At 38.8% G+C, this 52,559-nt stretch overlaps 1 protein-coding gene across 1 annotated transcript; it reads left to right on the forward strand.

Annotated features, from left to right (window-relative positions):
* The first annotated feature begins 3,035 nt into the window (after nt 1-3,035).
* gpc1b (glypican 1b) lies at nt 3,036-45,572 on the forward strand. The gene is made up of 10 exons (XM_077615115.1): nt 3,036-3,606; nt 27,199-27,357; nt 34,412-34,639; nt 34,730-34,893; nt 39,253-39,418; nt 39,504-39,634; nt 41,372-41,500; nt 41,806-41,939; nt 42,818-42,993; nt 45,021-45,572. The coding sequence occupies exons 1-10, from the start codon at nt 3,447-3,449 to the stop codon at nt 45,236-45,238; spliced, it is 1,665 nt and encodes a 554-aa protein (XP_077471241.1). The 5' UTR covers nt 3,036-3,446; the 3' UTR covers nt 45,239-45,572.
* Nucleotides 45,573-52,559: the final 6,987 nt, after the last annotated feature.

Genomic DNA, 52,559 nt, shown 5'->3' on the forward strand with positions numbered 1-52,559 from the left:
AACTTCCCCTGGAATACTGGTCCTCATTAGAAGGCCTTTCATGGTCAGGCCCAATAAAACTTCAATGGGAAGAAAACACGGCTGCTGTGCTGCTGAGCGTTAATTATATAGACACGTCAAGACAGTGGAGGACCAACCAGTTTCTCTGTTGCAGAACTATGACCACATGTGCAAAACTTGGGTACACACACAAATAACAGACTAACATGTAGTGTGCACAGAAGCCATGTTCTTACTTTAACAAACACAAAATACAAACACAATTTTAAAATTCTGAACACACACGGATTAGAAGAAAAATGTAAACTAAGCCAGGGCGGCCCAGTGACGCGAGTGGTTAGCGCGTCGGCCTTACAGTGGGGGACCTAGGTTCAAATCCAGGTCATGTCCATCTGTGTTGAGTTTGCATATTCTCCCCAGGCCTGCGTGGGTTTCCTCCGGGTACTTCGGTTTCCTCTCACATTCCAAAAACATGCATGGTAGGCTGATTGGACACTCTAAATTACCCTTAGGTATGGGTGTGAGTGTGTATGGTCGTCCGTCTCCTTAGGCTCCAGCACCCCCAGCAACCCTAATGAGGATAAAGCAGTTCAGAAAATGAGATGAGATGAGATGTAAACTAAGTCAGTCTGGAATTCCCTTTTTAAAAGTTGGTTGACGTGAATATCTTAGAAATATAATAGAGAAAATTATGTTTAAACACAGGAAATAACAGTTAATATGCACTGACACTTGGGGATAAGTTTGACATCACTTATACCCAAGCTAGTTTGTGCAGGAAGTAACTGAGAAAATACCAGCCAGGATGTGTCATAATGCCAGAGCAAGTGGTAGGCTTATTAGTTTTGGGGTGTGAAGTCAAATAAATTGGTGGATAAAGTTTCTAACTCAGAAAGTTCCAGCAATGAGTCTTTCCCAAGTTATGTGTTGCAAAGCCCAAGCCAGCTGCGGGATAACCGTTTGAGCCTAACCGACTATTGGATTTAGTGTCTTCATTGGGAGAACAATAAGCATGTTGCTATATTCCGCACCATTTGATATGAATAAATATTCAGATTTTTTTGGTGCACTCTGCACGCTATAATGGCAGCGCACAGCACGTTAATTCAAATTAACTTGAACACATACCTCTTCTGGTGTCGTGTTAGGTTTTTTTTTCCATCTTGCAAGCAAATGAAGGCTGTTTCATATTTTGGCTTGAAGAAACTAGAACTGTCACTATAAAAAGATCTTTTATTTTCCCATGTTGCCTTTCTTTGGTCTTTGTTTTTGGGTGTGCCTGACCGCAGCGCTTCACTCATGTAGATCCACAATGGAAAATGTTGGGCAGAAAATGTGCTCAACAGACTTTCAAAGCTTTTGTTTGGTAAAACAATGTGTCACCATCGCTTCAAAGAGAAATGAAGCGGTGGTGGACTGTTTTAGTTACTCTCAGTCGTGTTGGTTCATCCGTAACCTGAACACTGCGCCATGCTGCCACAGCCTTCCCTTTTCTTAATGTCATTTTCACTTGGTGTAAAATCTATGGATGAAACAACTACACAATAATGAGCACACTAACAGAGCAACAAACTGTAATCAGTGGATAGACCACAGCGAACCAAACTATGGGAAGACTAACCTGCTGCAACATGATCTTTTGCGCAATAATGCAGTTGGTTGGCACAATGAAAAAGAAACATATTGGCAAAAGTGAACTGTGTCAGACAAAATCCATATAGGGGAAACTCCTGAGGACCAGCAGGTGACAGGTGAAAAGCATGCTGGGACTCGCTGGCCGTTAAATTGAGCCGCGAGGAGTGATGTGGCAGCTTCTACGTGCTCAGCAAGGAGAGAAAAACCTCAGCGCTGACCTGTACTGTACGGGCGGCGGGAGAGCGCACTGTGGGGGATGATTGGGCACGCCTACAGTTCACCTGGGACATCTGCTGGGCTCCGAATCAAGTTGTCAGGACGCGTTCACATTCCTGCACCATTAAAGCCACATTCTGCCTGCTGTAAAATGACAGATGTGTCGTTGATAGCAATGACATGTATTGGAATAAGTAAACATGCCATAACACTATGCTAAAGCTGAACAAACATTACACTCATCTACAATATTTTCTGAACCGCTTTATCCTCACTATAGTCGCGGGGGGTGCTGGAGCTTATCCCAGTTGACTTCGGGCCAGAGGCAGGGAACACCCTGAATTGGTGGCCAGCCAATCGCAAGGGATAAGGAGATGAACAACCATTCATGCTCACACTCGTACTTAGGGGCAATTTTAGACTGTCCAATCAGCCTACCATGCATGTTTTTGTAATGTGGGAGGAAACCGGAATACCCGGAGATAACCCACACAGGCCAACGGGGAGAACATGCAAATTCCACACTGGCGGACCGACCTGGATTTGATCCCAGATCTCCCACTGTGAGGCGGATGCACTAGCCACTCATCCAGCGGGCCGCCTTAAAGTTTGACAAGATCCCCAATATAGGCAACGTAAATATATCCGGGCGGCACAGGTACATTTTGTAACATGCAGTAGGTCACACCCAAATTTCCATATTATCCCCTTTCTTGCTGTGATGGATACTAGTGTGGACATCAAGACAATATTAACTTGCCATTTGAAAGGTTGATTCTTTGCATTCAATTTACTGAATATTACCATATTATTTCAGTCTCAATAAAATGTATGATTGTTTAGTTATTTTCCTCAAATCATTCAGGCTATTACAAACCTTTGTGTTGCTTTTTGGGGTGGGGCTGGAACATATTTTATTAATGGCATTTCCATTGATTGGAAAAGGGGAAGATTATTATTGTTTCTTCTAAATTACTAGTCTGATCACAGTGTGGATTAAACGCGAATTTGAAGTTTCGACAAACCTCTGATTTTCACATTTTTGCATGATCAATATTTTGGAGAAATTTCCCTTACAAATTGCTCCCACGGTGCGTCAGATCTACTGAGAATTTGAGAGATAGCGCTGAAAGAGGAGTGCTAAGTGCGCGTATCTCCCAGTTGAGATCAGAGTCATCAGACCCCCCCCCCCCGAAACGCCTCCTTCCTTCCCTCCCTCCCGGACTCCTTCCTTCCCTGTCGGCTCGTCCTAATTGCCGGTATAGACGCGTCGTGCATTAGGCTGCGCAAAAGCAGGCGGCACCTCATCAAGCTCCACGTTGGACTATTTCTCACCTGACGGACTCCTTTTAATTAGTATCTCCCTGTCTCGCTCCTTATTTCACCAGGACGCCTAAAACTAAAGTGGATTTTTTTTAAAGCCCACGATCGTGACACGATTTTATTTTTCCTATTGTTTTTTTTTAACCGGACGGTTGCCGTTACTTCAGGACAAGGAAAAATATTGAGCGCACTCTTTTGTTTTTTTTTTTTAGACGCCCTCTGGATTGTTGTATCATTTCTTTTGCACTTGACTGAGTTGACATTGTGCCGGGATGGATTCTCGAATCGTGGCAGCTCTGGTGCTGTGCTCGCTGACGGCCACAGTCTGCGGGGACAAAGGCTCCGGCAAAGCCAGGAGTTGTTCGGATATACGGGACTTTTATACGGGGAAAGGATTCTCCCCTGATGGGGTTCCACAGTCTGAAATATCCGGTGAGTGTGATCAACTCCGACGTTATCTCGGTCCTTAAAAAGCACCACGTGCTGGCTGAAAGAGCTTCAAAAAGTAAAATCAGATGTATTTTAATTTTGTGTAAAAGTATATTAATGAGAAATATTGCAATTCAATCTATCTGTCTATTTGTCTATCTGCCTATTTGTTTATCTGTCTATCTATCATCAATCAAACATTACAACAATAGACATCTTAAACTGAAAATGGTGTATTTATATTTTAATTGATTAAAATGTGTATTCATTCATCAGGTAAGAGATGGGAGGTAAGTGAACTTTTGGATTGAATATCTGGTATAATGCTACTTTAGCAGTAGAAACCTCAATTAAATGTTTTGGATAACAGCAGATTTGCCATACTGAAGTATTTGAATAAATATGGGCCCATCCCTCTTTATAAAACTTACATTTGCTCTCTTGAGGTCACTTCATCTTGAATAGGTTGACATCAGGAGTATAACTATGAACTTTTATAAAGTAGAGAGAGGTTCAAAATGTATTAAAGTCATGGCACATCAAAACATTTTTATCTTATAAAAAATGTGAAGTAAAACCCAAGAAATAATATTGTGACACAGCGGTATGAAAATGTTTTGAGCACCATAAACATTCATGCTGCTGTAAAGCTCTGTCTTTATATTATATAATGTCAATTATGAACTTTTGTGAGATTTTTAGACCTGTTTATATCATGCGAAGGATTTTGTTTTCAATTTCTTTTCTTGCTTGTAAAAATCTGGCAATGAAACAAAGCGTTGAAATATTGTTGCTCATTGATGGCTCCTCAAAAATATTTGACACTTGCTCGGAATAACAGTTTGTTTTATTGTGGACTCTATTTTGCTGCAGACATATGCAAACACACTCACAGCAGCCTGGTGGCTGGGAATTGTTGCTTATTATAAATGAGCAGCCGGTCACTTGAGTGTGAGCTGTGAGCGCACCGTGTTACTCATCACTGTGTCATCCATAGGCTAATGTCAGCCTCACTGCAGCTCAGATGATTACACGTGTGCCTCTTCTGGAATTTGGTGGATGGCTTTCACACATGCATCAAAACATGCACGCACACATTTCATAGTTTGTGCTGTGGCAGGTACAGTACATGCACTGACAAGTAAAACAGCAGGCACTGTTGCTGCATATTATAAAACAGACATAAATATTTATTTGCTAGTGTCTTATTCACAAGTCCAAACAAAAAAAGTAGAGGGCAGTAAAATACTAAAGTCCTTTTTTTGGATTTATATTTTCAGTCTGTGAGGATTGCAGTGATTGTGCTTTGACTTGTCATGTCACCATACTTCAAAAGATGCAAAGGACCAAGTAGTAATTCAAGACTTTGAATTTAGGTCTGGACCATAGTGAAATAATTAATGGCCAAGCTCTTCCTCTCTTGCTTTCTTCCCTCAAATGTGTGTAATCCATAATGCATTAAAGAACTCCCTCTTTAAATCAATGATATGGAGCTCCTCTCAACTCCAGGTTAGGTTAGTGAAGTGGCACAGGGAAGTGGAAGTAAGCTTTGACTCTTTTCCTGTTTCTCCATCTCTGAGGTGGAGGACATAAATATCTACTCTGGCACTCTAGCCAGGCATATTAAACCCCGAAGTAAAAACATGAAAGCTTCACTTTATGTGTGCCAATTATGAGCCACCTGAATAGTGAGGTTGATCTCTGACATTTGGCCGAGGATGTTTCCCACTGTGACACCGGGGCTTGATCAACCTAATGTTTGGTCCAAGCTGCACTCAAGGTCACCTATCTAGTGTGTCTCATCTCGTTTTATGATCGCTACCTCCGAAATAACCACAAACTGTGGGATGATGCAATAATGTGGAAGAAAATACCAGAAGATTGGAGCTAGCTCAAGATTAAGAAATCATTGGCAAAGATTAAACTGAATCCCAATAGGCTTCTTTTTAAATATGAATCATATTGTGTAGTGTGTGTCATAATGATTCAATAGAGCAACAGATTATATCTAACACAATCAAATTAACTTGTTACCTGAAGATATAGTAACTATTTAAAAATGTAAAAAGTTATACTGTGTTGCTTTGATTCACAACTTTTTTTCTGTGACATTCTTGTAACTGGTACTAAAAATTTGACTATTTTTTGCTTAAATCTTTCATTTATGTTTCAAATATTACATCCTTTTGGAATTGGTTGACCATCAAAAAATATTAATTTTGAGTTTTGTCGGACAATCCCGGCCAACTACAACATTTTGTTTGTCTGTATATTTCGTTTCTTTAAATAAAGCGTGATAATGCATAAAACAGCCATTTAGTATCTTAAATTGCGGAGAATTCATGATGAATCTCTATATTCAACTTTCATAATTGTTCTTCTCTTATAAACCGTGAGTTACATCTTTAAATGATCATTAAACATCATGAAACATGGATTAATTAAGTCGGAAAGGAGTGCACTACTGTGCTGAAATCAGCTGGGGCGCTGTTGACTCAGACTTAATTAGTTTATTGACGAAGAAAGGCGAGCTGTGCCAAGTTGCTACATAGTCTGACAGGTGCGAAGTTGTTGTTTTCAACAAAAGTTGGTTTCAACATGTCTAACCTTGTGCACAACTCTTTGCCTCCATTGTTGCCAGCGCCATTGCTCCTCAAAGTTCGTGCCCGAAGACAGAAAGCAAGGCGCAAAAGCTTTCCTGTTTGTCCGCATCTCATTACAGAAAAATAAGCTGTCAATTAGATGTGGACGTATTTTGCATCATTTTGATACTCAGCCAAAAGGCACGGCAAACGATTTTTGAAAATCAAATGACTCGCAAAGCGACATTTTGGCAAATGTTGTGCATTTGAATGACTTCACTTCAAAAATAGTCAGTGTATTGTTTCGTCACAAACTTGTGCTTTGCCAGCTGCATTTGACATTAAAGTTAATAAATAACGTTGTGTAGGTCAGAGCAGAGTGAAGTATTAAGACAGAAATTTACTCGGACTCGGTATAGGTAGCTACCCAAAGTTCACTGTCTGTACTCAGATTGGCATGGAGACATTGCTAAAAATTGGACTTGGTCACATTTTATTAATGTAATATAAAATTCTAGTTATTGACTATTAATTTATTGCAGGAAGTAAGATGTAGCCCTGGAATAAATACTCGGCCATTTAAATTATTGTTTGAAGAATGGTTTAATGGAGCGAGGGAATAAATTCGTTAACAGAAACGAACCACAGTTGACTAGAAATGAAAGAACATTATCGTGTAATTAGTTTTGTAAACGGCTTTCTTGTCAATGTTTTATGAAAGAAAAGGATGATTGATTTTCCCTCCATATCCTAGCGGATTATTAACAATACTACTTTTGATGTTTTTCTTCTGTGTAATGCTCTTCCACTCAGATTTCCTTCACTGTTATGCACTTTAAATTAGATTAAAGAGTTGGAATCTTCACGCCCAGATTTGAAAACAAACAAACAACAACAAGCAAAGAAAACAAAAAACAAAAGACGAGCTGTTGTAACGTGTGCAGACAGGGCCGTTAATGTTTTGCCCAAGCACGGGTATCCCTGTGCATCGTTTGTGTTGTTGTTGATTGCCGCTTGCCAGAGGCTGACAGTGTGCTGCTCTGTGCTCTGAAATGTCATCTGTAAGTGCTGTGAGAGATTGTTGCTCAGCACCCCTGCTTGGAGATGCACACTGACTCCACTGTGGTAGAGAGAGAACGACAGGCCGGTCGGTCTGCACGGTCGCCCACAGCAACAGGGTTGTTTTGAACGCGGCTGCCGTGCCGATATGGCTGCAGAAATGTTTAATAAACACATCCTGGATTGATAATGTATTGTTTAACCATTGTGTAGTGATAGGACAATAACTAGGAGATTACATTTGATGAGGTTATCATGGAGTACATCTCAGGAAAAGCATTAGCAATGTGTTTTGTTTTAGACATAGATAGCCTCTTATTGGTCAGAGAACCATATTTGGTTATTGAAATAGAAGCCTCAAATGGCACCCCCATTTGAGGCAGGAGAATATTTCTTACTTGAGTGATAGCTTGACTTGTAAGTTTTCTTCAGTCAGTCACATCCATTATATACCGGAGTAGATGACACACACACACACACACACATTCGTATTTTTATAAAAAATGCATTTTTGAAGTGGGTATTGGCAGACATGAGCAAGTGACAGTAACCTTGAGTAAGTAAACTTCCCGCCATCTTAGTAACCATGGTGAATTCAGAATGAAGTTGCAGCGATCAATGAGGAATCTCAACAGCAGATTTTAAGAATGCAATCTTTGAGGAAGATGCTGTCTGAAGGACGTACTTTTAAATAAATGAAAATTCAATTATTGCTTCTTAAATGGCATGTTTTAAAAGTTTCATTGATTATGAACAACATGTTTCTTCCATCATGCCTGTTTTTTTTTTATTTTTCAAAAGTTCCCGTTTTTTGTGTCACGCTGAACTGTCTTGAAACTTCAACCAGCAAAACTGAATATAGATATGCCTGACAAACCGTTAGCAGCAAATGCTGAAAAATGGAGATACACATTTTGTATTGCAATTGCAGGCAGATTTACACAATCTATCCCATTCACGAATGGGACTTTGTTTTTATCTTCTGGTAAACTAAACCCTGACATTGAATTCTAAGTTTGCCTATTTTAAGTGAAAGTCATTACCAGACTAGCTGATAAGAGAGGCAAAGCTTAATTGGATGCTGTGTGTATACACGTGGCAAAATAGCGAGATCAAACCTCTTCTGTACCATAGTTAGTTATTTTTTTCTTCCTCTTTTTAATTATCACACAAGTACAAAAAATTAACTATTGTTAGGCATAAACAGAGCAATACATATCCAGTGCATTCTAGTCTAATTTACTGAATAAAACATGAAAAACTCTCACTTTGCCAGTGTATGAAAGGATCAGGAGTAGTCAACAAAATGCAGTTTTTCCCACATACAATATAAATATAGAAAGTAAATACTTGGGGTGACTCATTTGTGGAGAGCAAAACTGTTGATTCAAGGTCTGGGTACATGATGATTTTAGGCTAAATATAAGAAGGAAGGCAAAATCATAACCACATACAGCACATTTCTCATTCAAAGAGTATAACTCTGTCCTGCCATTGACTTCCAAATGTGTCCCACATGTTTGCTGCTCATTTGGCATGCTTCCATGCCACAGGAAATGTGCCATGAAGGCGTTGTTTTTGCTATCCCTTCTCACTTTTGTGCTTGCCCTGAGTTGAGACATTGAGTTGGCTGATGAAGTGCAGCTTATACACTGATAAGAGAAAGTCTCTGCCTCTTCAATTCCCTTGCTGTGTTTTATGTATCTGGCTAGTATGGTTTTGAATTTTAGCTCATCTCAACTCATTGAATTGTAAGTTCACAATTCCTGCTAAATGAACATGTGGAAAAAATCTGTACTTTGTTCTTTTATACAACTTCAACTACTAATGAGGTTCAGCGGGATTTGAACCTACACCTCATTGGAGACTTGAATGCTCATCAGCCACAAGAGCTTGTTATGGCAGGATTTGTTTTATGGCCCTAACGTCATATGAACTTGTGTGGTTCTGGCTCCTACTGCTTACGGACACAGTGCTGACCCAATATTCACCGCCCACTGCTGTATTAATACACAGTGTGACTTCTGCTGGATGACACACCCCAAAGAAATACACAACTCTACACTTGTGCAATAGACCTTTTCTTGGCCTCCAATTCCTTGCTACGGAGGGAAATTTGTCAATATGTCAACTCCAAGTATTTGTACTTGATTTGGTCAATCCCAGCTTTGGGGTTTTGGTTTTCCTGTGTTTACATGTTCTCACTGTGGCAGTGTGGGTTTTCTCCGGGTACTGCAGGTTCCTCCCACATTCCAAAAACATGCGTGGTAGGCTGATCAAACACTCCAAATTGTCCATAGGCTTAAGTCCTAGCATGATTGTTTTTTTTGTCTGTATGTGCCCTGCAATTAGCTGGCAACCAATTCAGGGTGTACCCTCCCTAGTGCCCGTTGTTGGATGATAAAGATTCCAGCACCCTCGCAACCCTTGTGACAGACAAAAAGCACCTCGGATAACGAATGCATGTCATCTCAATTTTTTTTATTACAACATTTGAGATCATTTCTATTTCTGTTATTCTCAGCAGTGATAATAACTTGAACGAGGAAATCTCTTGTCACCTTTGAGTATTCACTGTATATTTTTTTCTGAGTCCGATTCGTTTTTTTGATGGAAAATCCCATTCATAGATTGCTATCTTTTGCTATTTTATTGTGTGAGCCAAACATCAAGAGTCAGCCTAGCTGATTGCTTCTCACCGATCAGACGCCACTGTCCTGATATAATCTATTCCTGTCGCTTTATATTCTTTCGCCTTCCTTCACAAACCTTTATACATATTTTGAAGCTTGTCACCATCAGAAGATATCAATCTTATATCTGCAAAGCAGTGTTTGATCGGCGTACCAATCAGTGAAATTTGCTCATCATCTCTCTGACTTCTGATGTATGCTTCACACTGTGCATAAAGAATTGACTCTCAGTAGTTGGTTGTTATTAAAGCATCACATTGGCATATGCATATGGCCATAGGGAATCGAAGTCATTGGGTTTGTCTGGGTTTGTGTGCATCTATGTGTTTGTGTGGCCAACGTGGCAGGTGTTTCAAGACTTGTGAATATGTTCTGTCTTCAGTTTGCACCCCCTTGAGGTGTAAACATCAGCTTCCATAATCACTCCCAAATCAGCAACATGTTTCCAGTTGCAATGCTCACTCCCACAATGCACAAGCTTGTCCTTGCTGCTGACAGTTCCTTTAGGGCTTCCAGACAGGAACAACGTGGCGGTGCAGTCCGTGGGATCCAACATGTCCACCACAAATCTGAAATGATTTTAATTTAGAAGGGAAAAGTGTCCTCTATTATCATGTCACACCAAATATATCTAGTAGACCTGCGAGTTATGTTTGCTCTTTCTTCAAGCCAATAACACATTTACTCATTTTCATTCATTCATTTGCATACTAATTATCCTCACAATGTTTTGGGTGTGCTGGGGGGGATTGTAGACAGGAGGCGGGGGACACCCTGAATTGGTTGCCAACCAATCGCAGGGCACAATGAGGCGAACAACCATTCATGTTCACACTCAAAGCTAGGGACTATTCTGAGTGTACTACAAGTCTGCCAAGCATGTTTTTGAGATGAGGGATCACACTGGAGTAGCCGGAGAAAACCCACGCAAACACGGGGAGAACATGCAAACCTCACACAAGAAGGTGGGAACCTACCGGGGATTGAACCTTCGATCTCAGAACTGTGAGGTGGTTCTGCTAGCAACTCTTTCATCGTGCGTACAACACATATTCAAAATTACAAGCGCTCCGATTTTTTTAACAGAATGTAAATCTAAAATCACAAAATAAACATGAACAAAAAATACATCAAATTTTATAAATGGTAAATAAAATGAGTTATTTCTATTAAATATTCTCCAAGACTCTACAAAAAGCCTTGAAGGTTTTTTTATGACTGTTTCTGGTTTTGCATTATGTATTTTAATGGGTCTCTTAATTATTGCAAAGGTTAATACATCTCTGATGATTTTTTTTATTTAACATTTAGATTTCCTGAACCTTCTGTGGGGAAACATTTCTTTGGAAGTTCCCCCTGCTTTCTCTGCTTTGTATTTCTGTGGAGAACAGTCTTTTTATGGACTTGTTGGATCCCAAACAGACTCTTAGCTGTGTTTTAGTGCATTTTCATTCACTCTAATCCTTGAGATCACCCCTTCCTTCTCATTGCATTAATTCTTCTGATGACGAAAGCACTATTTTCTGTTTTTTTAATTGAATTGAATGCTTTTATTGTCATGATGCAAGTAAAATGAGATTTGAAGCTTCCCCATATATTGCACACATAAATAGGTAGTCAGCCATGGCCACTTTTCCTGCACTTTCTTTTTGCTGCCCACTCCCATGCCAGCTCAGATCCACTCTGCTGTCTTTAGCGCATTTTTGTGTAATTAGATAGCAAAATCTGCCTTAAGCTGACATCATTTTTGTGTGGCTCACAAAACTCCCAGTCGTGGTTTGCTTGTTCGGCTTGACCACTGCGGCTATTTGGACTTAAGAAGCTGAAGATGGGAGCATGGGCATGACCGGAGCGTTACTAATGTCTTGGAAGACAAGTAACGCAAAGAAAAGCTTATAATTACATGCAATTACTGTCAATGTCATCCTGTTTGCTGGTAAAAGATGTGTTTTCATGACCTAAATGGCTTTTGCTATGCCCACTTTTTGCTCTCTCACAGTATGTCTCATGGTCTGCAGACATGCTGTGTCACTAGTTCCAGTCCCTTTTTCCCCCTACGTTTTCATAAAACACCCATTTGTCCATTTGAAGCCTATTCAAGCCCATCCCCAGTGATTAGTGGAGTACATCCTAGACTGGTCGCCAGACAATTGCAGGGAACATAAAGACAGACAACCACTCAGGCTCACTGGGATTCGGCTTCTAGGAATAATTATGGTAGATCAGCAAGGTGGTTGAAGTAAATGAAGCCGTAATTCTGTGTACAGGGTTACAGCACGGTTATTTACCTCCAATTTCCCCCATAGAGAATAATAAATTTGTCACATGCTCCTAGCTGTTTTCAAAGCTGTGTTCCCCAAATTCAATTCAGTGTGTTCCTTGCCTACTACCCATAGTTTGCTGTGAAAGGCTCCAGCACCCCTGCAGTCCTCGTGAGGATAAGCAACTCGGAGGATAAATGAATGTTGCCAGTTGTTTACTGTTATTTAGGTCAAATTAACAGGACAATTGCATAGAATCTTTTTATTTGGGAAAATAAAAGATTAGACTAGGCCTTATTGTTGATATAATTGCAGTTCATTCATAGTTATTGGTTGTTGCTTTTGTTGGTTCAAAATTGAACTCTTAACTACAGTAAACTATAGAAAGCTGACATAATTAAATCCTGTGCATTTTATTGATTTTTACAAGCTGAAATCTATGTAACAAGTGATTCAGTTCTTAATAGTACATATTCCCAGGGGCTGATAGCAAGCAGTGAGCTAATGAACTTGAAATGACAGTGACTTATTTAAGACCTCATTTTCTCCCACTCAGTCAGAACAGAGGACATTGCTACCACTCCGTTTGGTTTCATTTGGCTCGATGTGACTACGTTCGGTTCTTCCCTCTTTTCTTCCATTCCAGCATCGTCCCCCTTTCTCATAAATATTTGACGTCTTCCAAATGAACTCTCTCAACTTTAGCTTTGCGCATGGCTGCTCACCTCGTGCGCTTTTTAATGTGTTTGCTTTGCCTGTTGTGCCGGATTCAAATACACATGCCTGCTTATATTGCATTTGATTTTTTTTTTCCCTTCTCTTTTTGATCAAGTCAGACAAAATTAAAGGAGTCCCATGCATGCAAGGGGTAAAGCCCTATTATTTTATACCTATAAATTGCTGTGTATGTGTGTGTATAAATCTTTTTCTTGATGACTTATTGCAGTGATTTTTGCCTGTGATATCATGCGCTCTGTTTTGTAAGAGTCTGTGCTTCTCTTGGCGGCAAGTGGTTTGAACTAAAAGCCTTGGGTGTAAATCTTTTATTGGTTTTGTTACACTCTGACTCCTTAAAAAAACTAAACAGTAGAAATAGATGGAGCTATGTTAGTTCAATTGTTACTTCTATAGTGCTAGTCTGTGGTTGAAGTAGTCGAAAGTGTATGCTTAAGTAAAACATTACAAGTTAGGATAAAAATCTACCGACTGAAGATGAAAAATGCCACTTTATTGCTTATATGTTAATCTTATATATTGGATCTGAATTGTTTTTGGGAATGTTGGATCTGCTCGTTTGCTTGTAAAAAAACAGTTGTTTAATTTAGTTACAATTTTAGAGAACTACTCTACAGTATAGTGTTAGAGTGCATTGCATCCTCCTGTGCTGTGAGTCTTCTTAATGGCTCTTGTACCCTGCTAACACCATCACATTCTTCCCTAGAGGTCCATTTCATTGCCCAGTCAAGTTAACTCCTTACTCGAGGTGTGCATTGGTGGATGAAATTCTCCTGCTTACATGTGGTTTAATTGTGTTTCCTTGCATATTCCCCAGTTGCAATGGTAAGATTCTTCTATTTTTGAGGACCCTGTGTGCCGTTATTTTTTTTTCGAACTCTTTTTGCTGCAGAACAAAATTGAAGTGAGTTGAGGAACTTTATCCAGGAACAGGTAGAGGTTTCCTGCCATCCAATGATATTCAGATGCGTTGATTAACAATTTTTATCTCATTTATTTTTCTTTTATTTATTTATCCAACCAAGTTCAATTGTCTTTCCTTCTGCTAAGAAACAAGGGGTATTGCTTATGTTGACAGGTCTAAAGTGTAGTCATACCTCTTTTTTTGCCTATATATAAAGAAGAAAATAATAAAATAGTAATGACATGAGAATAAAACAAAACTAAACAAACAAAATCCTGTAATTCAAGTCACCACTATTTTAATATTTAATGTTTGCCACTTTTCATTTAATGGTTGCTTATTAAAATGCCCAAATGAGATTTTTTTTTTAATGGCTTTTCACATTTTCAAAGAACTGAGTTGACATGACAACAAACTTTAATCAAAATTCCTGATTCAAATGGATTATACTTAGTGGCACTATGTTCTGACGCTAATGCTATGGCTGGATATGCTTGAAATAATTTAATGCTCTTAAGGTTGAAGACATTTTTTGTACTTATTTATAACCCAGTTCCATATTTCATCTTAAGCTCCCTCTTTCCTTCTGAGCTGTCTTCAGCTTCCTTGCCAGCCTCACCTCATCTCTGCTTCTTTTGTTTCCTTGATGAAGCACAGCTGCTCTTCTCTTTTTTTTGTTTTCTTACAGTCAAGATAAATGGCCTGGGAGTTGAAGGATGTTGAGAGGTTGTTCTAATATATTACTTTATATATTGGACACAGGGCTCATTCTAATGTCTCCTCAGCCCCATCCTGAGCCTCTGGCTTTTCGACTGTTACATAAATATATTTTATGTTAATGTCTTTGACAGTAAGTGTCACTTGGCTTCGTATTATTCTCTGCCTGTACTCTGGATATGAATTCAATGTTAAATACATTTAAAACGATTTAATTGTAATCCTGTGTGCAATGAAGTTAAATGGAAATATTTTCACGAAACATTTTATCGTCATATGAAGTAAATATGAACCTCAAATTAGCCTGCCTCTCCCAAAGACCCAAAGTTATTCAAATGATATAGAATTTTTGCAAGAAATATTAAGAGCTCCGATTAAAAACATCAATCTGGAAGCAGATGAGTTAACGGGAAAGCAATATTTTCAGCAGAAAGTTGACAAGTGAGGTAGGGCTGGCTGACAACAAAATAAGATGTGATGAATTTATTAATATCTGTTTCTCTTGCCGTTGTACAGGAAAGAACTTACATTTCCCTTCAGATTTTACAAGATGGTCTTAATATACGTCTAGTCATAGTTGGCCAATAAAACAATACATCTAGTGGTGGCCCATAACTTTGATTCAGTATTGTATAAAGTTCTGATATTTGAACATCCATAAGTATTTACAAGTTCAGATATACTATACACGAGTGCAATAAAAAACACTTATTTCTATTTATAGTAACACACCCATATTGTTATGCACAAGTTGTTATGGTGTTCCTTCTATAGAATTGCATTAAGTTGTAAATATAACCTCTGAGGATAGTCTTCACTCTGGCAGCAAACCTCTTGAGTTGCTCTAAAGAAGCACACTCACCTGTCAGGCTGCAATCTCTTCCTCCATGGAGCTTTCTCCATTGTTACCTTTACACAAAAGCACTTAACTGTCTCTCCAATGGCCACGGATGGTTGTGTTTGGCAGCTCTTCTCGGCTAAATGACATGATGCAGTCGTTGCGAGTCGGCCGGCTTGTACTGAACTCACATTTTGCAAATAGCCCACTTCCATCTTGAGAACACAGTGCCTAATGCATAACTGGACTGCTACTATAAATACCTCGTAGAATATGCTCACCGTTGTATTGTTTTATGTGATTATTATTTTATTGCCTCCTACTGCGAGAAGGGCTCTTACGATCCACTGACGTGTTATAACCCAATTGAAGCGGGCTGAGACAAAAATCTTATCCATTAGATCTAGAACGTGTGATTTGGTCTCACATGTCTGATGTGTAGCAGCATTTTTGATGTCAAAAGAGGTGGCAGGGCATCCATTAACACAAAGCGGTTGCGTAAACATGGGATTAAAATAACAGAAATATGCCAAATTTAAGAATCGCTGTCTTGTCAATACGGCTTCAGTTTAGAGAAAATCAAATCAGGACTTCTCAATTTTAATACTAGATATTCAGAATCCGTGGCATTTTTGAATTAATTTCCACTATAGTCTTTTTTGAGTCCAAACTATAATTCATATGTTAACGTAGGGGGAAAAAAATAAGGAATTGAGAACGGGGAAAATCATTTTTAATGGCAATGCCACACAGCACACATGCTGCAGGAATTCTGGCATGTCAACCCATCTCCAGCCCAGCAAACCAACGTAGCAGCAAACTCAGTGGGCATGTAGTCCCTCAACTGCTTTAATGTGCACGCGAAGGGAAATTATCTTTTTTGCTCGGCAGCATAGAAGATCTATTTTTTAAGAATGTTTCACAAGGTCACTGCTGTGCCTCCATGTGTCCTTAGGGAGTTTTTTTTGTTTGTTTGTTTTCTCGTTTGATTGATAATGTTTGGGAATCCTTTTTTATATTTATGTGATTATAACTAGGTGCTTGTGAAGTCTGCTTAACGAATGTGAAACAACAACAAACAGCTCTTAGGATAAGGTTTGTCCTTGTTGTTCAGAGTGCTTTTAGCCCTTGTAAAAGTCTCGGGAACACACCACTGAAGTGATATTGGAGATACTAGACACATTTTCCCCGGTTAGACGATCCCTGCAGTGTTTACTGCAGTCAGAAAAGGTAAGCTGACATGCTGCCTCAAGACACGCACCATAATAAGACAACAACATCCTGTTCCAAAGTAGAAGGGATTTTTCTCCCGAATTCAAGATAATTTCTTCTTTTTTACTTCAGCTGTTTTGGAAGTTGCGCTTCTCAGACAACAGTAGTTATATAGGGGCAGTTTTGTAAGTCAAGGTACAACAGTAGTTATTTAGGGGCAGTTTTGTATCATCTCTCAAAAGGTTTAAAAGATGAAGTGCATGTTGAACTATTTAAAAATGTAGCCTTTTCTTTGTAGCGGTGCACTTTTGGGCCAAAAAGTTGACAGATCCACAGATCATCTCCAGTCAGGGCGTGTCGAAAGCTTAGTGCACACAATGGCTCCAGAACTTGTATAAACACAGCACACCTGTTCCACTGACGCAGTCAGGGGCACATCTCAGATGAAAGTGGACCTCCGCCTGTGTCTTCTAATGTCAATCTGTGAAAACAACCAGAACGTGTGGTGTTCTTCTATTTTTCCATCTCACCATGAAGGAGGGCATGATCTAATGTGCCCGTTCTGGCCTGGCTACATGTTTGCTGATAGATCTGATGTTAATTAACTGTGTCCTTTTTGTCCGATGACTGATTCTGTTGAGCGCGATTGGGCACGAGTGTGCGTTTCAGGAAGGCGGGCACACAATGGTGGGCTTTGTGGGTGGCTGTAACGTGCGGAGAGGCTATATGATGTCAGACGAGTTTTGGCCTTGAGTCATGTAGGCAAGTCCAGCACTCTTCCTTATAGTTTAATGACTCCTCCTCACAGCTGGTGGAGGGTTAAGGTTGAGAATGAGCAGGTGGCGGAAAGTAGCATGCTGGCTTGGGAAGGTACAGTAGTGTTTAATTATAGTGGTTGATATGGTGCACACAGAGTGGAGAGGAGAATATATTTTAATAGGACTTTCACGTCAAATTGTCATCATGCTCTTGGCAGCAACATTCCGAATGAACTCACTCGATAGAGACAAGGATCCATTGGCAATTTCAGGGAGCTTCCGCCAAAATAAATAGAAAGATGATTTATCATGCTTACTTTAGCTCGTTGCCAGGCTTCCTTCCTCTTTTGGAAATTACCTTCCAATTCGACAGTAGCGCCCAGTCGCCATATGTCTAGGCCTTTTTTTCCTTTTTGCTATTTGTCTGTCTTGCCATCTCCATTTACTCTGCAGCTCTGCTTAAATGCCTCTGTCGTCTTCACCTCTTTAGCGAACAAGTTGCATATATATAACGCTTGTTCTAAGTACTAAAATGACAAACAGCAATTTGGCATTTTAACAATATGTACGTGTTACTATAAATAGAAATGAAAATGCATACACTGGTATCCAGAGGCCCGTGGATTGTGTTTTTTTCTATCTTTTCTCTCTCTTTCTCTCTCGTTGTGGGACTGTTTTGCTTCACCAGGGACTGGACCTCTGAGAGACAGAGAGAGAGAGAGCTTGTGCTTTCAATGTCTCAACACAGTCTGAGTCCTCTGTCACTCAGCCACATCTTCAGTGTCATCCATGTACCCTTTTAACCAGAGCCAGCAGCCTGTCCAGCCCTGTTTGGCCACCCCATCTGTTTCTCTCCGGCCTTAACTCCCCTCAGAGAGAAGAAACCATCGAGGCTTTCAGCTCTGGCCAGCACTTTCTAATGACTGTTTCCACTGAGCAAGAAGCTTTGTCCTGTGCCCATTACCACATCCAGTCATTCATGAAACCAGCATTTCTCCCTCTTCTTTTTATTTTTTTTTGCACTTGGACACTCACCAAGGAAAGGGACATTCCATTTATTATGGTGGAAAGATGAGCTGTGATCAAACCAGCTCCTTTTTCATTTTCAACCTCACTTGTTCATTTCGGATTTAAGCATTTGATTAAGAATCACATGGCTGAGTGCATTTGATAATTACATTTCTTTTCCACAACAAGCACCTGATCCGATGTGTTTGAAAATCTAAATCCTGCGTGCTGAAAAACTTCCCATTTCATGACTTGTATTAAAAATGCAAAAGGGATGCATCCCGTTTTTGAGCGACAACAGACATCTATCATCAACGTAGATGCTTTCCTCTAGGTGGGTGGTTTACAAGAATGAGTAGTCACATGTACAAAGAAATCAAAAGTTGAAAGACTCTGACTCGAGAGGGTATCCAAAATAGATTTTTTTTTTCACCTGAAAAAGGTAGGCATCTGAACAAAATCTGAGGATGAGGACAGAGAAGAGCGAAGCTGTGCAGAAAACCTTATGTTGTATGACAGAAAAACATCTTAAGCATATGTCTCAAAGTCAAAGTACACATAAACAGCGAGAAAAACCGAGCACAAGAACTTCCAAGTTCAGAGAGCAGTTTTTTTTTCCTTTTCTTTTTTTGTGTTAGCGTCAAAGTAGCTATGAAAAGGCCTCTTTCAGGCTAGAATTGAAAGAGGGATTAGATGGAGGCACAGTGGGCAAAAGAGACAAACATTCCTTCGCACATTTAGTACACTTACCTGTCAGAACGCCACCACAAAGCAACTCTTAAATGGGCGCCTGTCCAATCCTTTTGATTGCAAAGGCCTTAGGTGTGTCACTAAAAGACTTGGCACCAGATTCCTCATCTTGAAACAGCCAAATAAAAGCCAACATTTATATAATCTGTAATATTCACTACAAGTCTTGAGAAACATTTTTCTGCTCAAATGAGTTTTACCACTCAAGCCTTGTCTTCTGTACTGAACTGTGAGTGCTACTTCTAAGTGTGTATTTGTTATTTTTACTTGGTTCAAGTAAGATTTGCTTGAGAAATACTAAAATGGTGACATCCAAAAATTCTTAACATGGAATGTTTTCTGTGAAAAATATGTTTGAGTTCTTTGGGTTAATGTGTGGCTTAGTGAGAACAAACAACACAGTACAATATGTATGTGTATATATGTATGTATGTATGTGTGTATATATATATATATATATATATATATATATATATATATATATACACATATATATATATATATATATATATATATATATATATATATATGTATATATGTATATATATATGTATATATATATATATATATATATATATATATATATACACATATATACATATATATGATGATATATATATACACACACACACACACACACACATATATATATATATATATATACACACATACTGGTCGTCTGTCTCTCTGTGTGCTCTACAACTGACTGGCGACCAGTCTAGGGTGTAGTCTGCTTTTCACCCAAAGTCACCTGGGATAGCCTCCAGCAAGCCCCGCAACCCTTGCGAGGATGCGCAATACGGAATATGAATGAGAATGGCATTCATTTCCTCATAGGTTACATAAATTATGTCATCCAAAATGAATTCTTACATCATAATTCCAGTGCAAACATCGTGAAAGGCAATTTCCCATGAAGCTCAGTGAGTTTTTTTCCCAGTAAGCGGGGACGCAGCTGGAGCTTGTGGGTCTGGTCACTGGTGTCTCTCTTCTCTGTTGTGGTTTAGGAAAGAGATGACGTGTGATTCTGTAGAACAATGATATGACATCCTCATAAAGCTGATCAGAATTGAGATGATTATTTTGGCTTCATCCCTATTATCTTTTGTTTTCCTTTGTTGTTCTTTTGTGAGCCTTTCTTTCCGTCGCTCCCTAAGTCAAATGGTATCTTGTTTGCTAAATTGTTATTTTTGTCTTATTTTACGAATTCCTCAGTTGCAACTGTTTGAGCTCCAACCGCTTACTTAGTTGTGCTTGAATGTGTCAGAGTTCTTGTTTCTTTGAGTGGCTTCAACAACAGCAGGTCGTTTTCTATCCTGTAGAGGTTCACTGAGCATCAAGCTTGACTGCTTTGTTTGCACTGTCACCGTAAGGAGCCGAGACTTCCACAAAAGAGAGGCTTATGAGAGAGGTCAAGCTAAGAAAAAATGCCTTGTGTTCTCCTGCATAGTTCCGCACTGAGATGTATTCATTTATGTTTCTATGCGGGGTAGTGAAATGTACCAACAATTTCATAGATTAACATTTTGTACATGCAGCTAGAAATGCAGATTGAAACGAGCAATAAAAATTCCACTCAACATTTTCAATAGCACCTACCTTGTTCAGGTTCCCCTGGAGCTGGAGCCTATCCCAACTGACTTTCGACAAAAGATATAAACCATTACATTCAACCATTTTATACATACAGATAGCTTTTTTGATATTATACCATGTGTGCTGCTATTGCTAACTTAGCGAAGTCACACCTGTAAATAAGAACCTCAACTTTTCCCAGTTGGAGGTTAATCATTTCTTTCTTGAAATCCAATGGTGTTCGTCTCTCTTCATAATGTGTATCAAATGGCAAGACGTGTGTGTCAAATGCTCCTTTTAACAAGACTTTTCGATAGGTTTTGCTAGAACACGTGTGGAAAACCCATCCACCACCATACCAAATAACAGCATAACAACACACCCTGTCCTCCAGACTCCGAAATGAGGTCAGCCACAAAGTTACTCCCTTTCTTTGACATTTCTTCACTACAACTTTACATATATTTTCCACTTCTGTAGATGGTTCAGTGAGCTGACACATGGGCAAGCTCAAGTTAGGACATGTCTAAAAACCTGAGAGAAAGGTGTAACAAGGGCAATGTGTGTCTCTGCATATTTGTAAAAAATATATCTAGTCAAAATAGTTCACGTTGCAAGGGAAAAATAAGGCAAAGATAGGATGTTGGACTGGAAAAAAAGAGACTTTTGGAGTGAAATGGCCTGGAAAACATGACTAGCCATCGGTCTTTTTGACAGAGCCGTGACCAGACCTGCTCAGTGATTCAGGCAGGTTGTTTCCACCACTGAAAGCAGCTGGCACTCACACCCCTTGTGGTAAATACTCTTGACGTGTGTTTGCTTGCTGTGATAAAACTGGACAAGAGATCAACACAAAGTACTCAGAGAGCAAGAAAACTTGACACGCCTCTGCACTTATCTACGCAGTAAATCAAGCATGATTCTCATAAAAAGGACAAATTCACTACAAACAACAAAATCTGATATTTATGTTAAACAAACCATACAATTAATAAATGCCCCCCCCCCCCCCCCCCGAATTTAAATTATTATTTTACCTTTTTTCTTATTTCACCATTGCATCATAATCTTTTATTATTACTAATTTCAGTTAGGACTGGTTAAAAGAAAAACAATTCAACAGGGCAATCTGTTACAAAGCATTTAGTTTAATTGTTATAAGATTTGAAAAAATATCATTCTCAAGAATTTCTCTCATTTACAAATAGAATCCAGATAACATCCTACATTTCCAATCTGCTGCAAACCATAGTAAGTTTTCCTAAATGCTAATTTACCTCCCAGCAGGAGTTAAATACTGCTTTCCTCTTTTTTCCTGCCTTATTTTCTCACCCTGTCTCCTTAGCGGACATGTTTTATACATACTAGAGCACTTGTAATGAGTGCAACATGGCACATCACCATGTCGAATCCATTTCCTCGTTAAGACTGACACTGTCACACTCTCTCTGAAGTCTGATATTGTGGCATCTGGTTTACATTTGCTGCTATGGGAAATAATAAAAAAACTAGGAGCTTGCACAGTTTGTGGTTTTAACGTCTTTTCCCTAACTTCCCATTAACTTTGGGTTAAGCCTACGATCAATTTTGCATATAAAGCCATTAAACCATTCTTGTTTTCACTAAACATTGAAGCCATTTCTCAGTGGTCTGCTTATTTTTGTTATTTGTGCCTGCAGGAGATAGTAATAACCATTTTCTCCTCCCCTGTGATATTTGGCTCTGACTCATCATCTTATTTACCTCTTCCGCTCCAGACTCCACTCGAGTCATCCCGTTGGGTAATATTAAGTAGCACCAGTTATTGCCGTTTTAATGAATAATGTACACATGTTCAGTGTGCATGTTATTTTCGCATCACGAGGATTACTGAACCTGTCCAATCTTATTGAGTTGTGTAGCTCACCACATTTTCCCCTCGTCTTTATTGTATGAGCGAAGTAAGTGACTCACTCGGAGACTGTCAGTACCGTGCGGTGGACTGGCGAGTGAAATCCCTGAAGCAGAATAGAAAACTGGCTGCAATACAGTGCTGATTTGTTCTGTGGATCCATCCTTATCAGAAACGAACTTGTATCTCAGATCATCTCTTCTGTTCAAAAGAACACTTAACATTAATTTTTAAACATACTATTCATTAAAATTGCACTCGGACATACTGCACGCTCTATAGGCTATGTTCTCACTACTTAACTGTATGAATTAAATGGGCTTTCGCTTGTGCAATTTAGCACTTTTACACCTTTTCAATTCATCCACTGGTGATGCCATAGCATCAGGCGCAACTGGGTAATTCAGCCAAGGTCACCAAGATGGCGGATCACACACCTTTCATGTTGGGCGAAGATTACCAAAAGAATCACGTCAAATTAGTTTTATTCAAATGCGGCATTAGACGGCTTGCCGGTAAAAAGGCGCTTTAATTCTCTTAGCAGTTGGCGTGAGCAGAAAAAATGGAAATGACGGTTCTTTCAGAAAATGACGGATTGTAGACTTTATTCCGCAATTAAACTGTGAGACGTGTTCCACACATGAAACAAATTTCTGCTTCAGTACAATTGTGACTATAACTCTAACACTTTCAACTAAGATATAATAATGTGTTACAAGTTCTATTAACTATACCAAAGGTCAACTGGATTGCTGACGTTGCATGTTAAAATGATGATGAAAGTGTAGCGGCATAATTCCACGGCTGTATGGCTACCTCCTTCTCCGCCATGAGGAAGCTATTTATGTCGGACTAAGGCTGGTTTACATTACCAGATGAGTCTGGCAGCCCGGGTCACCAACGGGGTCATTCGGGGTGTCAGGCTGACATGCAAGGTGTTTGTTGTCGGGGAGAGATTTGAATGTTGACGAACAGTCTGGGTTTGTTGGTGCTAAATAGTAGATCAACAGAGTGTGTTGTGTCATTGGTTAAACCTATAATCCACTGTGCAAGTGTATGTTTGTTCATTGTTCACGAATGAATGGATTAGACTTCTAATCTTCTCTGACCAGCATGGGTGAACACGCATAGGCACATTTTCTCCATTCCAATAGTACTGTATAGTAATTCAATGAGATTAATCATTTCATTGATGAGACAGCTATTTACTGTGGTGTGGCTTAACAATTAGCGCTGCTTGGAAGTTGACCAAACATCACTTAAGTAGGAAGCAGCAGGATGTTTTTTAAGGACTACATATTTTCAAAATATGAACGCAATATGAACTAGTACGCCTTTTCAGTGCAAGGTTTTTTTGTAGCCTATCTTGACACAGATGTAGTGCCTAACCTTCCGTAGTTTCCCACCAAATTATGATTACTCTGAGTGCAACAGCAAAGTCAAGGCAAAGTGACCAGACATGAGATGGAGAGGGTTATTGTTCATTTCCTGCTAAGCTCTTATTTCTCCATGTCTGTTGCCATCTCTTAAGGCTGTTGCCTTGTCATTCCCCACCACACTTACTCCCAATGCACTCACCCTTCGCCTGCAATCCCCTAACTACTGTTAAATAGGAGCATTCCACCCTGGTGAGCAATGATAAGCGTATGGTTAAGAAATTTTTCTCCGTTTAACATCTGAGTCGGTCAAAAGAAAGAGGGAAGGGGTGCTCGGGTGCAGCAATTGGGTTCAAATGAAAATGAGCCCTTATTAAATCACCACACATGCACTCACCCACACATATTTATTAAAGTGTTGGGGTGGCTGATTGGCTTGCTGCCTTCATGCTGATTGGCCTCACAGCAGGAGGTTGATGAAAGCCGAGCAGAAACCCTGTTGATTTAAATATATTTGAATAGATCATTGAATTTGGTGCCAGTTATTCATGTGAGGTACTGTGTACGCTAATTTGTATGCAGGATGCACTTTTGTGTTTGTGAGCATGTTTTGCCCGTCAATCATGCCTCCAATGATGTTCAGTCAGGCTGTGGGGATGATTTGGAAGCAATAAAGACAGGAAATGGCAAAAACAGGCTAATCTCTAATGTATGAGAAGCAGATTTGTAACATTGAATGAAAATGGGATTTTGACTGTCTCTTTATGTAAAGCATTGGGAGTCCAAACATCCCAAGTAGTTTAGATTAAAACAAGCTTGCTCTTAAGTTTGATATATGCGTTGTTGTTGTTTTTTTTTTAATTAAATGAGAAATGTCATTCGATTTCAGTGATATTCTAGTTGTGAGGATGATAATTTGAAGGTTGACTATGATCTAATCACATTTTTGGGACTTAATATAAAACAACAATTCAAACAGCCTTTCACCTTGCACTTGCTTTGTTTGTCAGAATTTTGATCAATATTGACATTTATACACCTGGGATTATAAATCAAATTCTGATTTCTTATATTGTAGTTGACGGTGGTGTCATAAACATTTATACTTATATTGAAAGCTGTTTTTGTCAGACTATATCAGATGAGTGCCCTCAATAGAAACATGTACCCAACATGTTCTATGTGCACTTTGTCTGATGTGCCCTCCTCACCTGTAAAGATGCATACCGACTTTCACAAACAGTGATGTTTATAAAGCTAGCCATGTTTGTATCTCGAACCACCTAGGATAGTTATGCTCTATTGCAGATGACCTTTTATAACTGCGAGGCTTATGTCTGCCTGTGTGTTTGCCCAAGCACGAATATTTGCACTAGTAGACTTTGGCTAGAAAACCATCACGGTGAATTTTATTTATTTATAAACTGGACACTAATGCTGCCCGTATGTGTGTTTGTGAGCGTTCTTTGCATGTCCTTTTGAATGACACGCGGGGAGCAGGTTGTACGGGAGGAACGTGATATAGGACACAAATGCGGACACAGGGCGCAGACATTTAAAGAAGCAGCCCAGTGGGTGACAGATTACAGCTGACCTCTAAGCAGACTGTGCATTATTTTAACATAAATCTTCTCATTTATGTGTTTTCTCCCACTGTTTTTCGCTTCCCATTGCATCTCCATTACTTAACTTCCCCAGGCAGGTCCATCTACCAACCCTCGCGTCCTCGCTAGTGGATCTAAGTTGCTGAGAGGTGGTCAATGTTACCTTATGTCACTTTACTTTCCACTTAACTTTAGGTATTTGAGGAGGAGGAGTAAGAAAATAAATAGCGGATTATGTTTAATTGCTACAGTTTAAAGTTGGCTCAAATGAAGTACTTAAAGGACAGTTGGGGAAACCTGGCTGGCAAAGGTGATATTAGGTGATACTGGGAAAATGGTAGTTGTTTTAGATGAAGAAAAATTAAAATACCTTCTACTTGCCTTTCCACGAACACTGTCAAAATGTCCCATTGTGACACCAGGTGTGTGGCAAAGTTTCTGGAAAATATTCCTGATTCAGATCCCCTTCATGTAATAAGGTTTTATGTGATATTAAAATTAAGTACAAGTTTTGGGGGAAAAAAAACTATTATAAATTGCTATAAAAGTTCAATACTCCTGGACTGCATGATTGATGTATGATGATTTCTTAAGTGTGTCACTAATGGGCGCGAGCGTATCATTATTTGTTAATAACTGGCATAGTGGTGTGAAAGTAGATGATATTGTAAAATTCCGTAACATTTGACAGCAGTTCCAAATGTAGATAACACATTGGAAATTTGCTTGCGAAGTGTACAAGTGCCATGAATTGTTTTAAAGTACCCCCGCATAATAAGAAACTCAACCAGGGGAGATAAAGGCGAGGAATAGCAGCAGGAAAGTTGGGAAAGACTGAATGTTCATCAATGTGGGACTCAGATTCTGTCAGCCGGTTCATCCATAGAGGCAATAACTCAATCAGGGTGGAAATGTTACAGCCAGCACTCTATTTGGAACACTTCCTATTTTACTGTAGCAGCATACAAATGAGCATTAAAAAAAATTGCCCTTGTTCTTTCAAACTGAGAAAAGGTCTCGTGTGTTTTTGTTCCTCAAAACAATTCAGTATATTGGAATCAACATTGGTAAACTAGAATAATTTTGTTGCCGCAAAAGCTAAAGTGAACTTTTTCCTTAAATTCTGAATGATTTTTAGACGTTGCAAAGTGTATCTCCTCCACCCAGAAAATCTAATTATTTTCCCCATCTATCTAGTAAGAGTTTTTATATACCAAGATAAGAATGTGAGTAGAGATATAGTGGGTGGACAGGTTGTCAAATCTAAGGATTGTTAAAATGCCCAAAACTAAGCGTTATTATTTCTGGAACAGTAGCACAATTCCATCGATCGTGCATATGTACCAATGTTTGAGGGGAAAATGAAGTAGAAATAACCATCTCTTCAAATGCAAATGAATGCCACCCACATTTTATTCACTAAATGCCTCCCTCCATTGAAGTGCAATTTGCGTCCTACACGGTTTTGTTCTGATGTGTGGCAGCTTTGACAGGTTGTTTGCAGTCACATACATGCTATTTGATTTTAACGCAGCAAAGTAACTGTGTGTTGATATCAGTGACAGTGCCAGTTTTACTAATGCCTTGCTTCTGCTCTCCCTTCGTCTGCCTTTTCTCACCCTGTTTCTGCAGGTGAGCACCTGCGCATCTGTCCCCAGGGTTACACCTGTTGCACCAGTGACATGGAGGACAACCTAGCCATGCTGAGTCGAGGAGAGCTGGAGGGACTTCTCAGAGACGCCGGACGGTCCTTGCAGGCCTCCCTCGGAGGACAGTTTAAGGCATTTGATGGTGAGTTTCCATGAACGTGGACCTCAATTAGTTCTGAGTTGACCAAAAATCCATAGATCTGTCTAAAAAAATTGTTTTGCCATCGCCTAAGATTCATAGTGATATGACAAATGACATTAACTTTCCCTCCATCGGTCTTAGACCCTCATTTTTGTGGTCCCATTCCTTTTAACTGCGGGTGCTTGGTGCTGATGTGCCAGAGGAATACAGCTAAAGAGCCAAAGCACACAGATGCACAAACCATTCCAGGATGTGCAAATTCCATAGTTATGTTAGTGTGCGTCATCTTGTGGTGCTTAACCTTTGGAATTTCGGGAAAACACCTCATTTAGCAAAAGATTATCCAGTAAACAACACTGACAACACATAAACACTATTCGGTAAAACTTGGCGCTATTTCTCTAAACATTTGATGTTTGCCTCAGAGAATATGCTGGAATTTTTTTGCTTCTTCACAAAGAATTTGGTCATTTTCTTTGTTCGTATTCACCTTGGTTAATATACCATATGTTATTTTTTTTAAAAAAAGGGGGTGTCGTTCAGCAATAGTCATATTGCAAATGCACTCTGGTATTGGATTAGTTGTATATTTCCCTTTTTGGTTCACTCTTGTTCACCTTAATGAACACCAGATGGGAACTAGTTGATTGAGGGTGGGAGACAAGTTTATGGGGCATTGAGATCGGAAAACAATGAGTTGTAGACTTGTCTCCTCTTAAAGAGAGTTGGGATACCAACATCGAAAAAGGGCTAATGTTATTAGTAACTAATGAACATGTTATCCCAAAATTCCCTACCCTTTTGATTTTTATATTAGTCAGAATTAACGGCTGTGAGGTCATTAGCATACAGTTTAGGATTTTATAAGTATACGGTAAGCGCTTTCTAACTTAGGTTTGTTGGGGATTGTTATCTTCCACTTGAAACCTTTAAACAAGCTGAGGTGAGAATGGGTCAAGCATCAGTGAAACAGTTGAATCGAGCTTTTGTTGCATTCGCATCTAGGCCAACATATTCTCCAATGCTGCACAAATGTGCTGCTTGAGGGGTTTGGAGGGCTTTTTTTGGTTGTCGTCCTGAATAATTTGTTTTTCGCAAAACATGCCATTGTGAGTTGTAGGATGCATTTTAATGATGTGACCGCTTATCAAAGGCTGAGTGTCCCATCTGTCGGAATGATATGTGCAAAGTTAAAAGCCAGTGACTTACCCTGGATATTTGTATTATAAGCAAATGTAGTGTTTTCGGATCAGAACTAGTGCAGTATTTCCTTACTTTTTCGTGTGATATATATTTTTATTACTATGGTAAAAACAAGGGAATCTAAAAAGGGGAAATCTATTTTCCTTTAACTACTTCCCCTTCTTTCCAATTCACTGCAACATGACAATATTGTGCACTACTAGTCCTGACACATCTGTCTATGTTTAGCAGGGTGTGGACTAGCTAGGGCCATGTGACTAAGTGTAGGGTGTTACTGCTCCTGTGCAGGCACCCTAGAACTTTTTTGGTACACTGAGATTGGAAAAGGTCCAAAGAAAGCCACTATACCACAGATTACAGGACTAACATGGACACATGGAAGATCTGGGTCTAGCAACTATATTGCACACTATATGTGAGCATGCTGATGTGGCTTTATTTGTTTTTCAGGATGTAATTTAAATGCATGGGACTGGTGAGAGGAATTGGTCTTTTTTTTGTAAAGATTGCGTACAGCTTTATGATGTAAGCTTTTAAAACGGTGGAACATATTGCAGGAATGGGCAACATTATTGTCGGGTTAGAGTTATTATTGCATTATTGTTAACATTATTGTTGGGGATAGAGGAAATGAGCCAGATGAGTATGTGCGGAACAGATGGCAGGAGAAATTAATGGTATGAAAAAAGCGTAGATAAAAAAGTGGTGGCGGACAAATTGAAATGACAATGTATGTAAAAGGTCATAGAGGACATAGAAAGAGATGGGATGGAAAGATGGCGGATGGCAGCCAGGTGTGCAAGACAGACGGAACCCTGAAAACAGGCAGGTGGTGACAAAACTCATTGGAGCCATTACTATGGCATCTGGAATGCAAGGGTGTGTGTGTGTACGATCACCCATCAGCAATTTGATGGGACACACAACAAGAAATGCACCAACAATTTTGCATTTACGAATCCGTGCTCAAGTTTATTCAACTATTCATTCGTATCCGTTTTACAATGTGATTATTATTGCGGTTGTAGTTTGCAGCATATATTATTATCAAGTTTTAAAACAGATTAGGGTAAGCAAGGTTTCTAGCTTCGAGTCTATTTTCCCCAAAGTGTTTCAGATTAAAAGCTTTCCACATCATTGCATCATTGCACGTGGTAGGATTTTGTTATGGTTATGTACATACATTGTGATTTGAAATTACTTTGATGATGGTTCCACTTCAATAAGTCAATGATGATAAAACAAATGGAGGCTCCACTAACATCTTTTGTACACGTTCTATATTTATTTTGCTCACATGTTTTTAGCCTGACAGTTGGCGCTAATCACATGTAATTGCCTCATGATTGTGCTGCATGTCATATGTCTCACCCACTCCATTTCTCACATTGGGGTTTGTAGATCATTAATGTCATGGATTTCCCACGACACCACAAAAAACAGAATAATAATTACAGTAAAGTTCTCTCTTAAATGCTTCATCAGCTGTCAAATGACTTCATGTCCTCCATTAATGTCAGATTTGTTCTTGTGCTCTTGCTTCACTGATGAATATTTTTACTTAACATGTCATAGTGTTCTTTGTTATGCCATTTCTGAATTATGTTGTTTGTTTTTCGGGTGGGATGTTATTTTTCCTGCCCGGCAAGCATACTTCATACAATGAAGCATACACACTCACTGGACAAATAATGGATATAGATAAACTTTCTGGGAAAATGCACTTAAAGTGCTGTATAGGTCATTCCACTTGTCATCCACTATTGGGCTCTCATTGAAAATCCTTAAGTTAATATTTTTTACTTGCAAAACAATGACTTCCTCTTAGCTCTGGTGTGAGCAATCTTTAAAATATTCTTCACACTTCCAAGGTCACCCAAATCATCTGCTGCCTTTGTTGGATTGATTGGCAGAGTTTATATTCATGCGAATCACATACAGTAGCTCCTTTAGCCGGAGTACCCCAGCCTCATTAACCTGAAAGTCATGAGTCTCTTGTAGCGATATATAGGATGCTAGAGCATGATGAGTGAAATGGGTGACATCGTGGAGACAGGAGCAAACAGTGGGGTGTTAGATAAAAAGAAGAAAGCCCAGTGGGGGGTTCGTAATGGTGCTGAAAAGGAGTATAGATGAATATAAATGAAGAAAGTGTTTTTGCTAACTGGTGCATATGCAAGTACGAGAAGGGAACATAGGAAGACTTCTATAGAAAAGCCTGTTGATAAATGATGCCCAGATGCTGTGTGTTATGCGTCAACTCCTTCAATATAAGGGACATTTTATTAGAATCGAAACGTAAGCAAATAGTCACAGTACATTTGGACTGAGTGTTGTTATTGATGGAGGGTGACACCGTGTGTAATGGCGCCTGGATCGTCATCTGTGCCTTCAGTGTACCCATGACGGCCATGTTTGCTTATGTCTTCTGTGTTTATTTTACTTTTACTGCCTTTGCACAGATGGAGGGAGATAACAAGAAAGAAGCTACGGGGAGCTTTCGGGACCCATGGAAACGCCCTGAAAGAGCAATTTGAGCAAAACTGATAGTAGGGCCCGTAGCAATGATTTTTTTTTTTAATCGAATTTTCTAACTTCGCTTTGTGTAGGTTTTGGCCATCAGTTATTATGGTGGAGCCTTATGGAATTTTGGGGCAAACCAGGGATGGGAATTTTTGAAGAGCAATATAAAAGGACTGCTCTGCTCAGAGATTTACTCCTTGTCAATCTTTGGCCTTGTCCACACATAACAGAACTTTAAAAAAAATGTCTTTGGCCCTCTTTCAGGAAAAAAAAATCTGCCTCGTTTTTCGGAAAAAAATTGTCTGTACCAAAACTCATAAGTTGGTGGGTGGCCAAATCGTAGAAAAAGTTCTTCCAAGAGATGATGAAAGTACAGAAATGGAATCTGATATTCACCAAATCTGAATCATTTTAAACACAATTTTCCATTAAAACAAGCTAATCCATAACTGGGTTCATCCAGTAAAAAATGGGTGTTTACCATATTCCACAAATTGTATGATTTTTTTTTTTTTGTACAATGGTTAGGATGACTTAACCTTGAGCCTTTACCATATGCCTTGTCATTTATATTTGATTACCATATAAGAAAACAATGGCATTCAGCGTTTATTAAATAGACAAGGCAAAGAGAAACAAAAGCAATTAAGGCCGTCAGATCTTAAAGTGATATGAAATTGCTAGTGGCTCAGGCCTTCATTTGTCTCCACTTCTCCCGAATTTGTTTATGCTTCTTCTTTTTCCTTTCGTTTCCAGTGCGCTGCCAAAGTCAATAAGTCTCTTATTTTAAATTCATGGTCTGTTACTTTGATAGAAAATTACCCTGTCAGTCCTCCAGACCAAGTATACTTGCTGGCTATCTGCTTTAGCTTTTTATTTGATTTATTTGTCAGGCTATTTTTACTTTAGTGAAATATTTCCATTATTTGCCACTAAATTAAATATTACGAGTCTGCCTCTGTGATCCTACTTGTTCCATCAAGATTGGAATCATGTCCTGCAATTGCAGAAATGGTGGTTGCAGACAGCTTTTTATTTATTCATTTACTTTGAAGGTGAGTTAATGTCAATATCCAATTTGTTTCACTGTTTCAAGTAGAGCACAAGTCAATTGATTGTGTTGTCCTTTTACTATTCATTTTACTACGCCAGTGCCTCCCCACTTTGTTCTTGCCACACGCCCACTCATGAAGGTGGCTCATTGCTCCATCCATGACATTACAAAACTGTCAATGTCTAGCAAACTCAAATGAATTAATAAATGGCTTCAATTTATTTTTCTAGAAAATCATCTGCCGATCAAGATGATGCTGTGTTTTCAGTCATTTCTTCAAAATCAATCATGCCAAATGTGCACAGACGAATCATGGCACTGAAACCACGGTCAAGTGATTAAATATAATCTTAATCTCAAATCCAATGTTACAATATCCTCCCATCTCCACAGTTTTGTTGGTCATTAGAGTGGTTTACAAACCTAAATATCACATGCAAATCCTCCTCCATCCCTGCTACTAGAGTACTACTTCTGGCTGTAAATGGTAGGATTACAGTTGACAAACACAAATTCCCGTTGCAGTGAATGAGTTTTAAATTGGTGCATTTGTCTAGCAATGCAACATAACGAATAATATACCAAAAGCCAAGTCTCAGTATTTCCTGGTGCATTTATCTTTTTTTTTCTTTTGACTTCATCTATTAAACACTAGAGCGAAGCCACGTATGAGAAACGCAATTCTGGATCATTGGGCGCTCTTCATTACTATCTTTTTTTCTTTTGACTTCAAACTATTAAACACTAGAGAGAAGCCACGTATGAGAAACGCAATTCTGGATCATTGGGCGCTCTTCATTGCTACATCCTACCATGGGATATTTCCTGGCTCAGTTCAAGCCTCAATTGACTGACAGTGGAAGGAATTTGGATGCTACTGTTTTTTTTTACGGTATATTTCTTGTCAGTAACCTGACACTTGATCAGGTTGACGGCTGTGCAAGGGGGGAACGGAAGATCATGTTTACCGCAAGCCATCCTATTGCTGTACTTACTTCATCCTACCTGAAGGAATCTGATAAAACCGTTTGGGAGCACCTTTAGGAGGCATTTCAATATATTGTAATGTGGATTAAACTCCCCACTCACTGCAGAAATGCGTTGGAATGTTGTGAAAAATTATAGTTTAACTCCAAAATTATGGTAAAAAAAAGTCCCCACATATACTTTACCCTCTATATATCCTCTGTGCACTCATGAGTTTAAAACTACAAATTTAGACAGGCTGTCCAACTGCTCCTTCCCTACAGCGTGAATGCTGATGATTACATGGGGAAAAAATTGCGAGAGGCAGCAAAAAAAGGTGTTGCTACCTGGATTGTCCCAAGCACAAAGAGAAGGTCATTTTATGCCTACAGAAAGCACACTGAAATTCTTATCCAGATCACCCAAAAATAACAGAATTATTCAGTTTACTAAGGGAAGTCCTCATATAGTTTTTATTGTTAAGTAAGGCTCACCTTAAACCCTAGTAATGTTAGGCATCCTTCGTAGAGCGTCAATAAAACATGCTTGTTATTATTGTTACATTAGAAATTATATATATTGTCATTATAGGGAAAACTCGCATAGTCATGGGTCTGGATATTTGTGTTTTGTAGAAAATGTCACTTATTTGCAAATGGTCATATTTTTCCCCCTTTTTTTTTCTTGGTCCCCACTTCCAGCTTAATGTTTTTTTACAGGAAAATTGCGATACAAAGTAGCATCCATTTTTTAGTTTATTGAAGTGGTATGTGGTTTTGGTCATTTGGTGCATCTAGCTGACATGATTTTTTTTTCTTCTCTTTTATAGCCTCATTTAAATGCATAATACATTGGCGTCAAATATACAATGTAGGTTCATTTCACTTCAAAATGTAAATAACACTAATGGAATAAAATGCAATAAATGTTAATGGTACGAATGAGATTAAAGCTGAAACTTGGTTCACCAAAAAGCTGAGAGAAACCGATACAGCAGTATTTTTGGTGTATGTCAAGAAGCGAATTTCCAGGTTGAGGAGGACGTATCGAGCAGAACTACTGCTTAGATAATTCCATGCAGATGGGTCAGAAGAGCTTAGCATTTTAACATGTTATGTAACTAAGTGCCGTGAATGTCCTCAGGCCTCGCACACATGGGCAACTTGTTCCATTTCAGGACAATGAGCACAGAAAAAAAGAAAACAACTAGAAAATGTATGCGTAGCATTACCATTATCTACAAATCATAGTTTTGTCTTGTGAATAATTTTGGTTGTAATGTTCCGCTTGTTTTTTGGAATTTTTCAGGCTATTTTCTGGAGTTGCTGAACCAGTCAGCAATCACACTACAGGAAACATTCACGTCTACTTGGAAGTCTTTCTACTCGGAGAATTCCCAGCTATTTGCAGACCTTTATGCAGAATTGCGGAAATACTACAAAAGCGCCAACATCAACCTGGAAGATACCCTCAATGATTTCTGGGCAAGGCTACTAGAAAGGCTGTTCTCTCATGCAAACAAGCAGTATTCCATTGGTAAATCCCATCCATATACTTGTGCAGTCATTTGACTATCATTAAAAAAAGCAATCAATTCATTGAATGCATGTGTTTTATTGACTTCAGGGGATGACTACTTGGAGTGTGTATCTAAACAGTTGGAGATACTTCACCCTTTTGGAGACGAGCCCCATGCCGTTAAAGCTAAGGTGACACGCACGTTTGTGGCCGTCCGTTCCTTTGTTCAAGGACTGGTCGTCAGCGGGGATGTTGTCCGCAAAGTGTCGCAGGTAATATGTCTATTCTGCCCTCATGCCACTTGTTTGTCTTTTGCTTAATTCACCTCTAAATCATATTTCTTTGACACAATGGTGACTAAACAGATTCCTTCGAAGAGAAACTGTGATCATTAATATTGCCCAGTTTTGTACCCTGCACACTGCCTCTTTTATTGTTGCTGCTGAAAAGGACTGAGTACTATAAACCTTTTCCTGACGTTTAATCTCTCCTGCAGTTGACATTTTCCACTATTTATGTGTTGCAGCATCCGTTTTTATGTCTTCATAATACAATCAGTTTAGCTCCTTGTGAGAACATTTGACTTTAAAGGAGGGTTTTTTAAACCTATGAGTCATTGCCATGTCATTCGTCGAGCTGTATTTCATTAATTTCATTGTTTCCTAATTTCATTATAATATCTTTTTTTTTTTTACTGCTTAACCTGCTCAGGTTATGAGTGATGCGACCCTGTTGTGTGTCATATACAATGTACACACACTGAACAAAAATAGAAATCCAACACGTTTGTTTTTGCTCATATTTCATTTAATACTACTTAAGAACTGTGAGCCTTCTCTGTCCACATCACAGGTGTGACAGCTCAACAAGCTTATTTGACAACATAATTATTGGACTGAAAATTTTAAGCAGTATTGTGTCATGTTCGCTCATGTACTAAAAGAAAAGCAATAAAAGTGAAAAATGGGTAGGGCTGCCTTCAGTCTGAGCAAAACACTTTAAAAAAACACTTTAAAGTTGTCGATGTTCAAGTACAAAAAGTCCTGAACTTGAAATAAATAAATAAAAGACTTTGTAGTATTATAAAGATATATTGTACAACAAAAACAAACTTAGAAATTGCAGATTTTTTTAAAAACATTAACAGGTTCATCTAAATGAGAAGTTTTAGCAGAACAACCCGGGTCATTCTTTTTTATTGTTGTAAGAGCTCTTCTTAACAGTAACCATCTTTAACTTTGTTTCAGTACTAAGTATTTTCTTGCTCCCCTGCTCTGTCTGCTTAATCTCTTTAACCTGTGTGCAGTCATGTGGACTTGATTGGTTAAAGTCACGTGGACTTACTTAACCCCCATAATTTGTCCGTCATGCCACTAACATTCATTCCCGTTTATTCTCCTAAAGCGGCTATATCTTCCTGCGAATGTTTTTGTGCAACATAGCTAAAGATTTTTACAAACATTGCATTTTCTAGTTTGTGAATGAAATGCAACATTGGTATGATGACAAAACTTGATTCTCCATTGAAAAACACGTATCTGACAGCCCAAAAGGGAAGGTATTGTTATAATTTGTTATAATATTTTGATCCTGGTACCATTTTTGGCCACCAATCTTACACAGTGCTCCTTTAAAATACTATGTTTTTAAGCGAATACATCTCTTTTCTTCCCACCAGGCCATTTAGGAACCCCTGCTATTACAAAAAGAACAATTCCAAAAAAATATACTATTATAATGTGTGTATAAATCGACATATAAGCCCAACCTTGATATGTGAACATGCCAAACGTACATTTTTCTAAGATCTCTTAAAACTAGAGATGGCTAATGGGTTCTAAGGATGTGCACATTGACACTCGGTGTTACTCTTCCAGATCAGTGTCGTTGGAAACGAGCGCTTCTATGAAAATTGATCTTGCCTCAGGGAGTCATCCCTGCAACACCACTTAATGTCAACTCCCTGGCTAAAAAATGTCTCACGGGTCTGTCCCAGGGTTAGTGTCTCCCAAGAGAAATGCTATCAGCCATGTATAAAGAAGGAGTAGTGTTAAAATCACCGTTAGACGGAGAAATCATTTTAGCTGGAGGAACAGGAGGCCAGTATTGATGCATGGGTGAAAAATGTATCCCATCAGAAATGGGGGTAAGAGAGGTGTCAAGAGTGCTAGCCCCATGAGAAATATACACGTCATGTAAGAGAACAGATGTTGCAGTCATGTGAAATAATACAGCTCTTTACTTAATGAAATATTAATTGCCAAGAATGCTCATATTGCGGGGAAACTGCTCGTTGTGGTGCTGCTGTTTGACTTTTGCAAGACTAATGTAGCCATGAATGGGGATGGGTTGCATCACATGTTGCAATAGTAATAATTAGGTTAGGTTAGTTTAGAACTTTATTTCATCCCGTATTCGGGAAATTTCTTGGTTGCAGTAGCAAGACACACAAGACATTGTAGACCTAGGTAAAATATAGTAATAAGAATAAATAATAGTAAATAATAGCATGTACAAGTCTTGAACCGATTTGCTTACACATCAACTTTGCTGTGTAGCAATTAAAATTGAATTGAGTGATTTTTAAAATGTGACCTTTGACTCAAAAACTAAACTCCGCTCAAATATTCAATCTTGTTTCATTTCCATGATGGATGCTTGTACTGTACGTCACAATTTATAGGGATATGAAAGTCAACAGTAAATAATAAGAGGTACAGTTCATCAATTTATCATTCTCATTTAGGTCTCATTATTTACGTAGTGTTTCATCATGTCATTTCTTCTTTTCACCCATTTTTTTCTGACTGATGATGTTTTATTGGTGCCGAAGGACACTAAAGGATGTCGTCAGCAAGCAAGGTCGGCCGGATAATTTGTGTAAATAATTAGCCTGTTTTTTTTTCGGAATTGACGATGTGTCATTTCAGCAATGTCGGGACACTGGAACCACCAGAAATGAGGTCCCGCCCCATTTACTCGCTCTCTGGGATAACATACAACAATATTCCTTGGCCAATGTCTGTTCAATGCCATTTTTGCCAGAGTAAGATACAATGAAAAACGCCACTTTGGGTGTAGACTTTAAATAACCAAACAGATCATTTTCAGGGTCTTCACTTCTTCATTTCTTCTTCCAATTTGAGCTGTTTGGTGTTCCTTAGATGGGGAGTACATTACAGTCTTTGAAATAGTAAGGGGGAAATCAACAGTAACCTATTTTTTTAAAAATAAATTTGACCGGTATTCTAATTTAGTTGAAAGGTGTTTACCCTCCCTCTACAAAATTAATCCCACTCTTATTTAGCAGACATGTTTCTCCTTATATAGATTATAGGGTAAAGGAAATAGGCCATGAGCCACATAAGAAGTGTGGATCAGCTCATACGCTCACACACTGGGGAGATTCAAAGGACCCTTCACTAATGACACTCAGAAGACGCAAAAAGAATTTTGATGGTACTCATTCACAGGCAAAATAGGAATTTTGATTGGGTCCAAGCAAGGACACAGCCAAATTGCTCCCTTGATATTTCCAGATGGATAACCACTGGCTCAAATCAGCACACTGTATGTTGAGTTAGAAAATATACACAATTCATAGATTGACCAATATATACATACACACACCAATGAGATGCTCACAACAATCTAATAATCTTTTAGTAAGAAACACACTTAACACAAGATAATTTAACACCTCTGTGTGCGGTTATACAGCATTTAGACTTGTTTTGTTAGCTTGCCTCTGTCATATTGCTGTAAACTAGCAAACTTTATTAAGATAAATTAGACAGTTTAAATGTACAAAATGTAATTATCTCCCAATTATCACAGCACCCCCCATTCCATATTACTTCTCAGAATCAATATGTATGAGCTAGGAAACCTGATTAAGGTTCTGTCCACTGATGCCTTTTTGTCCTGAGCACATTTCTAATCTATATTTAAAGTCTCAAGGGTCTGTGGAATGTTGGTTTCAACTGCTTGTTTACCCTTGCCATCTTTATTTTTGTCCCAATTTCAGCTTATACCCATATTTATCAAACACTTGCTTTTTGGTGTGACTTTACTGTTAGAAGGAATGGTGCCTAAAAAAAGCATCAGACTGGCCCACGTGCCAGCAAAAGACAGGAGCTTTGTATGCATAGTTGGGTTTTCTGCATCCCTCCTTCTCCCACATTTTGTTCCTCACACTCGCTTCCTAAGGTTTTGCATGCATAGCTGTACACCCTTGTGAGCAGAGCTTACTGGTATTAACCCAGTTTCACTTTTTACGCACGAAGGCCTTTTCCTTAGGGCGCAGCCTTGTGGAATACAAGGATGGAGTGAGGGCCTGAGTGTACTTGCATGGATGTCAGAGCCCTTTCATCACCCGTGGAACCAATAAAAAAAATACAGACTTACAAGTGGTTGCCATAGGAACTAACAAATGAAAATCTGCTGCAGTGTTATGAAGGTCATCGTAGAAGATAACCTTGCACCATTTGTTAGTTCTATGTTACTGTTTGCTTTGAGTGATCCCATCGGCAATGTGCACTTGTGTTTTTATTAGGAAAACAAGTCCGAAGTCACTAGTGAGAGTCTTTCATGGCCTTTTTTTTAATGCTTGGTTCTCATGTCCTCCCCAGGTGCCTTTAAGCCAGGAGTGCATGCGAGCCATCATGAGGATGACTTACTGTCCCCACTGCCGAGGTATGGCCTCCGCTAGACCTTGCGTCAACTACTGCAGCAACGTCCTGAAGGGCTGTCTGGCCAACCAGGCAGATCTGAACACCGAGTGGCGGCACTTAGCAGGTTGGACAACAAACATGTTTTGTCAACGTGCTCAACGCATAGATGAAGCTCGATTCGGCTGAATTGATTTGTCATATTTTTGCAGAAACTATGTTGCAAGTCTCCGGCCGCTTCGATGGCCCATTTGGAGTGGATGTGGTGATCCTCTCTCTACCCTACCGCATATCAGAAGCGATGATGGCCATGGTGGAAAATATGGAGTCTACCAACACCAAGGTTAAAACAAAAACAAAAAACATAGGTTGAATTTTGCTATTTAGTGAAAATGTTTTCGTGTAAACCACCTATCGTATTTGCACGACTTTATGGCGCATATATATACATATACATATATATATATATATATATATATATATATATATATATATATATATATATATATATATATATATATATATATATATATATATTTCGCAGTCTAGCTTTGAATGCTCTGTTGACGCCAACATCTAGCGGCAGGAGTTCTTTTGTAAATCCAGTCGGAATGACGGCAAGCACCAAATTTGTGTGCTCGCCGTCATCCGTCATACTGGGTGTATTGACAAAAGAACTATATATCCCAGCAGTCACTGCGCAGTACTTTTTCTACGGGGAAAATAGTAGCGTCGGGGGCTGCTTGCCGTAGTTGTGAGAGCTGTAGAGGATGGTGTACCCTATCGACTGATTTATTTTATTTTATCGTGATAACAGTTTTAGTATTGGTCCATATATAAAGCACACTGGATTATAAGGCCCCCTGTCTATTTTGGAGAAAATGTAAGACTTAAGTGCGCCTTATAGTCGTGAAAATACGGTATTTCATATATGAATTCATACAGTTCTGTGAGAACACAGTGCAGATATACAGCAGCATGGTGCACAATCTTTAACCCGGCTCAGTGTCATAGACAGTGTCACCCTCTGACTTGAGGGGCAAATGCAGTGGTTGATACTTTCCGGCTGCACATTAATATGCATGTCCCACAGTGTACATAGTATTCTAGTAGATTACTTCCTGGTTACATAACTTGATGACTTCAAAGCAGGATGTGTTGTTTTGTTTACTCCCTCTTCCTAAAAGCAGACTAAAGAGACACACAGTATGTTACGGATGTGTTAATGCGCCGGAGAGTCATTTTCAGCCTTTGGTTTTAGCACTCAATTTCCTCTAGTGACAGTTCAATCTCCAACGAGCCCTTCTCAGTTCGATTTAGGGAAGAGGCCTGCCTTAGGCTTAAAAAAAGGTTATTAATTTTTAGTTGGATGTGAAAGTTGAAATACTGGAGGCCACCCTACGAAGGCCATACTCGGTGTCAAATTGATTGCAATCTTACAGTATTTCCAGGGCTCCATTTATATCAAGCCCATGGGGATCTTTTATTTCTCAACGTCATTTGATTGACTCATGGGATAATGCAAAAGAACAGCACCAGTTATTTTGATTTGTGTCTACCACTAGATTAAATGCATGGTTAAACAGTAAATAAAGTTACATCATGTTGGTTTGATACTAATAAATGGCAAACGTTTGAAGCCATACAAAGTGAATTGTGAAATACTGTATTTTTAAGGCAGCAGTATGTAGTACTTTGTTTTTAATAACAATATAATGACAATTATTTCATACTGCCGTTAAGTTTTATATTTATAAACCAGCCTCCAGCTGTTTAATGCCACCAACAATACCAAGTGAATTTTTATCTTTTGTCATCCAACAGACAGTGTTAACATTTAAGTGAGGAGAAAAAGACGAAAAAAAAACATGTATATATGACATTGACATGCTAGCCATTTAAACTGTTCAAATGGATTGGATTTCTGCTAGTGACAAACTCACTTAAATTCATAGCAGAAGGATAAAAAGAGCCCCATGATTGGATGTCTATCATCGTCGTCAATGACACTCATTCTCAACATTCTGTTTCCATTTCTGCCTCTACTTTTTTTTTCTTTTTTACTTCTATCATATTTCAGATGTTCCTGGCGTGCGGGCCGCTCAGAGAAAAATCAGTTGGTGGTACAGAAACCGACATCTTCCCGAAGAACGAAAAAGTTTCAGTTGAAGAGAGGTCGGCGAACAGTGCCAACAAACTTGGCCGACTGGTAAGCTGAAGCTAATGTGCAAATTGCTCTCTGGTGACAAAGTCTGGCCAATATCACGGCATGTTTTATGGAGCAAAAATAAGTGCTAAGAACAGACAATTAAATCTTTAAAATGTCTGTTTCACCTTTCCACTTGTGAGGTCATAAGAGAATAGGGAATAACTCTTTGGGTGGATGAATTAAGCACACGACTAGGTTCATCTTTTAGAGGACTGTACCTGTTTAGTTTCCACATTGGGCAATCATGAAGGGGAATTTAGGGACAAAGTAGAAAAGAACATCTGTTGTCCCCCGCTGTGCTCCAGGTCTCTGACGTAACCATAAGGCTGAGGGATATGCAGCCATATTGGATTTCTCTCCCGAGCATGCTGTGCAGCGATAGAGTGGCCACCGGTGCAGGAGCTGAAGATCGGTGTTGGAACGGAATGACCCGTGCCAGGTAGGGAACAGAAGAATCACATAGTTTTTTTTATTTTTTTTCTTAGCTGGAATTGATCTATTTTAATTTTGCCTGAAGCATTTTTTGAAAGGGCTTGCAAAAAACTTTGAACCCTTAATAATTGAAGGTTGCTCACCTTTGATCGAGTGGAAAAGGCAGCCTGCTCTATAGCTGTTTAACATATCAGATCAGATCAAAATGACTAGTGTACCCCTTAAGGATAGAGTTGGTATTCTTTCAATCTTGTTTAATATGGATTTCTCTATTTTTATTCTATTTTGATCCATATTTTTACTCTGTTACACAGTGTAACATGCCTGTGGGTGAATCCTGAATTATAATTAATTGTCAAATTATCGCATAAGAAGGTTATTTCATTGAAAGTTCTCTGGTGCGGTGCCTTGTGATACAAGTGACCAGACTTATTTGAGTTTTTTTTTAGAAAAAAGCTTTTGTTCTGCTGACTTTTTCCTATTTGATTTGACTTGCGAGCAATGAAATTGACAAACAAGCACATGGATTTTAGTCATTTTGGCTTGATGCTAAAAAATAAATTAAAGCAACATGCCGACCAGAATCCATTACGGACCATCAAGAATAATAAGACAATATACAAAGATTAACAGGAATTTCTTTCTTTCCCTTAAATAATTAATATTACTTTAGTTTAGTGAGCATATATATCTACATATATGTTTAGACTTTATACTGCCGCCGGTGTGTTTTGTTCACACATTTGAAGGAGTCACATTCATAATCTCAAATTGTTTAATTATTCTTATTGATTATTCTATCATGCTATTTATGTTTTTTTTTAGTTGTGCTGTTTTCAATTTTTATTTGATTTTGTTAAACCCGTCTTTGTGTGTCTCTGTCAGGTACCTTCCCGAGGTCATTGGCGACGGTTTGGCGAGCCAGATCAACAACCCTGAAGTTGAAATTGACATTACAAAGCCAGACAGGGCAATCAGGCAGCAGATAATGCAACTGAAGATCATGACACACCGCCTGAAGAATGCTCTCAATGGCAATGACGTCGACTTCCAGGACACCAGTGAGTAGCATGGCATCTGACATATAACATTTTACAAAACCAGCTTATAAACTCTATTTACACACAAACATTATTACTCAGAATCCCTGCATATATCACAATACAGAGAATTCTGTCTTTTGATTTTTGGCTTTTAAAACAAAGAAAAAGTAAAATCAACTCAATTCAACTGTTCCACATAAATGCAGGGTTTCTTATCTAGCTAGTGTATTGGATCTTATCACATTATGCTCATGTTTCTGCCTTGTCGCAATCCTTTAATGCTCAAAAAGGACAGAAATAATTCATCGGAGTATAAACTGAGCACGGCAAAATAAAAGCTGAGAGAGGAAGAAAATACTAAAAGAAGCTAAAGTGACAGTTTGGTTTAAATACCATTACAGTAGTGAAGCGAGTAAGCAACAAAAGGCACATTGTCATCCTGCATCAGTGTGGACTCCCTGTTTGAGTTCTCACAGCAGGCACATCTCTCCGTCTCTCTTGCTGCTATGTCTAAACAGAAGGTTTAGCAACTAAAACAGGACACAGCAGACAGAAATCGAATGCGACTGACCTTCCCAAGAGCACCCGCAGGACTTTTCAACACTCAACAGCAGAGCTTAAATCCGGACAAATAACCTTCACAAAATAGTGGCAGCCAAGAAAAAAACTCCTTTCCTTCTATCTGTTTGTTTAAGACCCATGATACAAAAAAAAACAAGGTTCTTGCTGTTTTCTTTGAATTTGAGTTTGTTAACAATACTGCGACCGGACATTTCGTCAACGGACACTTCGTCCCCGGACGGTTCGCCGAACGGACGCTTCGTCGCTGGACAGTTCGTCGACGGACAATTTGTCGCCGGACACTTCGACGCCAGACAGTTTGCCTAACCTTAACCACTATTAAAGAAGACAAAGGAAATTCACATATTCTTTATTAAAGAAAATAAAACCGCAAAAACTCACTCGACAACACAAACACATTAACATTTGGGCGTGTGCAAGTACTAGATGTGCTCGTCTCTGAACACACTACGCACGAAACGGTTCCTACGTTGAGCGCTCCATTTTTAAAATAAAAGGCAATAAATAAAATTATTTTATTAAAAAAATTATTAAAAAGAAGACAAAGGAAATTTACATATTCTTTATTAAGGAAAATGAAACAGCAAAAACTCGCCCGACAACACAAACACATTAACATTTGGGCCTGTGCGTATTTTCTCTAATAAAGAATGTGAATTTCCTTTGTCTTTTTAATAAAAATCTTCATAAAATAATTTTATTTATTGCCTTTTATTTTAAAAATGGAGCGCTCAACGTAGGAACCGTTTAACATAGGAACCATTTCGTTCGTAGTGTGTTTAGAGACGAGCACATCTAGTACTTGCACACGCCCAAATGTTAGTGTTTGTGTTGTCGAGCGAGTTTTTGCTGTTTTATTTTCTTTAATAAAGAATGTGAATTTCCTTTATCTTCTTTAATAGTGGTTAAGGTTAGTGGTTAAGGTTAGCGAACTGTCTGGCGACGAATTGTCCGGCGACGAAGTGTCCGGTCGACGAAGTGTCCGGTCGACGAAGTGTCCGGTCGACGAAGTGTCCGGTCGACGAAGTGTCCGGTCGACGAAGTGTCCGGTCGACGAAGTGTCCGGTCGACGAAGTGTCCGGTCGACGAAGTGTCCGGTCGACGAAGCGTCCGGCGACGAACTGTCCGTCGATGAAATGTCCGGGTACCAACAATACAACTAAAAAGACAGTTATGAAACATCCCATAAGGCAAAATTCATTCGTAGTGCAACTTGTCTGCCTACATCAGGGTAGATGACACTAAATAACCCAGCAAAAGAATCATTAGATAATGTCCTGGTTTTCTCAACCCTGCTCTTGTTTGAAAACAATTAATCTGCATGATATATTTTCAAAATGTAAACCGTGTTGCAAAAACAATAGAGTAGACGTCTCAGATGTTTCCTCAGATGCACAAACGTGAGTTATTCAAATATACTAGAAGTATTGCAGGTTCCCATCTTTGTGATCTCCTGTTCTCAGGCGATGATTCCAGCGGGTCTGGAAGTGGCACAATTTGCAACGACGAAGTGTGTTCCCGTTCCCGGGGCCCTCAGTTCGGCAGCCCAGTTTCTGAGCGACCCGTTTACCCCTACCTTCCTGAAAACGAGAAGGTGGTGAAAGCCTCAGTCAGTCAGAACCTTCCCTGTGTCGTCACCTATCTCATTTCGCTGCTCGTATTGCTGCTGCGGCTGCGATAATCGGCAGCGAGGAGAAAGGCCAGCTGGAACTGCGGTTGGGTTCGGGCTCAATGAGGGTTCTAAAAGGTGGGGGAGGAGACGAACGGTGTGGGAGGAGACGAACGGTGTGGGTGTTAGTTACTCTGCCAAAACTACACTTCGTATAAAGAACTTGGACAAACTTTTTGGGGGATTCGAATGAGAAGAAAAATGGAATTATAAGTATTCATGCGCTCTTGTCATTACTCTATTGCTATAATATGACCCTTTCAAAGCTGATCGTGTTATATTTTAATCTTTCTGGTGTTGGGAGTAAACGGAGATCTGACGTTTACCAACAAGACGTGTAACACTAACACTCATTAATGCATTTCTTAGTCCTCCCTCAATGGCAGAGTACTTTGATAGTATTATTTATTTGTCGATAACTGACTATAGATCCCAGAATGGTTTAATCACGCCCTAATATTACAATCAAAGTCATTTCATTTGTCAGTGCAGACTGACCTGGATTGCACAAGCAATAGATGCAGCAAGCCTCTAAATCACCACTTTCCAATCATATAACAAGTACATAGTATAGCTATGAAACTGGATCTTCGACCATGTCCTCCTTAAAGACCCCCACCCTTGGATTTTGTCTCAAATGACAGCAAAATGCGACGCCCCCCTGTCCTTATAGATTTTGTAGGTCAGACTTTTGACCATAAGAGTAGAAGCAGGTGCACTGTGGTCAGGTTGCTGCAGGGCAGCACTGCAAAGTGCATCCTATCTAAAGACCTTTTCACACACCCATTCTGTCATTTCATCTAAATGGCCACCAAAAATATAATCTATTTGCTTTTTCATTTATTTGAGGTGTTTTTTTTTTCACCTGTCCTCAAAAGTCTCTGCCAATTTTCCTCTCCTCAGTTCACATGATCTGAGCGCCATCTTTTGTTCTTTTATCTCTTACAATAGAGGCAACGCACGTCATTGTGTGTCAGACTTTATTGGGAACACAGTCTTCGGGTATGATGGCCTGTCTTTTTCCATGAATGTGCAGGATTACGGAGAGCGTTTGGGAGAATTCTTAAATGTCGCTTAATCGTAAAACGTTTTGAGTTCCAAACTGCATATTCATAAAGGAAGTTTTTGGTTTGTTTTATTTTTCACGCTAATACAGTATCCCACCCCTGCGTTTCTCAAATGATATCACATTTATTTATATAGCCCTTGGTTGCAACTAAGTCTCAAAGAGGTCTTTTTTTGACAATAATGATGTCATTTCATATCTAAACCTCTCAGTCAGATGTAAAAGAAGTCAAAACTTTAAACCCCAGCTGGGGGGAGAAAAAAAAGATACCTTAAGAAGGGACCACAGGAGAGGGCGCCCCATTCAGGATCACCATTGCGTCAAGATTGGGTCAAAACACCATGTTTGTCTAAATGAAGCTCCTCAACTCACAACATAATCCTTGGCACCAAAATTATTCTGTGATGCTTTTCAGCACAAGAGGCCACAAATCGGTTCCCCAACCACCAATTCCCGTTGCCACCCTTCAAAAATTGCAAATATGCTATGTTCACTGTATTGTAGTAGGTGTACTGATGAAAGGCAATGCTGAAATATGGAAGAGATAAGATGGAGGATGCTTTAATTTTTTTTAAAAAGTGCACCATTCCTTCAGTAGCACACTGGGACAATCCACTACAAACCAAACATGAAAGGAGAAATATTGGAAATATGACATTATCTGTTGTTACAATGCTGCATGCTATTATATTCAATATATTTCTTTCCCTATTATAGAAAATCCAACTTGTAAGGATTTGTGGGATGAGCTGCACACCAATGTTTAAACATGTGCAAAATATCTACACATTTGCCAATTTAATTGAAGTTTGTTTTTGATATATTGGCATTTTTTTAGTTTGATAAGGCAGGCAGCAGCACATTTTCCCACAACAAAATAAAGTAAACTACTATGTTGGATAATTAGTAATCAAATATGATCCTCAGCCTACAATAACTAATCTTACATTTTCATTCACTGACTCCCATGTCAATCACAAGGCCACAAGCTCAAAGTAACAGATACTAGAAATTGAGAATATTAAGGAAAATACAGGAGATGCACCTCATATATTTTGTATTGATTACTTTAAAAAATGCCATCAGGAAGCATTGTCATAAGACAAATAATCACAAGCAACCTTTTGGCTCATTTTTTTTCCTTACATAAAAAGATAATTAAAAAATCTGTGTTAAAATGTTGGAAATTGTGCACAACTTTCCCAAGCGTATTTAAATATAGGTCATGAAATGGGATGTGTTGCATATGTATGTGTGTTGGCATTTTTCAGTAACTTCTAGCCTTCGACTGCCTTCGCCACTTTGTCCAATGTTGGGGTCAACTTTGACATAAAAAAATGTGAGTAGGATCACTTTTCAAAACAATGGGAGAATGGGGGGGTTCGCAGAAAACACCGTAGGGGGTTGATATTTGGCAGCCTTGCAGATGATTCAGAAACAGGATGTGAAATTACACATTTGTCCTTATAATGAATGCAAAGGGACTCCAGCTGTGACGGTGACATTCCAATTCAAATACCACTTCCATCATTATACTAAAATTCACAGTGTGAGCACTCACTTTTTTCACCTGCTTCCTTTCTTTGCCTCTTTTTTTAAAAATTCTAATCAAAGTGTGTCCCCCCCCCCTTTTTTGTTTGAATAATGACAACCTGCACTTTTTATGAGGCCAACAAGTGTCGTCGTCCGCTGAAAGACAAGAGACGATCGATATGCAAAAGAAAAAAAACCTCCAGAAATTATTATTGATTTGAGGATGTGTGTGCATTCACACTAATCTCGAATCGGTTTCAATATGTCATTTGAAAAATGGTTGAAAATAGAATTAATGCTATGCTGAATTCCAAATTGGAGAAACATCAACACCAGGTTTGGCTTTCTTTCTTTTTTTTTTCTTTTCTTTTTTTTAGCTAGGGTTTTGTTCGTTTGTTAATGGAAATCTGTGGTTGGGAAAGAGGTTGAAAAAGAACAATGCAGATGTCTTGTTTGCTGTTGTATCTAAAATCTTCAAAATTGTCAGTTATAAACAAGAGATTTTCAATTTGTTTGTGTACTGTTTATTTCAAGTGAGTCTGTCGGGGGGCAAACCTTTTTGTTCAGAAGATAGACGAAATACAAGGATAATTCAAATCAGACTCTATAATTCACCGGTTTCAGCATAAAACTAATAACTTGATATTATGATAACAAAAAGTGCTTAATTATCAAATAATTTTTGTCAAGTTTTTATTACAGTAAATGAGCCTTTTTCCTCTAATAATGTCTCACTAGATAATTGTTTAATTTATAAATTACAATAAATATGGAAACATCCAACAGAACAAACTTTGTAATCAGAATACAAAAACCTGGACCTCTTGTGTATGACTTTTATGCATTTTTGTAAAAGTACAGCATTTATAGGATGCACACAAGAACAATGCCTGCAATGCATTGCCATCTAGTGCAGCCTTTACATTATTACATTGTTGCTCAGTCGGAACGCACCTAATGGTTGATTTATTTTATTTTTTTATCTTAATATATATTTAGGAAATGATATTATTGATTTAATTTCGTTTTTAAATATATGATTAAAAATTAAGAACTATATTGTAGATTGTGAACTTCTTAGACAATCTTATACTGTATATAATATGATATCTGTATAAATGTTCATGAAAAATAAACGCAAATTAAGTAGTAACTTTACCATTGCTATAGACAGGTGAGTATCTTATAGTAACTAAAGGGTACTGGCTTTTTTTTTTTTTCCAGTGTTGACTGCACTGACAAATAGTTAAGTCTAGAGGGCAATGTAGCTTCATAATACATAGTCTCACATCAAGGTGCAGGTGTTTGTTTGTTGGGGGTCTTAGTCTCTTTGATATGTTGCCAATTGAAAACAAGACACACAAAACATGAAATAATTATGCTTGCTTTCCACTGTAAAACCTCTTTGAATTCAGCAACTAACTTTACAAGATAATTTATCAATAAATGTAATGTACATGTAAATTCCTTTTAATTATTTGAACATTTCAATGGAAAATCTGATCATAATTGAATTGCTTCAAATGTTAATGTTGTCTTATATTCCATATCATTTTCAAGGACCAGGTCACATTTGAATTATTAACTGGGCTATTTATTGATTTACGTTCTCCTTTCCAGCGGTCCCTACTGTGGTTTGATCTAACAAATCTGTGTTGTTGACAGTGGATAGTTAAATGCCAGATGGATTTAAACCATATGTATTGTGTGTATAGTGCTGCAAAATTCTGATGTCAGTGTGAGACTTGAAGGGAGGGGAAAGGTACGAGAAAGAGGATGTTGTTGTCACAGTGTCCCTGTGAAAGCATCAAGGGATGACAAAGAGTGGGATGGCCTGTCACAGGGAGTCAGCAGCATGCGATGAGCTGTCAGCTTGGGCTTTGTTTCTCCTCATTAACAAGTCCACCTCCAAAATGTACTTTATGAGCCTCTCAAGTGAGCCTGCTCATGATAACATGCTTTGGCGGATTCTAAAATAACCATTTGCCTCATGTCAAATGTTGGCAAGGTCATTGCCCTTTGTTTGCAGGAGGCACCAACTGACATGCGGAAGGTGCACAAATCTGTGAGGTTAATGAGAAACTTTTTTTGAAAAGATGCCTCTGATTGAAAAAGATCAGGTGAAGAGTGAAGAACCCCAATTAACCTCAAGTAAGATTATAATATATTACGAGGTATTCATCAACATCACACTGTGAGTAAACTGGCATAAAGCTCATTGAGTCTAACAGTCAGCAAATCACTGCTGGTGAGTACACTGGAGTGGATTATTAGACCGATACAGGCAATTAGCTGGGGCACCAAATCTCTCATTTAAAAAAAGAAAAGAAAAAATGATTGTTTTCTATAAACCTAATTGTTTTGATCCCAAGCCTCATGCTTTAAAATTAGAAATCCCTCACCTCCCTTTTCATGTAATGAGATATTCCCCTTAATGGTGCATGACAACATTTATATCTATGCTCTGAGAGTAGTCAACATCGTAAAATATGTTGAATAATTCTCTTAACAATAATAAAATCTGTGAAATAATTCACTTAGATAAACTCAGTAGGATTTTAATGACTGTTTGTCAATCTCCAAAAACAATCAGTATGAAAAGTAATACAAAATGAATGTATGGATGCAAATTTTGTATATGCGTTACTTTTTTGAAGATAGATTATGCACAGTGGTTTTGAATTTATAATCTAAAGTATGACGGGAAAAAAAAACTTCAAAGGTTCTTCCAAGTCATATTTTTATGTGCAAGTCCCTTGCATGACTAACATAGTCATGCAAAATAATTCTCCGAAACATGCAGCTGACAAAGTGCAACTCAGTACATTTTAATGACGCTCTTATTCATCCTGTCTCATGGCTTGTTTTTTTTTTGTTAACTCAGCTGCATCCATAAAGATGAACGGATACATTCAAACAATGTGAACGCTAATTTGTATTCTCTCTCACGGGCAGACAAACACTGACCAGGAGTTATCTGTAATGATGCTTCTGTATCATGTCATTAATTTATTCACTGCTATTGACAACAATGACTTCAAATGCACCAGCTGTTTTTTTAGAAGGGTTATATAGGGAGCTAGGAAGGAACAAAAAAAAAAAGAATGAGTGCAAGTCGGGTTTGTGACATCTGTTTGTGATTCCAGTACACTTGCACCTGCACACCCGTTTTAACCTTTCAAATGTCATGGTTGAATCTCGAAAGCAAAAGTGTGAAAATGTTAAACAGAAAAAGTATGATCATAAATGTTAAATTTAATGAGCATGAGTCAGAGGGCCTTGACAGGAGAAGAGCATCTGCAGAAAACAAGATTAGCACTTTAAAAAGGCCTTTTTTCGCTTACACAATGATTCATCATCCATTTTTAAATTATAGACTGGCTAATAATTGATTTCCCAAAACTCCATTTTTCATTATTTGATATAATTCATTCCTTTGAGGATATTTATGGAGAAAACATTATAATCCAACTGAAAAAACACAGACTGATACATTTCTGCTCCATTGCAAATAAATGGAAAAGCTTCAGTTTTACTTTGAATAGCCTTGCTGCACTCTGGGTTGAAAATATTTCAAATATGCCTAATGCATCCAACATAATGAACCCATTAAATAGTTTCTCTTGAGTTGTGACCCAAAAAATACAACGCCTGAACAACCGCTGAGTCCTGACCCTCTCTATTTGAGGAACACCAGCGCAGAGCAAATCTGTATTCTTCCTTGGCTCTGTGCTCCTATTGTTAATGGCCAGCACCCAGACATGCGAAGATAGATGAAGCCAAAGCCTGTCCTAATAACCAGTGCATCCCCACAGGCTGGGAGTAGCAGTGCACTCCTCTGTCATGAGGCTCTCTGCACTGCCTCTGTATTGACTCTGGCTTTTCATTTCTCCCCTATTAAATTCCTCACTAGTGAATATGTTAGATCACACGGTGTAGGTTGTGCACAGTTTTGTTCATCCGTAGCTTTGCAATGTGAGAGCATCCGTGTCACTTTTCTCATGCACCCTCTACTCGTGTGCAGTCGATTGATCGCCGTCTTTTGGTCGCCGGTCTTTTGGTCGCCGGTCTTTTGGTCGCCGGTCTTTTGGTCGCCGGTCTTTTGGTCGCCGGTCTTTTGGTCGCCGGTCTTTTGGTCGCCGTCTTTTGGTCGCCTGTCTTTTGGTTGTGGTCTTTTGGTCGCCCCGACCGCGACAACGGGCGACCAAAAGACTGGCGACCAAAAGACTGACGACCAAAAGACTGGCGACAAAACAACACGGTCTACGCATCAATAAAGTTTCACTGAGCCGACGTGTGAGTGTATAAGAGTTTGTATGTACATGCATTGTCCCTTTAAGAAGCTACGTCAGTCAGGGTCTTAACAAGTTCTCTAACAAAAAACAAAAGTCTGGGAAATTTGGAGCTTTTCTTTAGCCTAATAATTACTAGGGCATTAAGTATGACTAAATAGTAATTCGCAGTTTGTATTTAGGGAATTTGAGCAACGATTTAAATGGTAATTATCACTTACCTTCCGGGCGACCAAAAGACCGGCGACCAAAAGATCGGCGACCAAAAGACCGGCGACCAATCGACCGTGTACCCCCTCTACTATAGTATTATTTGAATGCTAATGAGCTTAAATAAGATCTTAATCAAGTATTTTTATTCTATTTTTAGGGACATTTTGGTAATGAGAGCCCCCGAATTAAGCGTGAATCCTAAAGTAAGACATATTTGACATTATCCAGC

Source organism: Stigmatopora argus, chromosome 12 (assembly GCF_051989625.1).
Source record: "Stigmatopora argus isolate UIUO_Sarg chromosome 12, RoL_Sarg_1.0, whole genome shotgun sequence".
In the NCBI taxonomy this organism is placed as follows: domain Eukaryota; kingdom Metazoa; phylum Chordata; class Actinopteri; order Syngnathiformes; family Syngnathidae; genus Stigmatopora; species Stigmatopora argus.

What these genes read in the sequence shown, in the direction of transcription:
- gpc1b (XM_077615115.1), top strand. Translation starts at nt 3,447, where the DNA reads ATGGATTCTCGAATCGTGGCAGCTCTGGTGCTGTGCTCGCTGACGGCC. An exon ending in TCCACAGTCTGAAATATCCG is followed by an intron (nt 3,607 to 27,198) that starts GTGAGTGTGATC and finishes CTGTTTCTGCAG; the next exon opens with GTGAGCACCTGCGCATCTGT. An exon ending in CGTCGACTTCCAGGACACCA is followed by an intron (nt 42,994 to 45,020) that starts GTGAGTAGCATG and finishes TCCTGTTCTCAG; the next exon opens with GCGATGATTCCAGCGGGTCT.